Raw genomic sequence first — 58,583 nt, 5'->3', positions numbered from 1 at the left:
GATAAATTGGGGCTGTTTTAATGTTTTCTAACAATTTCACTTCATTTACTGAATATCATTTATGTATATATTTATTATGTGGCCCTGCGGTTTTGTTTGATTGCGTCTATTGACTTATTTATCTATTCTTATTGAAGTTCTGGAGAAAAAAAACGTTTTTTGACTTTAAATGTAAAAAGTCCACACGAGCTTTTATTTTGAAAACCACTACCGGAAACCCCTTGACGTGTATCAGCGTGCAGCTTGCAGCAGCAGGTGGCGCCATCATCATCTTTATCATCATCATCATCAACAACAACAACAGCAACCGGATCCGTTAACTGGACTCCGGTTCTTCTGGAAACAATGCAGCGACTGCTGCTCGTGTTTGTGGCCGCCGCCGGAGCGTCGGTCCTCGGCCTCCCCAGGCAGGACGCCTCCCGGGCGGCCGGGCCCTGCCTCGCCCCGCTGCAGTGGGAGGGCAGGTGGGTTCTGTACGACCACAGCACCGGGAGGAACAGCCGGGCCGCCGTCTCCTACGACGGCCAGAACCAGCGGATCCGAGTCCTGCAGCAGAACAAGAAACACACCCCGTGTCAGAAGTAAGACCCGCGTTGAGCTCTGATCAGCTCGTGTGTGAGAAATAGATTTAAATCTCAGGATAAGAAGGTTTAACTGTCGTGATGATCTAATAACCCGTTATTATTATTGGGTCATAGGCCCGAATCTTCCAATCAGGATCATTTATTATTTATTAGAAAAATCTCTACTGTCGGTACTTATGTGATTCTGATATCTAGAGAATGACGTCCACAGAGAATACATTCAGACTGAGAATTGTAGTATTTTATGACAGTATTAAAGTAATAATACAAATTAAGTATGTGTGTTTTTTATCTCCATGACTGTATAAACAAGCTGTTCTCAGAGGAAACACTGTGGCAGGGTCCGCCACATGTAAACAAAGTAAAACAGTCATAATTCAGCCATGAGAACAAAGAGAGTTTGATTATTGAGTCTGTTTATTTAGTTTGTTTTTAAATCAGTACTTGTTAGTTAAATAAGTTAAATAAAATATAAAGATGGGTGAATAAAATCTATAGTTGTGATTTATGTAATAAATAATGATAACACTGGTGGAAGACGACAGACATGGTGCCATGTTTTTATGATAAAGGTTAATTAATGGTCATTGTTAAGAAATAATTTACTAAAGTTACTTTCAAGCACAAGCCATCAATACATTTATACATTTGTGGTATTAGTGTTAATAAAGGATTAAGAGTTCGTCTGCAGCCCTTTTCTAGAGTGAGTCAATGGGGCTTTTTTACAACCTGGCAACCCAAATGTTGTCAGGTGTCTTTAGATAAAAAGAACAAATAATTTATGTTGGTTTTCAGCATAAATAAAACACTTGTTCTTATTTATGGCTTATAGCTGATCGGTCATCAATAATAACTGTTGTAAAACCTGAACAGGGTCTCAGATTGTTTCATCATTACTTTTATATTCTACTTTATACATTTACAGGATGTTTCTTTCATTCAGTGTCCCGTCTGCACTTTTCTCTCCTGTTGGACTCGGTTTGATAACCTGCAGTTACCCTGCAGCTCTGTCAGGATTATTTGCTGTTGCGAGAATAAACCAATACAAACGTCTGCCAGGACTGAAGTTGTGAAATATTTTCTGGCCGGTTAACGAGGACAAATCCTGCTGATCCAGTTTACTTTGAGTTTTTAAATGTGGTTCAAGTCTGTGGATCAGATCTTTACATCCACTGAAGTCTTCATGCTTCAACATAGGGATATTTTAGACAGCAGTGTTCCTGAGATACTGCTGGAACTCTAAAGTTCATGTTCAGCCAGAGCACCAATATGTCATTAAAGGGTAACTCCACTAATTTCTCCTCATCAAAGCATGTTTACGGTTATTGCGGAGCCTCTTGTGGCTTCAGAGGAAGCTGCTTGTAATCTGATACGTTATCAGCAAAGCCTTCCACTTCTCTCTGCTGGTTTGTTCACGAACATGAAAAACTATACTTGCAGAAATACATTTATTAGTGACATTTTTGCTTTTAGATTTTTTTGCGTTTTCAACTTTGCAAATAAAGGATTTTTCTGCAAATTAGTTAAACAAAAACACATTCATTTGGGAAGTTTTGCAAATAAATCTAGTCAGAAAATAAATCTACTAGGTACCAAAAAGTTGCAAATAAATGTATTTTTATTTTTATTTATTTTAGACCTTCAGCTGTGTAGACCTGGTCTAGCAGCAAAATGTTGGGGAAAAAATGCGGGAGTTCGCTCGCAACATCTGATATATATATTTCCTAAAATGTTAAATTAAAGTGAATAAAAGCTTTAGTTTTGGTTCAAACTATAGTCTCGATCTGCCTGACAGGCCTCAGAATCTCCCTCACAGGAGGACACATGACCACAACATCTCCAAAATCCTGGTGATAGTTCTGTTTCCAACAATGTTCAAACCAGTCGCTTTAAATCCTCCTCCTCTCTCGTTCTCTCCATCTGCTCCAGGTTTTTTGAGTACATCTACTTGTACCAGAGCATGGTGATGTTCCAGATTGACCAGAAGACCAAGGACTGCTCAAAGGTCGCTCTGACGGAGGCCTGGGATCCGTTCGACATCCCTGACAACTCCACCTTCGAGGACCAGTACTTCATCGGAGGGCCCGGGGACAATGTGGAGGTTCAGGAGTGGTCGGACAGGAAGCCGGCACGCCAACGTAAGTCTGGTTAATAACACTAACTTACAGAGAACGAGCCTGGAAAAAATATATAAATCAAATGAAATCCAAAAAAACAACATAAAGCAAAGGTTGCTGCTGGAAATTCTGGAAATCAGATTTGGGGACAAACAGGCACAATGTTTTTTTACACAAATAAAGAGAATATCTTCATGTCAAATGTTTGCTGAATTTACAAAAAGGTCCAAATAATTAAGAATTTGTTTTAGACACCTTTTCACAAAGTTCACTACGTTTCTCCTCACTCAAAAACTCTAAAATCATGTGATTTGTTAAAGGACTTTGGTGATAATGTGATCACTAGTTCAGTGGTTGGATCAGCTGAAACGATCAGTGTGTTCAATGCTGACGTTGACAGGTTGAGATCAGTTCTTCCTCTTCTACTCCTTCTTCTACTTCTTCGTCTTCTTCTACTTCTTCTTCTTTTTCTCCTTCCGTAACGTCTGTTCGTCTGTCCTCCAGATGAGACCTGGGTGGGCGTCTACACCCTGAAGGACTGCTACCCGGTGCAGGAGACCTACACCAGGAACAGCAGCGTCACCACCTCCACCCGCTTCTTCAACCTGCAGCTGGGCATCAGCGACCCCAACGTCTTCACCCCGCCCAGCACCTGTCAATCAGCTCGGCCCGAGAGGATGGCCGAGTCCGCCTGCTGAGGCCCAACCGGCCGTGACCTTTGACCTCAGACACTTAACAGCATCCTGAGTCTGAAATCACTCCCTCGCCCACTCATTCACTATTAAAAAGGTGCAGGGTGAATATGATCACTGGATAACGGGAGTGATTTCGGATGCAGCTTTTGTCGAGTGTGTTATAAAACTGTTTGTTAATTTGCTAAAACTGCTATGAGGACCGGTGAGACCTGCAAGCTGTCACATAACAAATGAGCTCACGTCAAGAAGTACAAAGTGGTTTAAATGATTAGCTAAAAAAAAAAGTGTAGTTCGCACTCCTTGCTGCCACCAGTTGATAATAGAGTCCAAGCTACCAGGCTATATACCGCTTTTTGGTTTTCAGAGAAGCCTTCAGTTGGCTTATTGCTTAATTTGTTCGCAGTTTGATAAATCCCAATGTTCCATCACTCAAATGAAGTGCCTCATTAACACGAGCAGACAGGAATTACAGTGAGAAACAGTCCCTGGTAGCGGTGATAATGCTAAAGGACAGGAGGCAGCACCTCACTTAAATGATGTTAGTCAGCCAAGACCCATATTTATTGATTCTGATTGGTCCCGGAGTCACATATCTGGACCTGAAATTAAGACGTTGAGGTATTTTAATGACTTTATGAACTGAGGATGTTCAGGTCCTTGTTTGAAATGTATTTGCTGTTAAATGAAAAACTTTAAATCTTAATTAGTGAAAGATTCCTTAGCAACAGCAACAATTTGGGTCCCTTCAAAATCCTCAAATGAGTTTATTGCACCATTACGGGTAAAAACTGCTGCACTGTTCACATCTCACTCACACTGTAAGAAGAACTGTATCTTCATGTTGTTGACTGTACGGATTGCTGCATTCATTCAGAGGGAATAAACATCAGAAGGACGTGAAGTCCAAATGCAACAAGATGTTCAGACTTTGATTCCAACATCAACATGAGTGACGTAGATTTAACAACATGCTGAATGTCAATTAATTTCACTCAAAGGCTCAGTAAAGTTTCCACATGTCTTCCTGCAGTGAACATCACAGCAGGTTAACAAGTGAACTGTGAAAACTGATGCAGGACACAAGAGGGTGCCGTCATCCTGCTGACCAGAGATGTAGTGGAGGTTAAAGCAGCTCCGCTCACTTTGTCTGCAGCTTTTAGTTCACAACATGTTTTAAACTGATAGATGAGCTTTAAAATGAAAATGGTTGACGGTGTGAAACTGCTGTGATTCGTTATGGACATCAGATTTTTTTAAGAGAAATGAAGTGAAGAAACATGTTTACTTTCAGGCTCTAAGGGACTGATTGATTTTATATAGTTTAGGTTTGTTTCAGTTGGACTCTGCTCTTATTTTAAGGTTAGTAATCTTCAGTGTTTGACTCTTTTGAAGAGCGATTATTCTCTATTTTCAGTTTCTGCTCCCAGTTGTACAGTTCAGGTTCACTACAGTGTGTTTCTGTGTGAAGAACTATCATTTATTTTTCTGTCAGTATATTTCCTGGTTCCCTCCCCTTCAGTTCTGCAGTTTGAAAATTGGTGTAACCATGAAATGCGAGAGCTGACGAGCCTCATTCACTGCAGAAACACCTGTTGTTTTGATCGGAGCCCAAAATAGTTTTGAGCTCTGATCTAAAGACTGCCACTCAGACAGTGGTAGCGACTCGGAGGTATAATGGCGCAGCAAAGCAATCAGGTGGACCGAGCAAAATTCTGTTGTTCCATCTGTTTGGATCTACTGAAGGATCCGGTGACTATTCCCTGTGGACACAGCTACTGCATGAACTGTATTCAAAGCTACTGGGACACAGAGGATGAGAAGAAAACCCACAGCTGCCCTCAGTGTAGTCAGAGCTTCACACCGAGGCCTGTCCTGGTGAAAAGCACCATGTTAGCAGATTTAGTGGAGGAGCTGAAGAAGACTGAGCTCCAAGCTGCTCCTGCTGATCTCTGCTATGCTGGACCTGAAGATGTGGCCTGTGATGTCTGCACTGGGAGGAAACTGAGAGCTGTCAAGTCCTGTCTGGCCTGTTTGGTTTCTTTTTGTGGGAAACATCTTCAACCTCACTTTGAAATCCCTGCTTACGAAAAACACAAGCTGGTGGAGCCGTCAGAGAAGCTCCAGAAGAACATCTGCTCTCGTCATGATGAGGTGATGAAGATGTTCTGTCGTACTGATCAGCAGTGTATCTGTTATCTCTGCTCTGTGGACGAACATAAAGGCCACGACACAGTGTCAGCTGCAGCAGAGAGGACTGAGAGGCAGAGAGAGCTGGAGGGGAGTCGACACAACATCCAGCAGAGAATCCAGGACAGAGAGGAAGATGTGAAGCTGCTTCAACAGGAGGTGGAGGCCATCAATGGCTCTGCTGATAAAGCAGTGGAGCACAGTGAGAAGATCTTCACCCAGCTGATCCGTCTCATTGAGGAAAGACGCTCTGATGTGAAGCAGCAGGTCAGATCCCAGCAGGAAACTGAAGTGAGTCGAGTCAAAGAGCTTCAGGAGAAGCTGGAGCAGGAGATCACTGAGCTGAAGAGGAAAGACGCTGAGCTGAAGAAGCTCTCACACACAGAGGATCACAACCAGTTTCTACACAACTACCCCTCACTGTCAGCACTCAGTGAGTCTACACACTCATCCAGCATCAAGATCCGTCCTCTCAAGCACTTTGAGGATGTGACAGCAGCTGTGTCAGAGGTCAGAGACAAACTACAAGACGTCCTGAGAGAGACATGGACCAACATCTCACTGACAGTGACTCAAGTGGATGTTTTACTGTCAAACCCACAACCAGAGAATAAGACCAGAGCTGGATTCTTAAGATATTCACGTGAAATCACACTGGATCCAAACACAGCACTCAAAAATCTGTTATTATCTGAGGGGAACAGAAAAGTAACATCGATGAGGAAAGAACAGTCTTATTCTAGTCACCCAGACAGATTCACTGATTGGTGGCAGGTACTGAGTAGCGAGAGTCTGACTGGACGTTGTTACTGGGAGGTGGAGTGGAGAGGAAAAGGAGTTGATGTAGCAGTCGCATACAAGAATATCAGCAGAGCAGGGAATGAATGCGTGTTTGGTCGAAATGACAAATCTTGGTCATTAAATTGTGACAATGACAGTTATAACTTTTATCACAACAATCTCAAAACTCCCGTCTCAGGTCCTCGGTCCTCCAGAGTTGGAGTGTACCTGGATCACAGTGCAGGTATTCTGTCCTTCTACAGCGTCTCTGAAACCATGACTCTCCTCCACAGAGTCCAGACCACATTCACTCAGCCTCTCTATGCTGGAGTTTGTGTTCATTATGATTATGGTGACACTGCTGAGTTCTGTAAACTCAAATAGACAGAAGTAATTTAAGGGACAGTGAATTAAATTCTGAGTTTGGTTGATAAAGGAAAAAAGGGTCGAGGTAGGCGGATGAAGTAAAAGGGACTTAGTGTGTTGAGCGGTCAGGAAAGGGGGGGCGAGTGCATTGGATGAAGGAAAGAGGGATTTGAGTGGGTCGATGAAGGAAAACAGGATCAAGTGCGTTGGATGTATGGAAAGGGATTCGGGGTAGGTGGATGAAGGAAGAGGGGTTTGAGGTAGGTGGATAAAGGAAAGAGGGGTTTGAGGCAGGTGGATGAAGGAAAAAGGGGTTTGAAGTAGGTGGATGAAGGAAAGAGGGCTGAGTGCATTAGGCGGTCAGAAAAGGGAGGGGTGAGTGCATTGGATGGTGTGAAAAGCGGGGTTGAGTGTGTTGCATGGTTGGGAAAGGGGGATCCCGTTCCTTGGACGGTTGGCAAAGGGGGGTCAAGTGCATTAGATGTACGGAAAGGGGATCGAGGTAGGCAGATAAATGAAAAGGGGAAGGGGGTCAAGATCGAGATGGAGGAGAGGGGATTGTGTAAGGTTGTAGAGTTTCTGGGCGGTCTAGGAACCAGGGAGATTGAGACTCAGAGTTGGGGTACATCTCGATGAGCACACATCTTGCAGGGTGTCATTATCCCTACAAAGGTCTTCTTGACATGGGCTCGTCGGATATCAGAGTCAAGGAGACATGCTGTTCAAGATTGTTTTCCAAGATGAAGAGGTGGAAGAACTGAGGGTTCAGACGTGGATGGTGGCTGAAAACGGAGGGGCTGGTGTAGGGATGGAATCCAAGTTTTGTTCCAAGGATTTGAATTCAATGTAGCGGGTGCCAGACTATTAAATGTGGATGGGGCAAGACGATGGGGAAGTGGGGCAGTGATGAAGAATTCAGTGGCTGGGTGTGAAGGAGCTTCGCAAAGGTTGCAAAACAGGGACATCCTTGCTGTGAATATGCGGGAATAGAGCTCCTAGTCCAGGGCCCCCAAGTAGGTGCTCTGGTTGAACTAGTGGAGATGGCCTGAGGCTTAGGAGGAAAAAAACATGGTAAGAGTAAAACTTGTGCCGCTGAAACTGCAGAGCTAGGTCCAAGGTGGCAGAGAGGTAGTCGTCCAGCTCGGCCCTCCGTTAGGGAAGAAAGAGAAGCTGGTGTCCCGGTAGAGTGAGAAGGCAAAGGAAGACTCCATTGCAGTGAGTTCCCAGGAAAGTGAAGGTAAGGCTGCCTGAGCTGGGCTGTGCTGGAGGGTGTAGGGAGCTCCCTGGTTGTGACATACGGGCAACTTGATGGCTGAAAAAGTTGGGTAAGGTCATTGCACCTCATAGGATCTGCTGCCTGAGGGAAGTTGAAATGGGTGAGAGTCATGTAACTGAAGGGGGACGGATGGGAGTGGTAGCAGAAGCCAGAGTGAAGGTAGAGGGTGCTGTGGGAACAGAAGAACAAGGGGATGTAGGGGGAGGATTGGTAGAGGGATAGAAAAGGAGGAAGTTGGGAAAGACCCGCAGTGGATGAGCCCTGGCCTGTGGTAGCACTGGCTGTGTGCAGGGTGGCGTGGTTGATATTGGTTGGTGGAAATAAGTAGGTAGTAGGTAGTTAGTGGGGAATAAAGTGGAATGAAGAGAAGAGGAAAGGATGCTGGGATGGAGGAATGCATATGCAAGGGATGATTGTGCAGCCTGCGGGTACAGGGAAGAGAGGAATGAGGAAAAGAGGTGAGACAGGTGAGACATGGGGGAGATACGACCTGCTCCCCACCACCCGGCAGTGGCTGGAGGAGATTGAATTTCCACTGTGGCGGGCTGTATGGGGATGTGTGTGGCGGCCACAGTGGAAGTAGAAGTAGAGGCTTGTCGGATGGAATGGAATGGGATGGGTCTTTCCCCAATGGCAAGCTGGAGGTTGGCAACTGTCCAGTCGGAGATGGATGTAGTGGGAAGAGGAGACGGACCCAGGAGTCTTGGGTTGGTGGCTGTGCAGCTGCTGGTTGGGCACTGGGAGGCTGGCTGGTCAGACACACGGTGTCTGGGAGACCAGCTATCAACTGGAGTATTGCGGGAAGACTGCAACCTCTGCATGGGTGAAGTTGCTAGTGGTAGTGCACTTGGTAGTGTCTGGCTGGAGACGCTGGATGCGGAGTAGTGGACGATGCACTGCCAGGGGGCGTGGATAGCGGACTGTAGGCATGGTTTCACATGTCTTCCTGCAGTGAACATCACAGCAGGTTAACAAGTGAACTGTAAAAACTGATGCAGGACACAAGAGGGCGCCATTATCCTGCTAACCAGAGATGCATTGGAGGTTAAAGCAGCTCCGCTCACTTTGTTGGCATGTTTTAGATCAGAACATGTTTTAGACTGATAGATGAGATTCAAAATGTAGTGGTGTGAAGTCGCTGTGAGTCATTAGACATTAAATTTTTTTAAAGAGAAATTAAGTAAGAACCTGATTTTTCTTTTTGCTACAAACATATTGGTGAGTCATCATTAAACTTCTGATTCTAAGAAGACTTCACCTCCTGCAAACTGAAGTGATCAGTGTTTTTTAAAGAGAAATGATCTCTGTTGTAAACAAGTTTTAAACACACAGTGTCTCTCTCAAGCTTCATCGTCCTGGAATGAAGCACAGCTGGATCAGCCCTCCCTCTTCTTCCTGCTCTCAAACACAGCAGCTCCACTCTGTCACTATATTTCCTTGTTCCCTCCCCTTCAGAGCTGCACTTTGAAAATGGGTGTAACCAGGAAGTGAGAGAGATGACGAGCCCCGTTCACTGCAGAAACACATGTTGTTCAGATCAGAGCTCAGACCAGTTTCAGTTATCAGGAAGCGAAACTCAGACAGTCATTGACACTCGGAGGTGAAATGGCACAGAAAAGAGTTAATCTGGCCCGAGAGACTTTCTCTTGTTCCATCTGTTTGGATCCACTGAAGGATCCGGTGACTATTCCCTGTGGACACAGCTACTGCATGAACTGTATTCAAAGCTACTGGGACACAGAGGATGAGAAGAAAACCCACAGCTGCCCTCAGTGTAGGCAGAGCTTCACACCGAGGCCTGTCCTGGTGAAAAACACCATGTTAGCAGAATTAGTGGAGGAGCTGAAGAAGACTGGACTCCAAGCTGCTCCTGCTGATCTCTGCTATGCTGGACCTGAAGATGTGGCCTGTGATGTCTGCACTGGGAGGAAACTGAGAGCTGTCAAGTCCTGTCAGGTCTGTCTGACATCTTACTGCGAGAAACACCTCCAGCATCATTATGAATTATTTGAAAAACACAAGCTGGTTGAGCCGTACAAGAAGCTCCAGGAGAACATCTGCTCTCGTCATGATGAGGTGATGAAGATGTTCTGTCGTACTGATCAGCAGTGTATCTGTTATCTCTGCTCTGTGGACGAACATAAAGGCCACGACACAGTGTCAGCTGCAGCAGAGAGGACTGAGAGGCAGAGAGAGCTGGAGGGGAGTCGACACAACATCCAGCAGAGAATCCAGGACAGAGAGGAAGATGTGAAGCTGCTTCAACAGGAGGTGGAGGCCATCAATGGCTCTGCTGATAAAGCAGTGGAGCACAGTGAGAAGATCTTCACCCAGCTGATCCGTCTCATGGAGGAAAGACGCTCTGATGTGAAGCAGCAGGTCAGATCCCAGCAGGAAACTGAAGTGAGTCGAGTCAAAGAGCTTCAGGAGAAGCTGGAGCAGGAGATCACTGAGCTGAAGAGGAAAGACGCTGAGCTGAAGAAGCTCTCACACACAGAGGATCACAACCAGTTTCTACACAACTACCCCTCACTGTCAGCACTCAGTGAGTCTACACACTCATCCAGCATCAAGATCCGTCCTCTCAAGTACTTTGAGGATGTGACAGCAGCTGTGTCAGAGCTCAGAGACAAACTACAGGACGTCCTGAGAGAGACATGGACCAACATCTCACTGACAGTGACTCAAGTGGATGTTTTACTGTCAAACCCACAACCAGAGCCCGAGACCAGAGCTGGATTCTTAAGATATTCACGTGAAATCACACTGGATCCAAACACAGCACACACAAAGATTATATTATCTGAGGGGAACAGAAAAGTAACATCAGTGAGACAACCACAAGGTTATTCTAGTCACCCCGACAGATTCACTGTTTGGGCTCAGGTCCTGAGTAGAGAGAGTCTGACTGGACGTTGTTACTGGGAGGTGGAGTGGAGAGACAGAGGAATTGGCATCGCAGTTGCATACAAGAATATCAGGAGAACAGGGAGCTCTGATGAATGTAGATTTGGAATTAATGACACATCTTGGGCATTAAGATGCAACAGAAACGGTTATGAAGTTTGGTACAATGATGTTCAAACTCCCTTCTCAGGTCCTCGGTCCTCCAGAGTTGGAGTGTACCTGGATCACAGTGCAGGTATTCTGTCCTTCTACAGCGTCTCTGAAACCATGACTCTCCTCCACAGAGTCCAGACCACATTCACTCAGCCTCTCTATGCTGGAGTTGGGTTTTCAAATTATGAAACCACTGCTGAGTTCTGTAATCTCAAACAGACTGAAGACATTTGAGGACATTTTCTTACTTTAGAGATCACCTGTCAGTCAAACAGTATGACATCTTGTCATCTGTTGTTGTGTAAATGTCTGAGTGTGTTTAGGTGGCGCTCCTTCCTGTGTCTGTTTAACCATGGAGGCTCTCACTGCTCATGATGACTTTTGTTCAGCTGAACTGACATTTGTCTGCATGAAGATATAAACTTCTCTGTGCTCTAAATGTGTGTTGAATATTTGTACTGATGTGTTTGCATGTTGTTGTTTTTATCTAATCTTCCTTTATCATAAGTGTATCTATCTATCTATCTATCTATCTATGATCACATTTACCTTTCTTTGCTTGGGATATCAAATGAGGTAGGACAATGTATTATGAAGCTGTAATCATCATGACTTTATTCATTAAAGAGAAGACTCATTATTTTCTTGTACGTCGCTGAGATTCTGGATAAACAAACTGATTGTGTGGATGAACTGAATCTGTTCATGAAATCACTGAACAGGTGTCATTAATCAGACTTCATTGATGAACAAACTGAAGCTCTACATCATAAATAAAGACTTTTGTTTGCAGAATTAACACGTTTTTTCGTCTTGTTTTCTTTCCGCGTATAGAAAACCCTGCAGAGAGGAGTCTAATGTTTGCTGTTGTGCCGGTTTGAACACGTTATAAATATCTAATTGATCAAGTCAGATTGCTCGGTCAGAACTACTTTGTTGCAATCTCTCTCTGGTCGATCTACAAACACCTAATTAACATCTGAAACATATTAAAATGCCCCAACTGCTTTTTCTCTAAGAGGTCAGAAGCAAAATCAGTTAGAAATCATTTGTTTAGTCTCCACAAATGTGTTTTAATCTCAAATGTTAATGTCAAAAGTAACTTGTAACTACAGCGGTCAGATAAAGGTAATGGATTTAAAAGTACCATTATTTTCATCTGAATTTCAGGAGCAGACATATCAGGAAATATGAATGAAGCACAGCCCGATCAGCCCTCCCTCTTCTTCCTGCTCTCAAACACAGCAGCTCCACTCTGTCACTATATTTCCTTGTTCCCTCCCCTTCAGATCTGCACTTTGAAAATGGGTGTAACCAGGAAGAGAGAGAGCTGACGAGCCCCGTTCACTGCAGACACACATGTTGTTCAGATCAGAGCTCAGACCAGTTTCAGTTATCAGAAAGTGAATCTCAGACAGTCGTTGACACTCGGAGGTGAAATGGCGCAGCAAAACAATCAGCTGGACCGAGCAAAGTTCTGCTGTTCCGTCTGTTTGGATCTACTGAAGGATCCGGTGACTATTCCCTGTGGACACAGCTACTGCATGAACTGTATTCAAAGCTACTGGGACAAAGAGGATGAGAAGAAAACCCACAGCTGCCCTCAGTGTAGGCAGAGCTTCACACCGAGGCCTGTCCTGGTGAAAAACAACATGTTTGCAGATTTACTGGAGGAGCTGAAGAAGACTGGACTCCAAGCTGCTCCTGCTGATCTCTGCTATGCTGGACCTGAAGATGTGGCCTGTGATGTCTGCACGGGGAGGAAACTGAGAGCTGTCAAGTCCTGTCAGGTCTGTTTTGTTTCTTTTTGTGAGAAACACCTCCAGCCTCACTTTGAAATCCCTGCCTATGAAAAACACAAGCTGGTGGAGCCGTCAGAGAAGCTCCAGGAGAACATCTGCTCTCGTCATGATGAGGTGATGAAGATGTTCTGCCGTACTGATCAGCAGTGTATCTGTTATCTCTGCTCTGTGGACGAACATAAAGGCCACGACACAGTGTCAGCTGCAGCAGAGAGGACTGAGAGGCAGAGAGAGCTGGAGGGGAGTCGACACAACATCCAGCAGAGAATCCAGGACAGAGAGGAAGATGTGAAGCTGCTTCAACAGGAGGTGGAGGCCATCAATGGCTCTGCTGATAAAGCAGTGGAGCACAGTGAGAAGATCTTCACCCAGCTGATCCGTCTCATGGAGGAAAGACGCTCTGATGTGAAGCAGCAGGTCAGATCCCAGCAGGAAACTGAAGTGAGTCGAGTCAAAGAGCTTCAGGAGAAGCTGGAGCAGGAGATCACTGAGCTGAAGAGGAAAGACGCTGAGCTGAAGAAGCTCTCACACACAGAGGATCACAACCAGTTTCTACACAACTACCCCTCACTGTCAGCACTCAGTGAGTCTACACACTCATCCAGCATCAAGATCCGTCCTCTCAACTACTTTGAGGATGTGACAGCAGCTGTGTCAGAGGTCAGAGACAAACTACAGGACGTCCTGAGAGAGACATGGACCAACATCTCACTGACAGTGACTCAAGTGGATGTTTTACTGTCAGAACCACAACCAGAGCCCGAGACCAGAGCTGGATTCTTAAGATATTCACGTGAAATCACACTGGATCCAAACACAGCACACACACAGCTGTTATTATCTGAAGGGAACAGAAAAGCAACTTTAATGACAAAAGAACAGTCTTATTCTAGTCACCCAGACAGATTCAGTGCAAGGTTTCAGGTCCTGAGTAGAGAGAGTCTGACTGGACGTTGTTACTGGGAGGTGGAGTGGAGAGGAGGAATTCATGTAGCAGTCGCATACAAGAATATCAGCAGATCTGGGAACTTGAATCAGCCTGAATTTGGATACAATGACACATCTTGGATGTTAGATTGTAATAAATTTTATAAATTCGTACACAACAGAGTCAAAACTCCCGTCTCAGGTCCTCGGTCCTCCAGAGTTGGAGTGTTCCTGGATCACAGTGCAGGTATTCTGTCCTTCTACAGCGTCTCTGAAACCATGACTCTCCTCCACAGAGTCCAGACCACATTCACTCAGCCTCTCTATGCTGGACTCCGATTTTTTTACACATTTGGAGACTCTGCTGAGTTCAGTAAAGTCAAATAGACAGAAGTCATTTAAGGGTCAGTGAGTTAAATTCTGAGTTTTAACTCTTAAACTTATTCTGTCTTCATGTTTGTGGCTGATTGTTGTGTTGTGTCTTCACCTGTCAATCAAACATTGTGGGCGGTACTTTGACATCTTGTCATCTGTTGTTGTGTAAATGTCTGAGTGTGTTTAGGTGGCGCTCCTTCCTGTGTCTGTTTAACCATGGAGGCTCTCACTGCTCATGATGACTTTTGTTCAGCTGAACTGACATTTGTCTGCGGGAAATTGAAACTTTTTCTATATTCATCTATTTTTATGTTGTTATTTTTTTCACCACTGCATGAGTCTAACAAGAGAAAGCAGCAGAGCTTCAGTAATCCTATTTAGTTCTCATCATTTTGTACATATGTGAGGAAATCTATTACCACATTTGCATTTAAGATTTAGTGATGTTCCATATATTTAAATGTGTCTTTACTGATGTTGTTTGAAGCTGCCAAAGGCTCAGTGAAGTTTCCACATGTCTTCCTGCAGTGAACATCACAGCAGGTTAACAAGTGAACTGTGAAAACTGATGCAGGACACAAGAGGGCGCCGTCATCCTGCTGACCAGAGATGTAGTGGAGGTTAAAGCTGCTCAAAATACAAAGTTTCCTGGTGGTGGTTTGTTTCATGACAGTGAATCCAGGGTGTTTACTGTTCACCCTCCATAATTTTACCATGACAAAATCTGAATCTATATGTTTTAAAACTCTTTCAGGGTGTTTTCTTTTGAATGAAGTTTGTTCTACCAACTGAAGTTCAGTTTGACCAGGTTGTGTTCTGGTTGCGTGTCAGATGGTTGTTCTCTATCTTTGATATCCTTGAAATTACTTTGAGATGTGTGCAACAATAATGACACCTGTTTGTTATTTGAAGATGTTAAATAAAGTTTGAGACAAGTGCCAGAAAATAATTGTTTTCATATATATATATATATATATATATATATCCATTTAAAATCAGGTAGGCAGAATTTTTTACTTCTAAGGTAAGCTCATATTTCAACACATAGTCCATCTCTCATTCATAAAATGAAACGGCCAGATAAAAAGTCCAACTTTGATATTTAACACAATGATATAGGTCATATCTTTATGCCAACTCCATATCAGAACCTTGACAATTAAAAGCAGTTATCAAGCAGTTATCAGCTTATTACCAGACTTCTAGTCTACATTTTTAAAAAGATTTATTAATCTCCCCTTCATTTTATTTTGATTGAATGTATAATATTGCATCACATCTCTTAATTTATTTATCTGTTTAAACTTTGTTGTTGCTGTTACATGTATGAGACACAAAACAATAAATAACATAAATGTAAATAAAAAAATTAAATGAATAAGCGGAAGAAAACGAACGAACGAACGAAATGAATAAATATATATATATACATTTATTATATGAATATAAATGTATTCATTTATTTATCATCATTATTTATATTTATTGTCAATTGCATTGTCACAAGGAAAAAAAAATTAAGCCAGTAATCAACTGTCGTGGAAAAACATGTAGATGAAGAAGAAGAAGAACAACAACAACAACAACAACAAGATGAAGAAAAGAAGAGCAGCAAAAATAATATTAACAAACAGAAGAAGAAAAAGAACAACAGCTGTTATAACAACAACAAGACACAGAAGAAGAAGAAGAAGAAGAAGATGATGATGATGATGATGATGATGACGAAGAAGAAGAACAACCGTTGGTCCTGTACAGCTACAGACTTCATGTCCCAGAATCCTTCGCGCCGGTGATTTCATATCCCGCCTCCCTCCATCCTGTCCGAGCAGACGAGGAGGAAACAGATGACTCGTCTGCAGCGTTCAGGTTGAAACCTGCTGACTGAAACCTTCCGAGGACTGATTCAGAGAATTAAAACGCCTCAGGGAGCGAGTTTAAAGGGTAAGGACCAAGATGGAGACTGTAAACAAACGGCTTTACCTGTCGTGTCTTCAAGCTAGCTAGCTAGCTAGTTGACAAACGAGCTGAACGTTGCTGGTAAACACGTCGGTGTTATTAACGTTATGGCACCACGGCTTTCTGTGTCATATTATCTCATTATTTCATATATGATATTTGTTAACACGTCGGTTTATGTATGTTGTGTACGCTGGGCGGTCCTGTTGTGTTGTTGTTGTTGTTGTTGGCCTCCTCGGTGCTGCACTTTGCGTTTCCTGCTGCAGCCAACATCTGCTGAACTCCTCCTGTGTGTCTGTGTAGCTGCAGAGGACAGACAGACAGACAGACAGACAGCAGCACTGTACACGCATTCAACGAGCTCTTTAGTGCTGTAATATTGGAGGGTTCGGCCGATGTATTGGGCCTGGAGAGCCGGACACAGTATCTCATGTGTCACAGCTTTCAGTCCTCACCTGAGCATGACATCATGCAGGTGTGTCCACACTGTGACACCCTGAGTTTCCTCTGCAGGTGAGGATGAACAGAGTTACAGGAACAGTTTCTCTAGCACATATATTTACTTTTGATTAAACATTCAATATGCAAGGATTTTCCATTAAGATGTCTACATTTATGTATACATATTTGTTGTTGTTGTTGAGTTGTATACTTTATATTATCCTAAATGTTTCCAGCGATGTTTCAAGCTCAGATAAATCCCAGAAGTTTATTCAAAGCAACGGTATGTTTCATTTGGCAGCCTGACACTGCAGCTTCCAGGAGAGAGTCAGAGAGGAAGTTGACAAATCAGACTAAGCGCAACATGAAAAACACATGAACATCTGCGCCTGTTTTGTCCCTCTTACTTTTAAGTAAATGCCCAAAAAAACAATCAATTAATGCAGCTTTTGAGAAATGTAATCTAAGTAATTGGATGCTATTCTAATGAGGAATAAGCTGGTCGTTAGTCGAGCTTCTCAGGGAAGGACAGCAGCAGCTCTGATTGCACAGTGATAATCACAAATATGCTTTGGTCTTCAATAAGCATATAATTTAAAGAGCTTCTTCTGCATGACCGCTTTCATCTGCACAGAGAAGATTACACAGGAGAAAGTGTTTCAAGAATGTCTCGGTGAAATCCACTAATCTGTAGAAATCCTGTGACCAGTAAGTCAACTAATATGTAGGCTGAGAACTGTAGAGATGATCAGTTTTTCTCCCCGAGTTAGTAACAGTGAGAGGGAGACGCAAACAAACATGTCACAAACTGTGGCCAGAGATGTTGTCATCAAAAGTCTAGTTTTGTCCACAACCCGTAATTATTCAGTTTACTGTCATAGAGGAGGAAGTACACCAGACATTATTCACATTTTAGAAACTGGAATCAGATCATTTGGACGATGTTTCTTCAGAAATTACGTAATTTCTTTTCCCGTCAGCAGTCTGATCAGTTAAGTTATAATAGTGGAGGGTTTGTGTTTGAGGGTTTATTACAGTACATAAAATTTCTCCCTGGAGTTGCAGTAAATTGGTTTATTGCTGTATTTTCCTATGATATTGCCGCATGTTGCTAAATCCTTTCCAGTACATCAGTTCATTTACAAATCATTTACAGGTTGGAGCTCTGAGTTTATATGTCAGTTGTTGTGTGTTCACTAAAGCTGCTGAAACTTTAATTACAGCTTTGTACCTTTTTTAATAAAATGATTTATTAACTGTAAGTCTAAAGTTTAAAGCTGAAACAGATGTTCTTTGTGGTTTTACAAGTAACGCAGAGAAGAAGCTGGTTTCCCTCTTGAATATATGAAAATCATTAGATCACGTGGGACAACACAGCAAGTTTATAATGAGGAGAGAGAAAAAATCTACTGGAACCAAACTGGTTAAACCACATTTCTACTTTTACTTTAGTTTCTCTGTGTCAGAGGAACTTAAACTTAGTGCAGCAATATGATTACTCCCACTTCCTGAAACAGAGACATCATAAAACACAAGTGGAGAATACGGTCAAAGGTCATAATGCAGACAGTAACAACACTATTGTTTGTCTGGGTCGTGTTAATCAGACGTGATGTTTGTCCTGAAGTTATACAAAAACATGAACACAGCATTGTTGGACCTCAGCAGGCTCAACATTTTGGAGGAAAGCCTGAAACCAGTAGAGACATCTCTGGTGTTTGTGTTCGTTGTTAGCGTAGTTGCTAACCGTCCACTGTGGCTGTGAGACAACTGGCACCAAACATTTATAGTTTTATTAAATCATGCAGCTCGATACAGATTCCCCTGACAGTTTGACTTACCAGTGACACCTCTTCATAACTCCTTGTGGTGTATACTTGTGTTAACTTAATTGACACAGATTTAAATATTGGCAGATCAGCCTTCTATCAGTTTACAGCTGTTTCACATTGAAGTGATGACACACACGGACACGGACAAACTGCAGTCAGTGTTAGAGAGGCAGTCTTTTATATGTTGTTTCATCTCAGTCAGTTCATGACAGATTTTGTGAAAGTTTTTTCTTCTTCGTTTACACAGATTTCATGTAACTGAAGAGGAATCATGTATTATTAGATGGTTGTCTTGCAGTTTGTTTCACAGTTATCATGGGCAACATATTCTGAATCGTATCGATTTGTTATCCTTTTTTAGTCCTCTGGCTGAATCCGTCGACCAATCAGAGGCTGTGTTTCTGTTCGGCAGCTCTGATCTCAAGGTCGGAGTTGAAGATGTCTGTCTGAAATAGAGCTATCTGAGACCCGGGTCTTTGTTATCGCGCTCGCATTATTTCAAAACAGAAGCTGCTTGACTTAACGTGCACTCGCATAGTGAATTACAGCTTGTTAAAACTATTTTATTAGAATTTAAAGAATGTGTAGCTGGCTGGATGTAAACAAGTCGTTAGCCTTTTTTGCTGGCAGCCGGCGCTGAAGGGGAGCTTTGGTTGTCAGCCGTGTTTTTGTCATGTGAACACAAATGCAACATGCAACAATCTCTCGTTCTGAAATAACACTGTATCATCATCTCTTGCTTCTTCCTCTCTGCAGATGCTGTGATGAAGTTTACCTCCACAGTCCACATCCACTAAACAAACAGGTCTGACTTCCTGCTCCGATGACCCGCCTCCTCCGTCTCTACCTGTGAGTCCACCTTCTGTTGACCAGTGGGCGGGGCTGGCCCTGCTCAGGGGGCGTGGCCAGGGGGGATGGACAGCCGATGCAGTAGCAGCGCCGATTCACGGCTGACCGGCAGAGCGGTGTCGTCAATCAACACCACGCCCATCTATGCGGGGGTGAAGTCGTACGACGCCGGCGAGAAGAAGTGCATCTCTGACGTGAGGAGGACCTTCTGCCTCTTCGTCACCTTCGACCTCTTGTTCATCACCTTGCTCTGGATCATAGAGCTCAATGTAAGACACGATGGGAGACAACCAATCATTTTAAAGGGTTAGGAGAGAGATGGTCATGATTTTTGGTATGTGATTACAGATATGTGTAGAAATAGATGTTTTCTATGCATTTCTATGCAAGGTGTGTTTAGGCTGAAAGAAAGCGAAATATTCTTTGTTTCCAAACATTCATCATTACTGCACGCAGCCATAGAGAGAGAAACACTATTTAACAGGGAAACTAACAGACGCACAGCCTTGTTCTCTGACTCTCCCCTCCATCCTTCATCTCGTCCTGCAGTTGTTGTCAAAACTGAGAAATAGACGGCGACTCATTAATGATCAGAATGATCTGTCTAAACTCTGTGCAGCTGTTAAACAACATGACTGAGTTTGTAGCTGTAGGGAGGTTCGTGTCATGGGAGAGTCATCTGGACTTTTATTGTATTTTATAGTCAAATAGTTTTGTTTGAATTGTGTCAAGGTCGAGCAGACGGCAGTCAGGTGGTGCTGCAGCAGCAAATCGAGGTCACGAAGCCATAAAATGCCCTGAATGAGGAAGTGCTGTGACTGCAGCACACATTCCCACAATGCTCCAGTTTCAGCACAGTGAACACTGACACATGCACACACTTTTTGTGTTACTGTATTTGAAAGGACGTTGGAGTGACTCACATCGAAAAGTAAACGTGCTCACATTCATAACACAGAGCTTTTCCTTCTGTCAACCTGTCGGACTGGAACTTGTGTGTGTTCTCAAGATTTTCCTCCCTTTTTGGAAATCTGCCGACCTTCCCTCTCTGACTGTACCAGTAAATGTGGGCAGTTTGGTTATTTCGTTTCTCTGTTCTGACCGGGTACGGACTTTTTTTAAATTGTGAAATTAGTGTTTTGGGGTTTTGGTCAGACTGAACAATCAATTTGAGACGTTACGAAGGGATCTTAGAAATTATTATTGCAAATTATCTGAATATGATACGCTGACAAAAAAATAATGAAGATAATCTCAGTCACAGTTCTGCAGAATTCAACCAGCAGATATTAATATTTCAGTCGAGACCGAAGATAAAGAGCCGCTAATCGAACGACATATTAACAACAGGTATTTGTTTACATTTTTATGTAGTGACACCTGAGTGAGAGCTGCGTCCTCACTGTGTCAGTGGTGTTAAATGCTTTAGAGTAATATTCTTTATTGTTTACAAATCATTTGTTATGTAATTTCCTTTTAAGATTATCTATTAAATATAACAAACTATTTAGTAGCCGAATCCTGCGTCACTGCACTCGCTGTGAACATGACTAATGCAAAACTTTAACTTGAATAATAATTAATCTCTCTGGTTAAGAATTAAACTGAACATAAAGACTTTATAGACACACGTCGGGTCGTCGCTGGGTCGGGAAAACACAGAGCCAAGTTCAGCCACAGAGACATTTTCAACCACAAGTGGAACTTCCTGCCAAACACGTCATTCCACTCATACTGATGAGACCGCTGCTGAATAAACCTCATCCAGTCAAGCAAAGCCTGAACTTTACATTTCCTGTCTGTTACCAGAGGTGGGAAGTAATGACACACAAATCATTTGTTATTGTACTTCAGTACATGTTTCAGGTATCTGAACTGGAGTATTTATTTCCCTCTCAACATCTGAACTTTCTCCTCCTCACAGCTTCACAACAGCCTCGTTACTTTAGTTTGATGCATCTGAGGCGAATTATGGATTCTTGTTATTTCCCACCATCAGCAGACTGATGTGGACCAATCAGACGCAGCGAGACGAGACAAAGACGTAAAAGCCATAAGAAGGCGTAAACAGACAGAGAGGGAGACTGGAATGTGGAGAAAAGGCGTGTTAGTGTCTCGTATCTGCAGAGAGTTTCTGATTTTCTCTCTTTGTTGCTGCTCGGGACGCTTTACCAACCCAACATGTGTCTGTTTGACGTCCTGGGAATGAGACTCAACAATCAACTGTCTTTGTGGTGCGTTCAGGAACAGCTGGGACAAATCCTACTGATTCTACCTTTAACTTTAATAGTCTTTGAATTCTATTAATATGACGTGAGCTTCAGTTAGCTTTGAGCACAAATGTCCTTCAGAGGGAGACTTTTTACTCTGATACTCTGAGTACATGTCAGAGCCTGTAATCTATTACTTTACTGGAGTAAACAAGCTGAATCAGTACTTCTACTTTTACCAGAGTCTGTTTGTACATCAGTATCTGAACTTCTACTGGAGGACAGGATGTCAGGACTTTGTCACCTCTGGCTTTTTACTGAAGGTGTGAACGTTTACGTTTGTTCACCTCCTACGTTCCTTTAAATGATCAAACTGCTGTAATTCTTCAGCTGTGGTGGGAAAATAGTGTCTGTTGTGCCAAATCCATCCTTTAAACAAAAATATTTGTCCCCTCAGATAAACTGAAGCCTTTTCGTTAGTTCACATTACAAATTTAAATAAATAAAACATCACGTTCTGTTGCTGAGGCAGCTGAACAAACTAAAGCATTTTCCTGCAAGATACGTCTTATTTTCAGTGGTTTAAAGTGCAAAGCTCTCAATGATGAAATGACACAAACAAAGAAATGTTATCAGAGTCGTGTCTTTTTTTAAATCAGTACTTTGTGTGTCACAGGTGAACGGTGGCATTCAGAGCCAGCTGAATAAAGAAGTTCTGCACTACGACTACCATGCCTCCTTCTTCGACATTTTTGTAAGTTGTGACCGAACCAGACCAGATCATATTCCATGAACTCGTTCCTCCTTTTGGTTTTCATCTCCAGTTCTTCCTGTCACTCACTGCTCACCTCGTAATCTTTCTTCTCTCCATCTCTCCTCCCTCTCTCCTCCCTCTCTCCTCCCTCTCATCCTCCTCCTCTCTCTTCCTCTCTCTTCCCTCTCTCCTCCATCTCTCCTCCTCTCTCCTCCCTCTCTCCTCCTCTCTCTCCCTCTCTCCTCCATCTCTCCCCCATCTCTCCTCCCTCTCTCTTCCATCTCTCCTCCCTCTCTCCTCCCTCTCTCCTCCCTCTCCTCCATCTTTCCTCCCTCTCTCCTCCATCTTTCCTCCCTCTCTCCTCCATCTTTCCTCCCTCTCTCCTCCCTCTCTCTTCCCTCTCTCCTCCATCTCTCCTCCCTCTCTCCTCCCTCTCTCCTCCCTCTCTCCTCCCTCTCTCCTCCATCTTTCCTCCCTCTCTCCTCCCTCTCTCTTCCCTCTCTCCTCCCTCTCTCCTCCCTCTCTCTCCATCTCTCCTCCATCGCCCCCCCCCTCTCTCCTCCTCTCTCCCCTCCTCTCCCTCCATCTCTCCTCCATCTTCCTCCCTCTCTCCTCCTCTCTCCTCCCTGTGTCTCCTCCATCTTCCTCCCTCTCCTCCTCCCCCCCCTCTCCTCCTCTCCCTCTCCTCCCTCTCTCTCTCCTCCCTCTCTCCTCCCTCTCTCCTCCTCCCTCTCTCGTCCTCCCTCTCTCTCCTCCCTCTCTCCTCCATCTCTCCTCCCTCTCTCCTCCCTCTCCTCCGTCAGCTCCTGGCTGTTTTCAGGTTTGCCACGCTCATCCTGGCCTACGCCGTCTGTAAGCTCCGTCACTGGTGGGCCATCGCAGTGAGTACCATCAGATATTCATCTTTATTTGTGTCAGCAGAGGGCGCTGCTGGGAAGGAATGCTTGCAGATAAGACTTGTGGATGCTGTTATATCAATTTTTAATACTTGCACAGTGAATATAAAGGATATAGATTTGATTAGAATAACTTTATTGTCCAGTCCAAAACAAAACGCAAGACAGAGAATACACAAAACAAAGATCGGTGCATTCAATGTGCGTATTTCTCTGCACAGTGACATGTATACTGATTGACTGACTGATAAATATAACAATTTAAACATGATATATAAATATATAAGTATGTTGAGTACAACTACACAGTGTCAGTGTGAAGCACAGTCTGTGCGGTTTCTCTTGAGAGACTCAGACGTGTTGATTTAACTTGACAGTTATTTTTGAGGTTGGCGGTGTCGCTAATCAAACATCCTGTTTCCCGTCGTGGTCGTTAATGTTCGTTCCTCTTTGTTGACGCAGTTGTTCGGCGCTCCTTGTCGTTGAGTCTGAGGTGTTGAGTGTTTTTTCAGCGAAGCCTCGTGGAAGTATCACAGTTTGATTCTCTTTCATTCAGGTTTTTACTTTTAATTTGAATCCCTCCTGTCTGCGTCAGCTTCTAGAAAACCAGCAAATGTATGAACAGAACAAGCTGTCATTTTTAAATTATGTTATGTATCTTAAAAAATCATCTTGGCACATGTTCCAGCTGTGGGTCATTATATTTATAACTCTCTGTGTGATATTCTGGGGCGCACAGTAGCACCTGATCCTCTTAAAGGACTCACCTCAGCTGTGGTGAGATTCATAACTCCTTCAGCCTGCAGACAACATCAGAACAGTGAAAGTTTTGAAAGATTCCACTCATGGATGGAGGATTGAACAATGATTGTAGTTTCTGTTTGTGTGGTTGATTGACTGACTGAGTGGGAAGTGAACTGAAGTCCTGACTCAACTTTGGTTCACTGATACTCTGTTGTACGGTGTTTCTATTAATTTGTCCACCCGGAGATCATCATATCAGATGTTTATCAGTGAAGTGAAATCAAGACTGTTTTTATAAAAATAAAAATCAATCAAACACGATCTTCACTGACTGAATATAAACGTACTAAATAATCAAACTCTCTTTGTTCTCGTGACTGAATAAACTCTAAACAAACTGACCTGACAGGACGACGCAGTTTATTCTGTTTTTACTTTGTTTATATGTGGCGGACCCTGCCACCTGTCTAGCTATATATTGTGTTCTATCAGTCTCTGATCTGTGTCTCCTCTGTTTTCCACAGATCACCACTGCGGTCAGCTGTGCTTTCTTGATCGTTAAAGTCATTTTATCAAAGGTAAGACTCATAATGATGGAGAAAAATCATGTTTAAGCTGTTTAGTTTTCAGAAGAAAACATCTCAGAGTCTGGCTCCACCTGCTGCTCGTTATCTCAACTTCACTCATTGTTAATTCATATCTGAAACTTTTGATTTCACAAGCGTTTCTGTTTGTTTCCACCGGCCGTAAAACATTGTTAAATAATATTAACGCGCAGAAACTCAGGCACTTTTTCACACCAATATCGAACTCCTGCACTGGTCTTTTGTGCAGTTTAACACAGCTATGATGCCATAAATCATAAAAAGGAACATTGCAAGTTGAATTATTTGAATTTATTTTACACAAAAATTGCTGCTCTCAGCCAATCAGGTCGCAGAATTTAATGTTTTTTAAAAGTGCTATTTGTAAGAAAAGTAGATTTTTGAGTTTTAGTTCAAACACATGGTTCATTTCTGACAAACTTTTAAATGTGAAATAACAACATTTTTAAATTTAGATTTGTATATTTTTCTTTACAGCATTTTTGTAGTGCATGTTTAGTTCAAGGACCATTGGAAATTTGAAAATCCCACTTGCTCTGTACATGTTCCTTTTGAACACCCTTTATTTTATTTTAACCTTTTTTAAAAAAACAAACAAATTAATTATCTTAAATCGTGTTATTTCATCTTGTTGTGCAGCTGCTCTCTCAGGGGGCGTTCGGGTACCTGCTGCCCATCATCTCCTTCGTGTTGGCCTGGATAGAAACGTGGCTGCTCGACTTCAAAGTTCTGCCTCAGGAGGCCGAAGACGAAAACAGTGAGTCACAGTCGCACGAGTTCGTACGTCGTTCTCTCGCTGTTGCACCGACGCCTCCTTCACGAAGCGTCCTCTCTGTGTTTCAGGATATCTGTCCATCATGGACGCCACAGAGCGAGCGCCTCTCATGTATCCGGGTCCAGTTTCTGACGGACAGTTCTACTCTCCACCGGAGTCTGTGGCAGGTCTGTGGACTCTCACTGACATTAACTCCAAAGAAACAACCTCATACTTCTGCGTCTGGCGTGAATCAGTGTATTTTTTCAAACTGTTCCTTGATTTTTCTGTTTTGTATCTTTGTCTCTCTGTCGCGTTCAGACTCTGACGAGGAGCTGGATGATAAACACGATCCAGAAAAAGGGCTCATACAGCAGCTGACCTAACAGGTAACAGTGTGATGTCACCGTGTGATGTCACAGTGTGATGTCATGTCCTGATGATGAAGGCGACAGTGTGTCATTCGTCTGGTTGTGTCTCCTCAGGATCTTGTGAAGATGAAGCGTTTCTCCTTCCTGTCGTGCCGCTGAGGGAAACTTCTGCCTTACACATGCAGCCAGTTTGGTTTTTATTTGTCTTTGTATATTCAAACCTTACGAATGCACCTCAGTTTCTGATATCGGCCTCCTGCATGTACACTGGAACTGGAAAAGTGCTGCTTAAAAAAAGCTGTTTCTGTATCGACACTTTGGAAGATATCTGTACACAAAGTTGCACATTTTGTCCGAGACTCCCAGACGCACGAGAAGAATTCGATCGAATGAATGAAAGTCAAATATCTGAAGGTCGATTTCAGAATCAGAATTAAAAGTCTTGTGCTCCGGTGACAAAAGAAACTCTGTCTCTAACGTCATGTTTACTTTTAATTTGTTGTTGATCATTTTCACTGTAAGGGAAGATGAGCTTTCTTCACTGACTCTGCTTTAAGAAAAGAAGGATTTTTCGGCCAGTATTGAGCTTACGGACCACATATGTAGCAAACAAGAGGAAGAATATTTACAGTTTACTGCATTTATAACCGGGTTTGACTACGTCTGGGTCTTAAACACAGCGAGAAAACTTGCACAGAACACTGGAACAACATAAAAGGATAAAAAATGAAGAATACGTCTGCTTCTAAAAGAGTGAAGTGTTATTTAATGTAAAAACAAGATGAGCCGTGTGCCGGCAGTGAACAGGCTGAGCTGCACTGTATGAACTGTAAACAGCTGCTGGAGCTCATGTGAGCTGAAACAAACATGTACATACCGGGACCTTCATGCATGCAAGCAGAGTGTTTTTGTTTTTAAGTAAAGCTTGTCTGTGAAACAGAATCATTAAAATGTGAAATCTTGTGCGCTCGTCTTTTTTATTTCCTGTTTTATTCACATTCACTTTCACATTCAGAGCATTTGGCAGAAGATTTGTGTTCGAGTGACAGCTGGAATCGTTTCTCTCTGGAGAACTGAAGTTTCAGGTGTGAAGCCAAGTGATATTTTTTTAAAGGAATTTTGTTCTTTAAATTTAAGTTGAATTTCTATTAAAAACATGAGGTAATGGAGCACTTCAGCCTCTTGTGGTCAGAATGAATATTACAAAAACAATTTCTGCTGGCCAAACTTTTTATTTATTTATCGGTTTCACACATGAAAATTAAATATTTTTCCATAGACAAAACTATTAAAACATTTTTTTGTAAGTTTTATTGTTAAAAATTAGGTTAAAAAGAAAAAATATATGTTATCGCTTATTTCTGCTCAGTGTCAAGCATGATCTTTTTACTCCTGGAAAAAGAAAAGAAGATCCTCCTGAATATTTTTCCACCACTCTGTTTCACTTTTTCTTCTTTTTCTCGTAGAGAAAGTCTTTTTTTTGTTCAGTTTCAAATATTAATCTTTTTTTTCCTTAGAAAAAATGTTTTCAGTTGAAAAAAAAGAAAACATGTTCTTCTGACTCTCAGATTCACAAAAGATATCTCCTGAAAATTGTGTTTTTTTCTTATGTTATCAATGTAAGAAAAATCAAGGAATTGATAAAGATTATCCTTAAAAAAGTCCTGAATTCAAACATGATCTTTTGAAACTGAGTTTTTGAATGTTTTCATTTTTCAGATCACACAGGAAGAAATAAATATTTTCTCCTGATTTTTTTCTTTTTTCACACAAAAAAAATCCCCACAAAATCATTTTCCCACCATTTTCCAGGTCATGAACACAGGAGAGAGATCAGTTTAAATCAGACTTAGACAGGCTGACAGGAAAAATATACATTCTTAACTGTCCCTCAGGGCTTCCGTAGTTTTCATAAAAGATAAAAAGAAGAACTGCTCACAGAGAAACAATTCTGATTTTTCTTACTTGCTTTCAAAAAACTTTCCTTGAAATTTTTCCTGTCAGTTGATGAAATGTAAAATATAAAAAATGAAGGAACTTTTGAGGTTGTAATTATTACAATAATAATAAATTCCAGGACAATAGTGTGAATGCTTGCAGGAGAGACTTGCAAAGACACAAGTAATGTAAATCTACACAAACGTCTATAAATCTGTTGATTGTTATCAAGTCAACGGTAAATTATTTTTTTTCTCTGCTTATTTTCACCATGAACGCAGATTACTATTCTATATATTTTGCTATTCATTTCATGAAGTGAAACAACTTCTGTCCACAGACATTAATGTGCACATGTGTATCTTTATTGTTCTGATGCATGTCAACAGAGCAACAGGTGAACTGAGACTATTTTGAATCAGACATTTTCAACCATCAGTTAAGTTGGACACATTATGCGAGATGCACAAACAGAGGGAAAGGTTAGAGAACACAAATGATCATTCCATTTCAGATTGTAGGGAGCATAGAAGTGTCCACAGTGTTCATTTCCTCCACCATTGTCTGGCTGTCCTGCATGCCAAATGACAAAGTCCAGTGAACAACCATCAGACCACATCCATCTGCCTTCTTTGTGGATGTCACTGAGTCCGATCCAGGTGTTTCCCTGAGCTGAGTCAAAGTTCTTTATCAGAAACTTGACAAAATCATCTTCCTCTGGACTGTGGATCGACACCAGGTTGGCTCCCTCTGACCGACACTGGAGTGCAGAGACAGAAGAGAGCCCGCTGTCTTTTATAGGTCTCAGAGAGGGAGTTCACACTGTAGGTGTCGTATCTTTGGTCCAATGTGTACGACCATCACTTTAAACAGCACACAGAACAAAAACATCATCTGATGATCATAAAGTGTTTGGATCAAAAATTAACCAGGACTCTAAAAAGTGAACAAGGAAGTAATAAATGTTCATTTCTCATCAAACGTTGTGGAGTCTGAGAAGTTCAGGAGAGATTTATTGCTTGTTTTTCAGTATAGTTACTGTTTTATTGTGTCACAACAACAATCCCTCTATTGCTACAATAAGGTATATCCATCCATCATCTGTAACCACTTTATCCCTTTTATGGGGTTGCAGGGTTTTTTGCTGGAGCCAATCCCAGCTGTCTCTGGACGAGGGCCCTCACTGATGGCAGAGGCCGCCATGCAAGGTGCCAACTGCACATCAGGAGCAATTTGGGGTTCAGTATCTTGCTCAAGGACACTTCAACATGCAACTCAGCTCAGCCCAGAGCCGGGATTTGGCCAGCGACCTTCTGATCACTAGCCAACCTGCTCTACCCGCTGAGCTACAGGCATATTTACTCCTCATATCTACTCCGCAGAAGGAACCTTTCAGTCCATTGTGTCCTTCATCCTTTGGACCACCTCACGAAAAATAGATTCAGAGGCCCAAATTAATTCTTCGCAAACATCTTCATTTTCCTCAACATGATGTCGATCACAGCTCTGTTATGTGTTCTATGAATATACTGTAAAAAAAAAAAAAAAAAAAAAAACAGTGTCAACAGTCATTAGATTAGATTAGATTAGATTCAACTTTATTGTCATTGAACAAAGTAACAAGTACTTGGACTACAAAATGTAGGTCATCTTCTGTAAAATATTTACAAATGGCCTCTAACCTACTTAGTTGCACACCTGTATGAACTTTCATGGACCAATATAAGTCATCAATAATTAATAATAAAACAAGCTTCACATCAAGAGCAAAAGAAAAAAAGAAGGTAAAACCACAAAGTCCAAAAAATTCCACATTATTTACCCAGGTCTTGAACATACTTAGAAAGTAAAGATATAAAAAAAAGAAAGAGAGAGAAATCTTTGAGAGTAATTCCCCTGAATCCCCGTTTGGCTCTTCCATGTATGCAGGTAACACACTCTACTTTGGGAGAGTTAATCTATGTTGCTGCACTTTGAGGATGTCAAACCTGTCAATGACTCTTTGGTGTTCAGTTCTTTCAAGCAACTCCTTCTCAATAGACATCACAGCTCGGTGCTGGAGTCTGCTTTGGCCTGTGGTCCTCCTGTATGGACCTGAGGTTGGACTGCAGGCCTGAATTCCATTGAGCACCTCCTCATTCACACCAGAAAAACTCTCTCAAGTTCACAGATCATTCGGGCCAGATATAGAAACAAAAGTTTCCTCTTGAGATCTTCAGACTCTGTAGAGCCACAATTTTCACTGCCTGCCCCACAAGTTGACTCAACAACATATTCATCCTGTCTCTTTGTCTTCTGCCTCTGTCCTGATGATTCTAAGACTGCTGTCTGGTTTGCCTCACACATAGCTTTTGCTCTGCAGCAGTGGTACCACTGCGTTTCTGCTTCATGGTGTCACTCACAGCATTTTTGTACATCACTGCTTGGACAGTGTCAATGTTCTCCTTCTGTAGGTATCTGTGTAAACCTGCTGTTACAGACAGGAGAGTGTGGAAAACCATCAGCAAATACACTGAGGAGAGTTTACTGAGTTTTGACCTCAATCCAGCTGCTGCAGGTGTCTTGATGGTGGAGAGGCACTCAGTGATAGCAGGGAAATGATCAATCACTGCAGTCACTGCATGAAGCTGGCGTGCCCAGCGTGTAGTTGACAACTGCACAAGTTCTCTTGGCTGCAACACTAATATAACTTCTTTGACTGTCTACAAACTTATGGTGGTTTACAAGGGAGACACTAAAGAAAGAATGAAGACTTTCCTACATGTTGAAGAACTCTGTGGCGTCAGAGACAGCTTTGCATGTGTGGCATAAAACTAGATTTAACTCACGTGCATGACAATGCACATAAATTGCCTCAGGGTGCTTTTTTTTTTTTAAAAGGGCTTGTACACCCCCAACATCCCCACTCATGACAGCTGCCCCATAGTAGGTCTGTGCCACACATTTCAACCGATCTGTTCCCTTCTTTACCAACTGATTTTCAATTGCAGTTGTTATCAAAGTAGCATCACACTGTGACACGTCTGTAAAGGCTAGGAAGCTTTCTATGACAGCACCCTCAACAGATACGTACCCAACACAGAGTGCCAACTGTTCTGTCTTTCCATCTCTGGCCTCATCAGCCATAATGGCATACATATTTGCTTCCTTAATTCTCACTGATGATGTTTTCTGTTAGTTCTTGTGAACAGCACTCTATCATCTCATGTTGGCGATCCGATGAGAGGTGCATAGTGTTTGAAGGGGCTGTGTATCTCTGCAAGAAGGGATCAGATTTGGTCAAAAGTGACATGCACTCTAGGAAATTGTCTTTGTTGTCATCATGACCTCTGATTGCTGTGCCTTGCTTCCCCAAGAAGCAGGTTACAGCCACAATAAGCTCTAGGTATTCCCTTTTTTCACTGATTTCAGAGGCACTTGCAGCCTCTATCTATTCTACAACATTCCCTTTTGACAGGTTTGCTTTCTAGCTGTTCCAACAAACCACACTGTCCTCATGTGACTGTGTTGTTTTATGTTTGTGAAACTTGCTAAGTGCCTTTTGCCCGTTATTAACTCCCTCATTAACACAGGCATCCTTTCTGACATTTTTGCCAAATACCCTACAAGGAAAGCAGAAAGCAGCATTTTGTCTAGCTGAGTATTCCAGCCATCTGAAACTTTTGAACCACTGTGCCAAACTGGGTATGAGGGTACTGAGACAGCTTCAACTGTTTAGGACGAGTGTCCTAATCAGGGCTCTACGCCGACATTTTCCCCATCGAGCACATGTGCTCCTAAAGTAAAATATCTGGGAGCACAAAAAAATATTGATTTATAGCTTTATCGAACACTTCACACTTAAATAGGCAGCACAAACTAAATGATTTACAGTGTTAGATTTCATTTTTTTCATTTCAGGCAGCACAAAACAATTTCTTAAATTTACAGTTTTTCTTTTCATTTTGTATCCAATGTGTACTAAACACAAAGGATGTCAGTTGTCCAAGTGCATCTTAATATTCATATAAAATAGAGGAAGCACTTAAAGTACAATAAAAAGAGGTGTGTTTTATTTGACCAACTTAGGAACTTGATTTGATGCTGGTCTGGAGACACTGAGTCACATTTCAACCATCAGTTGGACACATTATGCGAGATAAACAAACAGAGGCAAGAGTATGAGAACACGGAAAATCATTCCATCTCAGAGTGTTGCCAGAATGGATGTGTCCACAGTCTTCATTTCCTCCACCATTGTTTGGCTCTCCTCCATTCCAAAAGACAAAGTCCACTACAGAACCATCAGACCACATCCATCTGCCTTCTTTGTGGATGTCACTGAGTCCGATCCAGGTGTGTCCCTGAGCTGAGTCAAAGTTCTGTATCAGGAACTTGACAAAATCATTTTCCTCTGGACTGTGGATCGACACCAGGTTGGCTCCCTGTGACAGACACTGGAGTTCTGCATCAGCCCAGGTCAAATGTGTAGCGACGTACTTGTAGCAGCGTCCGTTGAAGTTGTACCAGAACATGGGACAGCCGCCACGCAGCAGCTTCACTTGATGATTGTCATCTGAAGGAGCCACAGCACCCAGAGCCAGACCAAACAGGAAGAGGAACAAGAACATGTTGGAGTCCGAGTCTCTGTCGCAGCTGCAGGACGAGGGGCTGATGTGATGGTCGGAGAGTCTCTCAAGTCTTTGGAGTCGCAGTGATCTGCACCGTCGGATGATAGTGAGAATCGTGCAGAGACAGAAGAGAGCCCGCTGTCTTTTATAGGTCTCAGAGAGGGAGTTCACACTGTAGGTGTCGTATCATTGGTCCAAAAATTAACTAGCAATGACTGTTTACAGCTGTTAACTGTGTCATGTTTCTAATGATACAGTCCAACGTATCCCCGGACCTTTGGGCCAGGAGGTTTAGATAACAAGAACATGATTTATTAGAGGCTGTAATGAATCCATGAAGCTGTTGTCATTTACTCTCAGTGTCACACTGAAGTTTCACTGCCGCAGTCAGGAGTGATTCTAGGGTCAGAGCTTTGAGCCCCACTGCCACCACCCACCATTATTCCACACAAAAACAAAAAATATGTCTATTGAAAAATAACTTATCATTATAACATAGGTTCAACTAACTCCAAAATCCATCTTTTTTTTCTCAGAACACCAGCTTTATTGTGACAGTTCACACAGACAGCCTACTGTAACAAACACAAAACCTTCGTCACTCAGCTGGTTTTCCTGACTGTTAACTCCATGTGCCTCCTTCCGTATCAACAGTCATTAGATTAGATTAGAATCAACTTTATTGTCATTGAACAAAGTAACAAGTACTTGGACTACAAAATGTAGGTCATCTTCTGTAAAATATTTACAAATGGCCTCTAAACCTACTTGGTTAGACACCTGTCTGAACTTTAATAAACCAATATAAGTCATCAATAATTAATCATGAAACAAGCTTCACATCAAGAGCAAAAGAAAGAAAAAAAGCACTCTTGTGCTTCAGAAAGTTTTTTGCAACTATCACTTCCTCTGACTTATGTTCAGTATGGTCATGCAGAGCCAGTGCTGTCAGAAGAGACTCAGACAAGAAGTGGCCTGAGGTTGGACTGCAGGCCTGAATTCCATTGAGCACCTCCTCATTCACACCACAAAAACGCATCTCAAGTTCACAGATCATTCAGTCCAGGTAAGGAAACAAAAGTTTCCTCTTGAAATCTTCAGACTCTGTAGAGCCACAGCTTTCACTGCCCGCCCCACAAGTTGACTCAACAACATATTCATCCATTCTCTTTGTCTTCTGCCTCTGTCCTGGTGATGATGCTAAGACTGCTGTCTTATTTGCCTCACACAAGACTTTTGCTCTGCAGCAGTGGTATCACTGCGTTTGTGCTTCATGGTGTCAGTCACGGCATTTTTCTGTCACTGCTCGGGCAATGTCAATGTTCTCCTTTTGTAGGTATCTGTGTAAACCTGCTGTTACAGACAGGAGAGTGTCTGTGTGAGTGTCATTTGGAGAGGCTGTTGCTCTAACCTGGAAAAAGGGTTGTGTGATGCTCCACATGTTCTCTCTCACTCTCAGGTCTGGAGCCTTGTGGTTGGGCCTCATCTTAAATATAATGATTAGAATCTGAAATAAGCAACTTATACAGTATACTGTACTTTTCACTGATAAAAAATGCACTGACAACTGAAACCTGTATTGCAGTCAATTGAATTTCCATATAATGCGGCTTCATTCAATGATTCTGGTGAAGCCCCGGAATTAAACTGGAGAATATCTACTTACTTATTTGATATAAAAGATATAAAAATGTTGTCTACTTGTATAAAGAACAATCACAAAATAAAGTCTTTGGGAACGTGTTATCTGGCCTTACCATCCCATATTTCACTACAGTTATTGTACTTGATCACTAGGTTCTCAGGTGCTTTCAGGGTTACACAACATATTTATACATTTACGATACTATGTATATCACATACTGTATACTGTATAGTGTTTGTAACTTACAGAAAATGCTTCTGATAAGATAGGCCTACTTCACATTAAATAAATTATGTAGGATGGTGTCTTCTCATTATCACAGCGCTTCACCTGCAGCTGGCCTGCTGGCAGTTTTTACCCATGATGCATTACTTGTAGCCGCCTTCTTGAGGTCTTTCTCTTTCTTCTTCAACCATCTCTGATGTCAAGGCATACTTAAGCACACGCAATTATCATTAGTGAGTCTATATATATATATATATCACTCTATATATAACACTATATATAAAGTATATGTTTAGTATGCTTACATTAACCAATTCACATAGCATATTGACTCTAAGCAATATAATGCATGATTAAAAAGTTGAAACAGTGTTGGTGAAGCTACTTTGAAAGTATAGCTTTCCAAACTACCACTACTTTATTACTGGAGGAAGTACAGCAAAGCTTCTGAGGTATCTGGATGACAACACATTCTGATATCTAATTCTACTCAGTTTAGATTCAACAATGACTAATTGGTTTTCCTTGTGTGAGTGAAGGTCCAGGAGTTGGTTCCAACTGTGAGTGTGTCAAAGGTTAGCAGACAGCTAGGCCACCATAAAGTACTAATCCTGGGTTTGACCTGCATGCCAAATGGTGGGAGATGCCTAAATGTTTATGTTCCTGTAGAAGGACAGGGAGCCTATTTGGGTCATTTTGGGGGCAAGACCACTGATTGACCACAGCCAAGTTAGATGAGTTATTGGAGATGAGCAGGAAGACAGGTCAACTCCTCTTTTAGTCCATTGGATAATTTACCAAAGTGACCAATTAGAAGAAGTGGGTGTGTACTGGAGAAGGGACTTTAATAAGGCCTTCACAGGAAGAAGGGGTGGGGTGGTTACATGTAGAATTCCTAAGACCGAAGGCTCGATAGGAGTTCCGATAGGACAGAGGGCGAAGCATTTTGGCATTGCTTTTGCCATAGATTTGAGAATACCAGAAAGTGTCCGCTTCTGGTTAGGACGCAGGCTTGAGATCTGTTTCAATAAAGATTGCTCTATCATTCCACCCAGCCTGGCCTCCACAGAATCTTTTATCGTCAAACTCCATGCCGACACCTTTGATGAAGACAGCCCAGAAACTACACTACTCTAGGGATAAATCTAGTTTGGTTAACTAAATTCATTCAGAAATTTTTTTTCAAACTAATAACAAATTGACAGTGAACATATGAAATGAAATTTTTAGCAAAAGAAATTACCAGTTCATTGCAATTAAACTATAAGTGCAATTTATTTCCTCACAGTTTATACATAAATAAAATGAAAATATCTAAAAATGTAATACCATTGGTAAATAAATTACAAATTAAAGCAATGAAAGTCTAAACAAGGAAATAAAAAAGGGGCCTGTTGTCTCGTCAGTTTTGAAACAACTGCAAAATGTATTTAAGATAGTAGTTTAACTCCAACACTGGATATACTATATCACATCACATCCAATGGAGAAGATTCATAACACACACACACACTTACACACATTTCTACCTTACTGAGGATACTCATTATATTTATGCATTGCCTAGCCCCTTACCCCAACCTTAACCATCATAACTGAATGCCCCAACCCTGCGCTGCCTTGAAGGCTCCGTTGGGGGCACAAAACACCATCAGGCCCCCTTTGGTTCATGTTACTAGCATACAGGCTAACGTTAATAAAAGGCAATGTTGTGTGACGTGAGGCAAACGTTAACACTTGCACATTATTCGAGGCCAGGTGGACGCTTTTTTGTATTATTCACAGAACATTTGTGATCTCCATAACTTCTTAACCTCACCTGACTGACAAACTTTCCCTCTTGTACACCTACAAACTGTACTGTGCAGCCACAGTCTTCAGTGTGTCAGATAAAGTCATGTGACGAGGGGCAGAGGGCATCGCTGACGTTGTCAAAATAAAATAACTTTTTGATTAGAGAAAAAAAAAGTTTAAATTGACACTCCTACTTTACCAATTATGGGCTTATTGTGTTGATGTAGACACAACAGCAAAAAAATAAAAAATAAAAGGCGCTCTCTCCAGAGGGGCAGCTCAGCTACTAAGGGCAAATGGCCTGTTGCCCTGGCAACAATAGCCCGTACCTGTGCACGTCCGTGCTGAGGAGAGTTTACTGAGTTTTGCCCTCAATCCAACTGCTGCAGGTGTCTTGATGGTGGAGAGGCACTCAATGATAGCAGGGAAATGATCAATCACTGCAGTCACTGAGTGAAGCTGGCATGCCCAGCGTGTAGTTGAGAACTGCACAAGCTCTCTTGGCTGCAACACTAATATAACTTCTTTGAGCGTCTACAACATTCCCAGACTGAACTCTAGTCTGGATCACAGCGGATCTCCTGCTCCACATTCACCTGAAGATGTACAAACAAATCAAATAAAAAGCACCACTAATGCAATAAAAACGACATTTGGCTTCCTGCAGTGAGCGGTTACAAACTTATGGTGGTTTATAAGGGAGACACTAAAGAAAGAATGGAGACTTTCCAGCATGTTGAAGAACTCTGTTGCTTCAGAGACAGCTTTGCATGTAACTCATGTGCATAGGAATGAACATAAATCATCATGACCTCTGACTGCTATGCCTTGCTTCCCCAAGAAGCAGGTTACAGCCACAATAAGCTCTAGGTATTCCCTTCTTTCACTGATTTCAGTGGCACTTGCTGTCTCTATCTGCTCTACAACATTCCCTTTTGACAGGCTTGCTTTGTAGCTGTTCCAACAAACCACACTGTCCTCATGTGACTGTGTTGTTGCATGTTTTTAAAACTTGCTAAGTGCCTTTTATTAAGTCCATCATTAACACGGGCATCCTTTCTGACATTTTTGCCAAATACCCTTCAAGGAAAGCAGAAAGCAGCATTTTGTCTAGCTGAGTATTCCAGCCATCTGAAACTTTTGAGCCACTGTTCTTGAAAGGCTGTTTTTTGTGTGCCAAACTGGTTATGAGGGTACTGAGACAGCTTCAACTGTTTAGGACGAGTGTCCTAATCAGGGCTCTACACCGACATTTTCCCCAACGAGCAAATGTGCTCCTTAAGTAAAATATCTGGGAGCACAAAAAAATATTTATTTATCGATTTGTCAAACACTTCACACTTAAATAGGCAGCACAAACAAAATGATTTACAGTGTTTGATTTCATTTTTTTCATTTCAGGCAGCACAAAACAATTTCCTAAATTTACAGTGATTACATTTTTTCTTTTCATTTTGTATCCAATGTGTACTAAACACAAGTGCGTATTAATATTTATATAAAATAGAGGAAGCATTAGAATACAATAAAAAGAGGTGTGTCTTATTTGACCAACTTAGGAACACGATTTGATGGTGGTTTGGAGTCACTGGGTCACATGACATGAAAGATATTGAAAAAAACTGCAATTATTTTGTATTAACATATTCATGCCAAGTAATTTAATGACTTAGACTTTCTTTTATTTACAGTCGAATTACACTTTACAGTGCAATTACATCAACGGTCTTCTCAGCACCAGGTGGAACTAGAGAAGACAAGTTGTGAAGAACTTGCGGTTGTGAACGCTCCCTGTTGACCAGCTGAAGCCAAATGCAGATTGCTGGCTGTGAAAACTTTGAATAATGGCCCCAATATCTAAAAACTGTGAAATAATATAGGTTTGTTGAAAAGCTAAGGCCAAACTGAACTGTTGGCTTTGATTTATTTGAAGTCTCGTCTGAAGAGAATGAAGCATTAAAAATAGAATATAAGATTTGAGACAAACTGCAACGCTGGCTTGAATTTGTGTTGAAAAGCAGCTGATGGAGTATGAAGAGATGTTACAGTGAGAATGAGTCAAATACTCTGAATCAGACTGAGAAACTCAATAAATATCAATATATCAATGATTGGGAACATTTAAATATTTGAATGGAGTTCCTGGATTGAATTAATGAAAAGATAACAGTTAAATATAGTTAATACATTTTGTGAAATATACTTTGCGTGTGTTTGTGTGTAAAAGTGACTCATTGATAAATCTGTCTCTCTGTGTTGGCTCAGTTGATTGTATGGACGTGTCCACACCAATATTAAGACTGAAGGGAAAAAAAATGCTCCTCTTATGGCACACAGAGGGTTAAATCCTTTCCCACTTCTGCACCGCCTCCCAAATATGTCTTTGAGACAGTTCTGGTTTCTGATTGGCTCCCTGTTGGCTGTTGAAGTTGTTTCACTTGCAGGCTTTGCCAGTGTTGACGAGAGGAGGTCAACACCGTTCTCGAACAACACATGTCTGAGGATGTCGGGCAAGAAATGAAAGGTGGAAGACATTAGAAGCTATTTCACCAAACAAAGTGTCATCTGAAGAAAGTAGTCCCCCCTCATAGGCTACTGCTAATGAATGCAAAACATTGTTTCCAACCGTTTTCTCACTCTGAATGTGGATTGATCTGTTACTGTGTCAGGTGACAATAGAAGCAGCACAGCCGTCCTCTTTATCAGACAGGTGGAGTGGCAGGGTCACAGCAGCAGGTGGACTTCAATAAGGACATGTTGGTTCATTTAATTTGAAGTGTGAGCTAGTCGTAATATTAAAAGCAGGCCTCGTGATTACTACTGATCTTCTTTGAGATTTGAGTCGTGCTGTGTCACTGCTCATAGCATCAATATTTTATTTATCAGGTGACAGAAGAACCACGGACAGGTTGTAGCTCATATAGGGAAGATTGAGGGCTGCAGGTAAATTTGACATGGTGCTATACTAAATGTTTTACTGCATATGTTGACTGCTTACGTACAGCAGGTAATGCATCGTACACAGTTAATGTCAGGCTGGCATTATGTGTTGTTTCATTAGGCTGTTGCAGCAATCCTACCTGGTTGTAGCCTGGTTCAGGGAGAGACCAGGTGGAGCTACAGGTGAGACCTCAACATAGACTATAACACTGTAATGTAATCAAATGTAAAATTGTTTTTACACAAAATCTAAAATGTGTAATAATTAACTTTATAAATGTGATGTTGCCTGCCTGCATATTTTCACATGCAGTTTTAGAGAGTGTTAATTATATAATGTGGTCTATTTCTAATGAAACTGGTCCAGCTGTAGACAGCTGTTGTTAATCTATGTACAATGTAAAGTTTAATGCAGTGGTTTGCACTATAATGTAATGTAATGTTTGTAGAAGCATTAAACTCACAACCAGCCTTTTAACGTAGGACTGTTTTATTAATTCCCTTTAATATTTGTGTGAAACCCAGTGACTAAAAAGGTTTGGCAGGAGATTTTATTATATATCATTAGATATTATGTTTTTCAATTTTATGGTCTATTTTTTTATCTTTTTTATTTTTATATTTTCACTTCAGTTAAACTTAGTATGATTTTTTCCTGAAATATTTTTTCACGTGTCTTCACAGAAAAAACTAAGATGACAAAAAGATTAGCATTTTAAAAATGTATAATATTGTTAATATATAAAAAAATAATAATAAAAGAAACTCCACCAGTTCTCAAATCAAATTCTCCTTTATTTCTTTTTCACTATTCTAACAAATGACAAAATATAACAATAACAAAATTGTTGCTGGGTCACTAATAAATAATGACAAAAATTAATTAATTGAAAGAATGTGAACATTTTAACAATTTATTTTGTTTTGGTTCTGAACATTTTGAAAGAAATCCTGGGAACATTGTTTTCACTGAGCACCACACAAAAACAATTTTATTTTCACATTTTTTTTTAAATTCTTCTAATTTGTTTGTTTACTCATTTTCAACATGTTTTTCGTCTCCAATAAAGAATTCCATGCGCAGAAGAACACATGTTTTTGAATGCCTCCTGCATTGAAGTGAAACTCTTGCGAAAATGCAACTTAGGCTTTTTTTGTTAATTATATGAATCAAACCTTCGCGTAAAAGCATAATTACAAGGAAAAAGGCACTTTTAAGAGTTACCATATTTTCATTTTCGGGTCAAACCTATTTTCATCTTTTAATTCTTTTTAAAACTCTAAAAATGCTCCACACAGCATGAAAATTTGCTTGTACACTGTAAAAAAAATCTCTGTAGATTTTACAGTAAAAGAATTTAAATCCTGATAGTAAAAAACTGTAAATTAAAACATTTTAAACTGTTTCTTTAACAATGACTCACCGTGAAGTAGTTAATCTGGGATAATCGTAATTTTTACATGTTTACTCCAGAAAATATACATTACACTTCTGTAAAAAAATATTGTGCTGTTTTTAACAGAAATATACAGTAATTGTTCTAGCAGCCAGCACCGCAATTTATCCATTTAATTCTCATAAAAAATACAATTTTTAACTGTTAAATGTACCAACTGTTGTAGCAATTACGGAAATATTCTGTAATTTTCCTAACAGCCAACACTGTAATATTTGCATTAATTTCTTGTAAAGGTTACAGTTTGTAACTGTTAAATGTACATTCTGTTGTAGCAATAACGGAAATATGCTGTAATGGCAGCTGAGAAGTATCGATCTCTGAATGTGATGTAACATGGAGGACAGTTAAGGTGGAACTACTGTCTTCCGGCGACAACTATCCATGTGATATCTCACGTGACTTTTCCGGCTGTTGATCTTTGTATTGTTTCTTATGTGAGGCTCCTTTTTCAACTTCAAGGTCAATAATGTTTTTTATTAATGACAAAACAACAAATTATCCTGCATTTATACGGAACTAAGCTTTAGGAGCGTTCCACCTTAACTGTCCTCCAGGTTACGTCACATTCTAAGATCGACACTTCTCCACTGGCAGGACGGCGGCGAGCGGAACAAGCTACTGCTAACGTGAGTTGTTCAAAATCCTTCTTTTTAGTAAACTCTGTGTTCACAAACAGTGTAAAAGTGCCCGTAGCACTCCCGTTGAAAATTAGTTTGACCCGAACACGAAAACACAGTAAATCTTAAAAGTGCCTCTTTCGTCATAATTAAGCTTTTTCACGAAGGTTTGACTCATATACATTCACAAAAAAAGCCTAGGTTGCATTTTGGCAAGAGTTTCACTTTAAATCAGTAAATCTACACAGTAAATCTATCAAGTCAACTGTAAATGACTTTGTTTCTCTGCTTATTTTGCACCATGAAGGGAGATTATTATTCTACATATTTTAATATTCATTTCATGAAGTGAAACAACTTCTGTCCACACTCTAAAAAATAATACTGCATAATACTTAATTAAATTAGTGAAACATTTTTACACTTAAAAATATTGAGTTGATTTGAAAGCTCTCAAATCTGTTAAAACAAAACACGAGTAATGAGTAAATCTAAGTAATATTTTCAATTAGGTCTGAATGATTTGACTTGGCACAAATACCACATAAATTGAGTAAATGTAACTGAAATACTGTGTAAACCATATAGAAAACGTGAGTAGAAAGCACTAAAGAAACTGAGTAAATATAATTAAAAATATTTGTGGGAGATAATTGCAAATTTGCTAATGACTTACTAAAAATATGTGTTGTACTGACTGATTTTTTAAACTTAATTCACTACATGCTGTATTTGATTTGAGGATATTCAGTACTATATACAAATATGACCAAGATCTGACAAAACATTAAACTTTATTTTAAAACATTTTTTTCCACAGAAAATTAAATTTTTTCCAGTATATGCACATACCTAATACATAAAAGTGCATTTCAACAAGGAATTTTTTAAAATACTTAGCTTGGCAACTTCTCCACAACAACTGGAGCTGTATCACAACAACAGAGGGGTTCAACTGTTCTTTTCATTTGAACCATCACCAACTAACATTTAACTCATTAACATGTCTGTCTGTCTTACCACTCAAGTTACATGGACAAAACCTACAGCAGCACATTCAAAGCTGTTACAGGAAAGGCAATTCAGGATACCCAAGATCAAACGCCTCTGAACTAAAATGCTTCTTGCCAAATGGCCATGAAAAAATAAGTACATATTAAAGATGTATATTAATGCAAGGGGTAATCTTCACACTAAACACATTGATGACTAACAGTTGGGCCTATCACAATCTATGACACAAGGGCAAAATCATCTCCACAGCATATCTGGCTTTTCAAACACCTGCATTTCTCACAATTACAGATACTTTAAACTGAAAATACAAAAACAACTTTCTCCTAAGTACAACATTTAAATCACTGACTCGAAAATTGGATGCCTAATGCCTTACAGGAATGATCAAAGAAAAAAGTGAAGTATATAAAGAAAAAATGCATATTATTGCAAAATGTAAATGTACAATCAAAAAAACATCAGATCATGCAATCAGTCAGACAACACCTGGAGGTGGTTTGACGAAATGAAGCCATGGATTGTCCAAGTTCCTGTCCAGAAGAACCTCACTAATTACTGCGGGTACAGTCTAACTTACAGGCATGGTTCAGTTGGGTATGAGTCTCATCTGTGCTCATCTACCCCACAGACAACTATATCATTACATTGTTTTTCAGACGTTGCACCTTTGTTGACAGGGTTCCAGCATCCACTTCAACAAGCATCTTTTGAAATATCTCAAAAATGTATTTCAGAGTTTTGGGGTATTTAGGGTCCAAGGCATAAGTTAGTCCAAGCAAGTATCAGCAGGCTCTGCTGAGATCCCCAAGCTGGTTGAGTACGGTGGAACCCTCAGTGACGATCCCTACATCCCTGACTTGTCCATCTTCATTACGCACAAGGTACAGAGCCATCGTCTCTGCTGCCAGCTCTTCTTCCACATTGGCGGCTGAATCATCAAAATTCTGTAGACATTGTAAAGGAAACTGGTTATAGCAGGCAGGATGTCACCAAAATAAATTTAAATAAAAACTAACTACATAAATTAGCTATACAAACATCATGTTGTAAGTTATTTTAACTAGCGTATGACAAATTTGAATGATGTGAACAGACACATGCAAATAACAACAATAATAATACTGACTTCACCACTAATAAACAGGGTATCCGCGGAGTCTTAAAAAGTCTTAAATTTGACAGTCTCAATTTGAGGCCTTAAAAAGTCTTAAATACGTTCATATTTTGCATATAGGTCTTAAATTACATTTTCTTAAATATTAAATATGTACGTTCATTAACCGCTTCCGTCATCGCCTTTTTTTTTTTTTTTTGGGGGGGGAGTAAATGTGTTGGTGAGATTCACAGTCATCTCCGTGGGGTCTTCTGTCTGAAGTATCCAGGAACGTAAGTGGTATTTTGCCAACAGCGCGGTCGGAATTTATCGCCGCACACTTCGCCAGTTCCGGAACGACTTCTACAGCGGAATGTGCCAGAGGACCCTCAAATTGGGCACACTCGTTGTCAAAGCGCTGAAAAAACCCCACTTAGCTTCTAAAAGTCTCCAGCGAAGTCACGTAATCACACACTTCTGTATGCCTTTGTCACCAGTTCCCGGTCCAATTTCATCCAGTTCTGCTCGACCCGACCTCTGCGCTGCCTCTGCCACCTAACAGTCAAGCGACATTCAAACCGTCTTTGGCCCAGCTCCGACGTTGAAAGCGGAGGTGCTTTCGATTTTGAACACTGTGTGTGTGTGTGCGCACACACCAGGGTTATTATAGTTAACTCAAATTAAATTCCTTGATAAAAACTATACTTAAACTACTTGGATCACTTGTTAAACTAATTGAAACTAAACCAAAATGAAAAAACAAACTGAAAAACTAAATTAAAATAAAAACTAATGAAAATGTTAAAACTATAATAACCCTGACACACTCATTCACTCCATTCTTCATTGTTTGAGCTGCTCTGTGAATGGCAATAAATGTGGTTATTTGTTTAAAGCAATTCTGGGACCGCATTTTTCCTTACTTTTTCGTACTTCGTGTAGGTCTTAAATTTAGTTCAAAATGGTCTTAAAAAGGTCTTAAAAAGTCTTAAATTTGACTTGTTCAAACCTGCAGGGACCCTGAATAAAAGGTATCCATGCATATTCTCGTTCATCCAGGTCATAACTGGACTTAGCAATATTTCTGTTGGTACCATAATGTAGTGGGGAGGGGCCATAAACTAGGTGGGGCCTTATGATAGCAAACAGCATACAGACACAGGTGTTGTCTAGTTGTGTGTTTTTTAACCAATAGAAACTACTGAAATGAAACATTATCTGTGAAGATAAGTCCTCTCTGCAGATTACATCTGTTGTTAAGTGGCACTATATAAACAAAATAGATTTGAACTGAATGTCACGCCAATATGGAATTACATTAAATTTGATTAATAATTGGTGTATTAGGTTTTAAAAAACCGAACTGATTTAGATATGAGCTACACGTCTAATGTTGCAGTTGTTATAACTGACTGTATTCAGCGGAAACACTTTCAAATTTACAGATTACAGCAGGGAGAATATTGAAAGTCATCTGTTGCACTCACGTCAAACTCCTTGATTAAGGCACCCACATCTTCGCCAAGGTGATCAATGAGACATCGGATGACAACTTCTCTGGTTTTCTCTATGGGAATTCCATTCTGTTAAGGACAAAATGTATTTAAACAGCTGACAAGATCCAGCAGTCACTCTCCTCAGTGCACATTGTGGACCTTTTACTTTAAATATTAGAACAGATTTGACTACACTGAAAAAAATGAAACAAAATTTAGTGAAGCAGTTGGTAAAACATTGCAATTTCTATTAAAATTCATTATATCATTCAGCCCTTATCTGGAGTGATCACCGCAACCTTAAAGTCATGTTTGCCATGTGATATATTCTTTAAAAGTCTACTCAGAATATACTCACACTGAAACAGAGGAAAAAGGAATGAAAGATAAAACAGTGTGGTAGGCAGATGGGAAGAGGAGCAATAATGTAGAGTGTATGTTGCATATGAAGAAGACAGATGGTTATAGGAGATTGAGAAACACTATGGTGGAATAAAGGCTGAATGAGGCATATGATCTTGTGTTGAATGCAAGAGTACAGAAGAGTCAGTTACTTAAGAAGTAAATAAGGTTCAGAAGAGAAAAGAGTGGTGACAAGACAGGTGAGGGAGAGAAGCATCTCAACAGAGGAGTAAACTGAAATACCTGCAGTAGAATATTCATTTCTGTACGATGTCTCTCTCCAGCAGCACCTTTCTTGACTTGGAAGATGGAAAGCAGTTTAGGGGTGTAGTGGTCTAACAGGAACATGAATTTGGCCTCAAGATTTACGATGGAACTCAGCGTTGACCTGAAGAAAAAAAAAGAAAAAGACAAAAAAGGATTTTTAGATTTAAACAATACAATTTCTGAATTTCAGCCTCTTTCCAACCGTGTTGAAGAAATTAGAATTTCTCACCTGTGATGAGTGGCTCCCACACTCATTCTGTAACATAGGGACGAAATTTTCAAAATGAGAGCACAATAAAAACATGTTGCCACAGCAAGTTAAAGCGAAACTCTCGCCAAAAAGCAACCGAGGCTTTATTTGGGATTGAATATGAGTCAAACCTTCGTGTGAAAGCATAATTACGACGAAAGAGGCACTTTTAAGATTTACCGTAGTTTCGGTTTTGGGCACGTTAGTAGCTTTAAGAAACTATAGTCAGTATTCCCACAATAAATTTGGAATAAATGTAGGGTATGCTTAGCTATTATTAAACAGAAACAAGTGAGTGAGACGAGAGACCTGCACTGGAAATTAAGACAGAGCCCAGCCTGAGACGTTCAGGTACATGGCAACTTATTTATTTCCTTGCTCGTGTTTAATCTCAATTACTTACAACTCATTTTTTATAGTATTCTTTACACCTTAGACATATTGTTTACCTTCCTTGCATGCCTATAAAGCATATGACATTAAAAACAGAGAGAGACGAGAGCCGAGACGCCTCACAGCAGTCGGAGGGAGGAGATCGTGTTCACGCCGCATAGTCAGCTGAGTCCGCACTAGCTGCGAGATTTCATACATTGTTTCACATTTCGGATAGTTTACGTTTACAAAGCGAAGCCACCAAAACAGGCAAGGAAGCGGTGTGCCTTCTTCGACCGAGACCACCTTGTCCAGGTGGACTAGAGTCCGGCAGTTCGGTCCCTCGGAGAAGACTCGGTCAGCGTTTAGCGCCAAATGGCAGCCAGCCCGTGCAGAGCCAGCCTGAATCGTGCGGTCTAGAGTTCTCAACGGGCCTGCAAATTAAAACGACCCGACCCGACGCGGTCTGACTCTCTAGCACTCACTCACAGCCCGCAACCGGCCAAAAAAACACAACGCGGTGCAAAAGTGCCCTGTGAGCTTTTATGTAAATCCACTATTTTCAGTGCCAGTCGACACTGCACCTTTTGAGAGGTGGTACACCGAGCCCCGACTCTAACCCGGGTCGAGTTGGGTCGAGCCAGCCCGGCGCCTTGAGTAATGTTACTCTAACGCGGTCTGAAACCTGCAAAGCTAAGTTAGTGTGTGAAGCATCTTTGATACGGTTATAAATGGGTGCTATGGCTAACTTGGCAGGCTGCAAATGTGCAGCAACGTGTTGCAGTTACACACATTAAATGTTCGAGCTACACGATGTGTCTAAGAAGCCTATGACTAACTTAGTATAACAGCTTGAGTTGTTCATGTGCTAACAGGGCAAATTAACTAACTAAGCTAGCTGTAACGTCGAATGGCTTCATCGCGATAGTAATGTTTGTCAACTGATATTTCATGCTCATGTCAGGCTTCTGTAACTAAGGAGGCTTATGAGAAATTATAAATGTGTTCAAAATTACTTAACCCTCGAGTCAGGTTGAAATTCAATCCGCTGTGCCCGCCAAACCTGCCTGCCATCATCCTTTTCAGATCTGTCCCAGAACCGTTAGAGAATGACGTCAGTTCCGCACTGTTTACTTGATTTTTTTAAGTTGTTAAGTGACGTCTCAAATAAAATTGAGTTGAGTTCTATAATAATTGCACTTATTAAAACTAATTGCTGTTCGTAGTGTATTCTCAAAAATGTTGTTGAAACATACAGGGATTATTACAAATATTTAAACCATGTAATCTGTCAGTCAAATAGTAATTTATTTCAAAGAAATAAACTTAATTTACATGTGTATATTTCACACAAAGGTTCCTGTTGGAATTCTACTAATGAATTTTGATGTAGTCAAATCAAATACTCATCATAATGATATTCAGCAGTTTTATCAAGCATGCATACCTATATATTACTGTCACATTTACTGGGTCCTTGAATTTTTTTTTAGAGTGCACAGACATTAATGTGCACATTGTATCTTTATTGTTCTGATGCATGTCAACAGAGCAACAGGTGAACTGAGACTATTTTGAATCAGACATTTAACAATCAGTTAAGTTGGACACATTATGCGAGATGCACAAACAGAGGGAAAGGTTTGAGAACACAAATGATCATTCCATCTCAGAGCCGTGCCAGCCCAGATGTGTCCACAGTGTTCATTTCCTCCAGCATTGTCCGGCTGTCCTGCATGCCAAAAGACAAAGTCCACTACAGAACCATCAGTCCACATCCATCTGCCTTCCTTCAGGATGTCACTGAGTCCGATCCAGGTGTGTCCCTGAGCTGAGTCAAAGTTCTTTATCAGGAAACTGACAAAATCTTTTTCCTCTGGACTGTGGATCGACACCAGGTTGGCTCCCTCTGACAGACACTGGAGTTCTGCATCAGCGAAGGTCAAATCTGTAGCGACATACTTGTAGCAGCGTCCGTTGAAGTTGTACCAGAACATGGGACAGCCTCCACGCTGCAGCTTCATTAGATGATTGTCATCTGAAGGAGCCACAGCACCCAGAGCCAGACCAAACAGGAAGAGGAACAAGAACATGTTGGAGTCCGAGTCTCTGGCGCAGCTGCAGGACGAGGGGCTGATGTGATGGTCGGAGAGTCTCTCAAGTCTTTGGAGTCGCAGTGATCTGCACCGTCGGATGATAGTGAGAATCTTGCAGAGACAGAAGAGAGCCATGTCTTTTATAGGTCTCAGAGAGGGAGTTCACACTGTAGGTGTCGTATCATTGGTCCAATGTGTACGACCATCACTTTAAACAGCACACAGAACAAAAACATCATCTGATGATCATAAAGTGTTTGGATCAAAAATTAACCAGGACATCAGCAATGACTGTTTACAGCTGTTAACTGTGTCATGTTTCTAATGATACAGTCCAACGTGTCCCCGGACCTTTGGGCCAGGAGGTTTAGATAACAAGAACATGATTTATTAGAGGCTGTAATGTATCCATGAAGCTGTTGTCATTTACTCTCAGTATCACACTGAAGTTTCACTGCCGCAGTCAGGAGTGATTCTAGGGTCAGAGCTTTGAGCCCCACTGCCACCACCCACCATTATTCCACCCAGAAACAAAAAATATGTCTATTGAAAAATAACTTATCATTATAACATAGGTTCAACTAACTCCAAAATCCATCTTTTTTTTCTCAGAACACCAGCTTTATTGTGACAGTTCACACAGACAGCCTACTGTAACAAACACAAAACCTTTGTCACTCAGCTGGTTTTCCTGACTGTTAACTCCATGTGCCTCCTTCCGTATCAACAGTCATTAGATTAGATTAGAATCAACTTTATTGTCATTGAACAAAGTAACAAGTACTTGGACTACAAAATGTAGGTCATCTTCTGTAAAATATTTACAAATGGCCTCTAAACCTACTTGGTTAGACACCTGTCTGAACTTTAATAAACCAATATAAGTCATCAATAATTAATCATGAAACAAGCTTCACATCAAGAGCAAAAGAAAGAAAAAAAAAAGAAGGTAAGCACTCTTGTGCTTCAGAAAGTTTTTTGCAACTATCACTTCCTCTGACTTAAGTTCAGTATGGTGATGCAGAGCCAGTGCTGTCAGAAGAGACTCAGACAAGAAGTGGCCTGAGGTTGGACTGCAGGCCTGAATTCCATTGAGCACCTCCTCATTCACACCACAAAAACACCTCTCAAGTTCACAGATCATTCGGTCCAGACAAGGAAACAAAAGTTTCCTCTTGAAATCTTCAGACTCTGTAGAGCCACAGGTTTCACTGCCCGCCCCACAAGTTGACTCAACAACATATTCATCCATTCTCTTTGTCTTCTGCCTCTGTCCTCAGTGATGATGCTAAGACTGCTGTCTTATTTGCCTCACACAAGACTTTTGCTCTGCAGCAGTGGTATCACTGCATTTCTGCTTCATGGTGTCAGTCACGGCATTTTTCTGTCACTGCTCGGGCAATGTCAATGTTCTCCTTCTGTAGGTATCTGTGTAAACCTGCTGTTACAGACAGGAGAGTGTCTGTGTGAGTGTCATTTGGAGAGGCTGTTGCTCTAACCTGAAAAAAGGGTTGTGTGATGCTCCACATGTTCTCTCTCACTCTCAGGTCTGGAGCCTTGTGGTTGGGCCTCATCTTAAATATAATGATTAGAATCTGAAATAAGTAACTCATACAGTATACTGTACTTTTCACTGATAAAAAATGCACTGACACTGAAACCTGTATTGCAGTCAATTGAATTTCCATATAATGCGGCTTCAATCAATGATTCTGGTGAAGCCCCGGAATTAAACTGGAGAATATCTACTTATTTATTTAATATAAAAGATATAAAAATGTTGTCTACTTGTATAAAGAACAATCACAAAATAAAGTATTTGGGAACGTGTTATCTGGCCTTACCATCCCATATTTCACTACAGTTATTGTACTTGATCACTAGGTTCTCAGGTGCTTTCAGGGTTACACAACATATTTATACATTTACGAAACTATGGATATCACATACTGTATACTGTATAGTGTTTGTAACTTACAGAAAATGCTTCTGATAAGATAGGCCTACTTCACATTAAATAAATTATGTAGGATGGTGTCTTCTCATTATCACAGCGCTTCACCTGCAGCTGGCCTGCTGGCAGTTTTTACCCATGATGCATTTCTTGTAGCCGCCTTCTTGAGGTCTTTCTCTTTCTTCTTCAACCATCTCTGATGTCAAGGCATACTTAAGCACACGCAATTATCATTAGTGAGTCTATATATATATATATATATCACTCTATATATAACACTATATATAAAGTATATGTTTAGTATACCTACATCAACCAATTCACGTAGCATATTGACTCTAAACAATATATAATGCGTGATTAAAAAGTTTAAAGAAACAGTGTTAGTGAAGCTACTTTGAAAGTATAGCTTTCCAAACTACCATTACTTTATTACTGGAAGAAGTACAGCAAAGCTCCTGAGGTATCTGGATGGCAACACATTCTGATCTCTAATTCTACTCAGTTTAGATTCAACGATGACTAATTGGTTTTCTTTGTGTGAGTGAAGGTCCGGGAGTTGGTTTCCAACTGTGAGTGTGTCAAAGGTTAGCAGACAGCTAGGCCACCATAAAGTACTAAACCTGGGTTTGACCTGCATGCCAAATGGTGGGAGATGCCTAAATGTTTATGTTCCTGTAGAAGGACAGGGAGCCTATTTGGGTCATTTTGGGGGCAAGACCACAGATTGACCACAGCCAAGTTAGATGAGTTATTGGAGATGAGCAGGAAGACAGGTCAACTCCTCTTTTAGTCCATTGGATAATTTACCAAAGTGACCAATTAGAAGAAGTGGGTGTGTACTGGAGAAGGGACTTTAATAAGGCCTTCACAGGAAGAAGGGGTGGGGTGGTTACATGTAGAATTCCTAAGACCGAAGGCTCGATAGGAGAATACCAGAAAGCGTCCGCTTCTGGTTAGGACGCAGGCTTGAGATCTGTTTCAATAAAGATTGCTCTATCATTCCACCCAGCCTGGCCTCCGCAGAATTCTTTTATCATCAAACTCCACGCCGACACCTTTGATGAAGACAGCCCAGAAACTACACTACTCTAGGGATAAATCTAGTTTGGTTAACTAAAGCGATTTAGAAAAAAATGTTCAAACTACTGACAAATTGACAATGAACATATGATATAAAATTATAGAAAAAGAAATTACCAGTTCATTGCAATTAAACTATAAGTGCAATTTCTTTCCTCACAGTTCACACATAAATAAAATGAAAATATCTAAAAATTAAATAACATTTGTAAATTAATAACAAATTAAAGCAATGAAAGTCTAAACAAGGAAATAAAAAAGGGGCCTGTTGTCTCGTCAGTTTTGAAACAATTGCAAAATGTATTTAAGATAGTAGTTTAACTCCAACACTGGATATACTATATCACATCACATCCAATGGAGAAGATTGATAACACACACACACACACACACACACACACACACATTTCTACCTTAGTGAGGAGACTCATTAAATTAATGCATTGCCTAGCCCCTTACCCCAACCTTAACCATCATAACTGAATGCCCCAACCCTGCGCTGCCTTGAAGGCTCCGTTGGGGGCACAAAACACAAACCTTTGGTTCATGTTACTAGCATACAGGCTAACGTTAATAAAAGGCAATGTTGCGTGACGTGAGGCAAACGTTAAGAACTGCACATTATTCGAGGCCAGGTGGACGCTTTTTTGTATTATTCACAGAGCATTTGTGATCTCCATAACTTCTAAACCTCCCCTGACTGACAAACTTCCCTCTCGTACACCTACAAACTGAACTGCCTCAGTCTTCAGTGTGTCAGATAAAGTCACGAGGGCATCGCTTCGCTGACGTTGTCAAAATAGAATAACTTTTTGATTACAGAAAAAAAAATTTGAATTGACAGTCCTACTTTACCAATTATGGGCTTATTGTGTTGATGTAGACACAACAGCAAAAAAAAAAATAAATAAAAGGCGCTCTCTCCAGAGGGGCAGCTCAGCTATACACATAAATTGCTTCAGGGTGCTAGCGCTTTTTTTTTTTTTTAAATGGGCTTGTACACCCCCATCATCCTCATTGATGACAGCTGCCCATCGTAGGTCTGTGCCAAACATTTCAACCGACCTGTTCCCTTCTTTACCAGCTGATTTTCAATTGCAGTTGTTATTGAAGTAGCATCAAACTGTGACACGTCTGTAAAGGCTAGGAAGCTTTCTATGACAGCACCCTCAACAGATACGTACCCAAAACAGAGTGCCAACTGTTCTGTCTTTCCATCTCTGGTCTCATCAGCCATAATGGCATACATATTTTCTTCCTTTATCTCACTGATGATGTTTTCTGTTATTGTGAACAGCACTCTGTCATCTCATGTTGGTGATCAGATGAGAGGTGCGTAGTGTTTGAAGGGGCTGTGTATCTCTGCAAGAAGGGATCAGATTTGGTCAAAAGTGACATGCACTCTAGGAAATTGTCTTTGTTGTGACTCTCATCTGTTTCATCATGACCTCTGAATGCTATGCCTTGCTTCCCCAAGAAGCAGGTTACAGCCACGATAAGCTCTAGGTATTCCCTTCTTTCACTGACTTCAGAGGCACTTGCTGCCTCTATCTGCTCTACAACATTCTCTTTTGACAGGCTTGCTTTGTAGCTGTTCCAATTTCTTGTGACTATGAACTATGAAATGGGATTTTCGCCCCTGGGCTCACCTCACATTAACATGCTTCTCCCTCCTAAACAGTAACTGCTATCTCTCAGATAATAATAAGGTAGAACTATGAGAGTCTTGTGAGCACTTTGTGAAGTTTCTGTGTGTGTGTGTGTGTGTGTGTGTGATCAAAAATGTGTCTTGTATTGTTATTACAAAAAAGTTTTGCTAGGAAAAAAAAGTTTTTGCCCCGACTGCTTTCACATGTGAAAAAGAAAAATCCCACTGAGCTTCACACGAGAAAAAAAAATGTTCTCCTAAAATTAAAAAATAAAAGATTTTAGAAAAGTTTTTTTTTTCCTGATTTTTGCTGAAAGTAAAGACAAAACGCTTCTTCTGACTGAGGTTTGTTGCAGCATCACACATAAAAAAAACCTGAAAGAATTAAATTTTTTTTCTAACTTTCAAACATCAATTTTTCTTTCTTCTCCTGAAAAAGATTTCAGCTCGTTCACACAAATCGAAAAAAATCCCCTGAAATTACTTTTTTCACATGATGTCATAGATTTAAAAAAATTAAACAGTTTATAAAGAACATCCTGGCACAACTTTTCTTTTTCACCAGTTCTCAGGAGAGAAAACAAATTAGATCCAACTGAGAAAATGGATCACCAAAAGAAAACAATCGTCCCTCGTCCCTCAGGGCTTCCATAAATCCACATGAACGTCTATAAATCTGTTGATTGTTATCAAGTCAACTGTAAATGATTTTGTTTCTCTGCTTATTTTGCACCATGAAGGGAGATTATTATTCTACATATTTTAATATTCATTTCATAAATTGAAACAACTTCTGTCCACAGACATGAATGTGCACGTGTATCTTTATTGTTCTGATGCATGTCAACAGAGCAACAGGTGAACTGAGACTATTTTGAATCAGACATTTTCAACAATCAATTAAGTTGGACACATTATGCGAGATGCACAAACAGAGGGATACGTATAATAACACCGAATATCATTCCATTTCAGATTGTAGGCATCATAGAAGTGTCCACAGTGTTCAATTCCTCCACTATTGTTTGGCTCTCCTGAATACCAAAAGACAAAGTCCACTGCACAACCATCAGACCACATCCATCTGCCTTCTTTGTGGGTGTCACTGATTCCGATCCAGGTGCTTCCCTGAGCTGGGTCAAAGTTCTTTATCAGGAACTTGACAAAATCATCTTCCTCTGGACTGTGGATCGACACCAGGTTGGCTCCCTCTGACAGACACTGGAGTTCTGCATCAGCCCAGGTCAAATGTGTAGCGACGTACTTGTAGCAGCGTCCGTTGAAGTTGTACCAGAACATGGGACAGCCGCCACGCTGCAGCTTCATTAGATGATTGTCATCTGAAGGAGCCACAGCACCCAGAGCCAGACCAAACATGAAGAGGAACAAGAACATGTTGGAGTCCGAGTCTCTGTCGCAGCTGCAGGACGAGGGGCTGATGTGATGGTCGGAGAGTCTCTCAAGTCTTTGGAGTCGCAGTGATCTGCACCGTCGGATGATAGTGAGAATCGTGCAGAGACAGAAGAGAGCCCGCTGTCTTTTATAGGTCTCAGAGAGGGAGTTCACTCTGTAGGTGTCGCATCATTGGTCCAATGTGTACGACCATCACTTTAAACAGCACACAGAACAAAAACATCATCTGATGATCATAAAGTGTTTGGATCAAAAATTAACCAGGACATCAGCAATGACTGTTCACTGTCCACCAACAGCTGTTAACTGTGTCATGTTTCCAATGAAACAGTCATATTTACTTTTCTATATCTATTCCACAGAAATGCCAGGAACCGATCCAACGTGTCCCCGGACCTTTGGGCCAGGAGGTTTAGATAACAAGAACATGATTTATCAGAGGCCACAATGAATCCATGAAGCTGTTGTCACTTCCTTTTTATGTTTGCTCCGAGCTTTTCATACAAAAAACATAAATTAGTCTCAATATCACTTTGCCACAGTCAAGCTGCTGTTTTTTTATGGATTCAATCGTACACATTTCCTTGTGAAGGAAACAAGGAAGCAGCTTTGATTCATGTGAGTCCAAGGTTCCTTCTTCAGGTGTCCTCGGTCCTGAAGGTGCAACATGTTAGATGTCGCCAACTGTTGAATTCATTCTCTTAAAACCAGACAGCATATCACCACAGTCACAGCTGGTCACTGTATTTATGACTGGAGCAAATGTTAGCTTGTTAGCTCAGTTAGCCATGTAATGCTGCACTAATGCTGTTGGTGTTTACACAGCTAGCAAAGGAGCCCTGGACCGCTGACAGAAGGAGGTTTCAGTTCTGGGGCTAGTTGTTAGCATGCTAACTTCAGGAGATATCTCTGCAACACACACACTGATGTGTCTGACATGTCACCAAAATATTTTAGAAATATTTTTTCTTCACACCCTGCTGATAATGTTTAACACTGTTCCATATGTCACCTTTAACAACCATTATGATTTAAACTGTAATGATCTGGTTGGTGAAACATTAACCAGAACTCCAAAATCACTGCAGGATCAGTTCTGTTCTGGGTTATCTATGCAGTACTGCATAATGTTATTTAAAGAGATGCCTGAATTAATAGTTCCATTTATTCTACCCATCTTTGCTGTGAGCAGATAAATGCATCTAATCAGATTACTTTTGATGCCTTTAGGTAGAAATACAAACATCAAATGTCCAAAACACAAGAACTACACAGTTAACAAACCCCAAGTGTTCACAGTCAACACTGACATCTACTGTGAGCATGCTTTTACAATGCATGATGGGAAATTATTTGGAATATTACAGTAAGCTGCTGTGAATTTGAATTGAAGAGAGTTTCTGAAGTGATGGCAAAAAAAGTAGAAACGGGCATTACTGTAATCAGATTACAGCCCCGTACAGAGAATGTGTGTGTGTGTGTGTGTGTGTGTGTGTGTGTGTGTGTGTGTTCACACTGTAGGTGTCGTATCATTGGTCCAATGTGTACGACCATCACTTTAAACAGCACACAGAACAAAAACATCATCTGATGATCATAAAGTGTTTGGATCAAAAATTAACCAGGACATCAGCAATGACTGTTCACTGTCCATCAACAGCTGTGAACTGTGTCATGTTTCCAATGAAGCAGTCATATTTACTTTTCATATCTATTCCACAGAAATGCCAGGAACCAATCCAACGTGTCCCCGGACCTTTGGGCCAGGAGGTTTAGATAACAAGAACATGATTTATCAGAGGCCGCAATGAATCCATGAAGCTGTTGTCATTTACTCTCAGTGTCACACTGAAGTTTCACTGCTGCAGCCTTCAGTAACTGTTGGTACAAGAATCTTCGGGCGGAAGTCTAAAATCATTTTCATCTTGTTTAAAAGATTAAACATTATTTACGTGGAACTAGCGAAGACAAGTTGTGAAGAACATAAGTTATGACTATAATTATGGATCTATGAGACCGAACGATGGCCGTCACCACGGTTCGAATTACGGGGGAGCAAAGTGGAGCTCGGCTAGATTTTGATTTTCTGTACATTAAGGTTCCTGAAATAAATAATAATTGTAAAAATGTGTCAATGTTGTGTGTTTATTCACTCATCTCATTACTATTTCCAAACATCTGTCTCCACTAATAAATACAATGCTGTGTCTATCCCTGCTGTGGTCATCCATGCGTGGCTTCGCTGCACTCAAATCACTATGTTTACGTCACCACCTGAACTTCTCACTGAGTTGGCGCGGTAGTTGAATGTCAACTTCAAAACATACTTCATCAGTTTTTTTTTTAACGCTCTATGGATATTCATAAGAATGTCAAAAAGGAAGCAACCAAACCTCGGTCAATTTGGATTTACAAAACAAATGAACAGGAGTGATGACAACAGCGCACCAGCTACAGCGAGTTTGCCAGTGTTATGGCCGCCACTAGCTAGTGACAGCACCGAGGAGAGAGAGACTTCAGCACCAGTCACCGCCGCTGCAACCTGCGATCATGCAACAGCTTCCAACTGGACAACAAAGCAATGGAGTGAGTGGAGAAACAGGAATACATGGCTCTTCTCCAAAAATCAGAAGTTAGGATGTACAGTATGCATGGAGGCAAAAAGCCTGTTGCTCGCCGAAAGGGCAACTGGAGTTCATCTGTCAGAGGAATGGATGAATAGAGAGGTCAGCAGCGAGTCACAGAATAACCTGCAGAAAAAGATTTCAAGCATCGAGACAGTTTGGCACACAAAAGAGCGATTGAGATTTTGGAGATGAGGGAAAATGATGTGCTCCCAAACAAGGTAGTTGAAGTAAATGCTCATTTACTGCAGGAAACAGCTACGTTTTTCAGATCTGCCTAAATGGTGGCCAAAGAAAAAAATGGCCTCCAGAAAGCTCCCTGCTGTAATGTCCCTTCAAAAACTTAATGGTGCAAACGTGGGAAATGTGCACAAATCAGACCATGCTTGTGCTGAAATAATCAGACACATCACCAGTGAAATGAGAGCTAAATTGTTTCAAAAGTAAAAGAACTGGGGTCACGAATCAGCATCACGATAGATGAGTTCATGGCCCAGTTCTATCAGTCTATAATCAACAGCCTGAAGAAGCGACTGCCTGAACCGGACCTTGTCCAGATGCTGAAACCGCTGGATAAACGCTTTTCGCCACAGCAACATAGCAGCCGTATCATATATGGGGAAACTGAAGTTGAGCATTGGCAAAAACACTGGGAGAACCAAACCGAGAGGCTGTCGAGGAGCTCCGGGACTTTAAATTACAAAACAGGGCACCAGGGAAAATGCTTGAAAAACTTCAAACAGCAAGTCTGACCTACTTGTCCACCTCAGCTGAGTGTGAGAGGGGATTCTCTGCCATGACTTCTACTGACAGCAAGTATCGTAACAAGTTGCGTGAGCAAATCCTCGCTTCTCTTCGTGGATCTGAATGGACCCCCTTTGAGAGCAATTTGACCTTCTACCTTCTGTATCATCTTGGACCAACCGTCATCATCCTGGGTTGTTTCCAGGACGGAGAGCAAAGACAGAAGAGTGGTCGCTTCTGATTCAAGGTAAAAATCATGGAATTACTTGCTTGACCTGTGCGTTTGTGAGGACTGGCCCTAATCCTGTTTACTATTGATGTATTTTTTATGATTGTTATGTGAGTCTCTTCCCTAATTATGATGCAACTGATCTATTCTGTTTTTATCATGATTTGCATGATGTAGGAGTGGTTGATTCAGAACCACGGACAGTGCTGATTTCAATGGAAAAAAATAAAGAAACTTTGTGGCCAAAATTTTTTTTTTTTTCCCCACTTCAGTCAAAACAAGTGTGATTTTTTCCTAAAATATTGTTTTTATGTGTTTTCACAGAAAAAACAAAAGACAAATTCTCATTAATTTCTTTGAAAATGATTTGAAATTAGAACTTTTTCAATCAACACATGAAAAGAGGAAAAAATCTGTCTGGAAAAAAAAAATCTTTTCTCGTGTTTTTGATAAGAACATTAAAATAAAAACTTAAGGAACTTAAAATAGAACCTCTCTTGCCTGTCAGGGCTTCCATAGTTTTCATGAAGGAGAAGCATTAAACTCACAACCTTTTTCTGTAATACTGTTTTATTATTTTTTCACATTTTCATTGACAGAAGTCAACAAGTATCCAAGGCAGCTGTAAACAGTGTCCACAGATCTACACGTTGCATCTCATCAGCGTGGCCGCTCAGTCAAAAACACTGTTCTTTCCAAATAAATACAATACTGATTTTATTTCTTAAAACAAAAAAAGAAGAAGAAGAAAGTAAACTCAGAATGTTCTAAACTACGTCTGCCTGAAGGAGCTCGAACAGATCCAGAGTCAGTTTCAGTCTGTCGTCACAGTCTGGAAACGATGCGACGTTACGACATGAAGCGACGACGTGGAGCTGAACGACCCGAGGAGGTGGGAGGAGCAGAGGAGGAGCAGAGGAGGTGGGAGGAGCAGAGGAGGTGGGAGGAGCAGAGGAGGTGGGAGGAGCAGAGGAGGGGGGAGGAGCAGAGGAGGAGGGAGGAGCAGAGGAGGAGGGGAGGAGCAGAGGAGGTGGGAGGAGCAGAGGAAGTGGGAGGAGCAGAGGAGGAGGGAGGAGCAGAGG

General features: G+C 41.0%; 6 protein-coding genes across 7 annotated transcripts; 4 read left to right on the top strand and 2 right to left on the bottom strand.

Moving 5' to 3' along the window:
• Positions 1–217: 217 nt before the first annotated feature.
• Positions 218–4,309, top strand: epdr1 (ependymin related 1). The gene is made up of 3 exons (XM_030403906.1): positions 218–581; positions 2,514–2,722; positions 3,206–4,309. The coding sequence occupies exons 1-3, from the start codon at positions 346–348 to the stop codon at positions 3,397–3,399; spliced, it is 639 nt and encodes a 212-aa protein (XP_030259766.1). The 5' UTR covers positions 218–345; the 3' UTR covers positions 3,400–4,309.
• A 107-nt stretch (positions 4,310–4,416) lies between these two features.
• On the top strand, positions 4,417–6,769 carry LOC115573199 (tripartite motif-containing protein 16-like). The gene is made up of 2 exons (XM_030403889.1): positions 4,417–6,478; positions 6,563–6,769. Exons 1-2 carry the CDS (start codon positions 5,071–5,073, stop codon positions 6,745–6,747), a joined length of 1,593 nt encoding a protein of 530 aa, XP_030259749.1. The 5' UTR covers positions 4,417–5,070; the 3' UTR covers positions 6,748–6,769.
• A 16-nt stretch (positions 6,770–6,785) lies between these two features.
• Positions 6,786–15,106, top strand: LOC115572847 (uncharacterized). Its single transcript, XM_030403302.1, is given in 3 exon segments — positions 6,786–11,296; positions 12,409–14,129; positions 14,131–15,106. Coding segments are annotated over 3 exon segments (3,483 nt in total). The 5' UTR covers positions 6,786–9,610; the 3' UTR covers positions 14,207–15,106.
• An 845-nt stretch (positions 15,107–15,951) lies between these two features.
• Positions 15,952–26,547, top strand: stard3nl (STARD3 N-terminal like). Its single transcript, XM_030403903.1, has 9 exons — positions 15,952–16,113; positions 19,158–19,519; positions 22,137–22,214; positions 23,018–23,095; positions 24,379–24,432; positions 25,099–25,216; positions 25,303–25,401; positions 25,535–25,602; positions 25,699–26,547. Exons 2-8 carry the CDS (start codon positions 19,316–19,318, stop codon positions 25,597–25,599), a joined length of 696 nt encoding a protein of 231 aa, XP_030259763.1. The 5' UTR covers positions 15,952–16,113; positions 19,158–19,315; the 3' UTR covers positions 25,600–25,602; positions 25,699–26,547.
• Positions 26,548–27,865: 1,318 nt separating this feature from the next.
• Positions 27,866–47,975, bottom strand: LOC115573214 (lactose-binding lectin l-2-like). Of its 2 annotated transcripts, XM_030403908.1 has the most exons (2): positions 47,379–47,975; positions 27,866–28,031 (listed from the first exon to the last, which is right to left on the bottom strand). In XM_030403908.1, the coding sequence occupies exons 1-2, from the start codon at positions 47,939–47,941 to the stop codon at positions 27,962–27,964; spliced, it is 633 nt and encodes a 210-aa protein (XP_030259768.1). In that variant the 5' UTR covers positions 47,942–47,975; the 3' UTR covers positions 27,866–27,961. The 2 variants fall into 2 exon arrangements, with proteins under 2 accessions (XP_030259768.1, XP_030259767.1); XM_030403907.1 differs by lacking the exon at positions 27,866–28,031 and having other exon boundaries at positions 47,000–47,973.
• LOC115573218 (lactose-binding lectin l-2-like) lies at positions 29,890–32,270 on the bottom strand. Its single transcript, XM_030403911.1, has one exon. It carries the CDS (start codon positions 32,130–32,132, stop codon positions 31,632–31,634), a length of 501 nt encoding a protein of 166 aa, XP_030259771.1. The 5' UTR covers positions 32,133–32,270; the 3' UTR covers positions 29,890–31,631.
• Positions 47,976–58,583: the final 10,608 nt, after the last annotated feature.

This window comes from Sparus aurata, chromosome 21 (genome assembly GCF_900880675.1).
Source record: "Sparus aurata chromosome 21, fSpaAur1.1, whole genome shotgun sequence".
NCBI classification, from domain to species: Eukaryota; Metazoa; Chordata; class Actinopteri; order Spariformes; family Sparidae; genus Sparus; species Sparus aurata.
Note: the sequence above shows the minus strand (reverse complement) of the source record. Positions and strands in the feature narration are given on the sequence as shown.

Excerpts from the sequence above, each read along its gene's own strand:
- LOC115573214 (XM_030403908.1), bottom strand. The coding sequence starts at position 47,941 with ATGGCTCTCTTCTGTCTCTGCAAGATTCTCACTATCATCCGACGGTGC. Across the intron at positions 28,032-47,378 it reads TGGGCTGGCACGGCTCTGAG|ATGGAATGATCATTTGTGTT; the intron begins ATGGAATGATCA and ends CTACAATCTGAA.
- LOC115573218 (XM_030403911.1), bottom strand. The coding sequence starts at position 32,132 with ATGTTCTTGTTCCTCTTCCTGTTTGGTCTGGCTCTGGGTGCTGTGGCT.
- stard3nl (XM_030403903.1), top strand. The coding sequence starts at position 19,316 with ATGGACAGCCGATGCAGTAGCAGCGCCGATTCACGGCTGACCGGCAGA. Across the intron at positions 19,520-22,136 it reads TCTGGATCATAGAGCTCAAT|GTGAACGGTGGCATTCAGAG; the intron begins GTAAGACACGAT and ends TGTGTGTCACAG. Across the intron at positions 23,096-24,378 it reads GTCACTGGTGGGCCATCGCA|ATCACCACTGCGGTCAGCTG; the intron begins GTGAGTACCATC and ends TGTTTTCCACAG.
- epdr1 (XM_030403906.1), top strand. The coding sequence starts at position 346 with ATGCAGCGACTGCTGCTCGTGTTTGTGGCCGCCGCCGGAGCGTCGGTC. Across the intron at positions 582-2,513 it reads AAACACACCCCGTGTCAGAA|GTTTTTTGAGTACATCTACT; the intron begins GTAAGACCCGCG and ends CATCTGCTCCAG. Across the intron at positions 2,723-3,205 it reads CAGGAAGCCGGCACGCCAAC|ATGAGACCTGGGTGGGCGTC; the intron begins GTAAGTCTGGTT and ends TCTGTCCTCCAG.
- LOC115573199 (XM_030403889.1), top strand. The coding sequence starts at position 5,071 with ATGGCGCAGCAAAGCAATCAGGTGGACCGAGCAAAATTCTGTTGTTCC. Across the intron at positions 6,479-6,562 it reads AGGGAATGAATGCGTGTTTG|GTCCTCGGTCCTCCAGAGTT; the intron begins GTCGAAATGACA and ends CTCCCGTCTCAG.